This window comes from Ruditapes philippinarum, unplaced genomic scaffold, assembly GCF_026571515.1.
Source record: "Ruditapes philippinarum isolate M1 unplaced genomic scaffold, ASM2657151v2 ctg5103_1_1_1_1, whole genome shotgun sequence".
NCBI lineage: Eukaryota > Metazoa > Mollusca > Bivalvia > Venerida > Veneridae > Ruditapes > Ruditapes philippinarum.
Window position 1 is genome coordinate 2,103 of NW_026855692.1, and position 72,089 is coordinate 74,191.

The 72,089-nt window shown below is 33.2% G+C and overlaps 3 protein-coding genes across 4 annotated transcripts; 1 reads left to right on the forward strand and 2 right to left on the reverse strand.

Moving 5' to 3' along the window:
- The first annotated feature begins 5,532 nt into the window (after window positions 1-5,532).
- LOC132744110 (neutral cholesterol ester hydrolase 1-like) lies at window positions 5,533-25,586 on the forward strand. Of its 2 annotated transcripts, none has more exons than XM_060732728.1 (7): window positions 5,533-5,808; window positions 15,915-16,079; window positions 17,676-17,774; window positions 19,708-19,828; window positions 20,266-20,329; window positions 20,612-20,733; window positions 21,963-25,586. In XM_060732728.1, exons 2-7 carry the CDS (start codon window positions 15,915-15,917, stop codon window positions 22,634-22,636), a joined length of 1,245 nt encoding a protein of 414 aa, XP_060588711.1. In that variant the 5' UTR covers window positions 5,533-5,808; the 3' UTR covers window positions 22,637-25,586. The 2 variants fall into 2 exon arrangements, with proteins under 2 accessions (XP_060588711.1, XP_060588709.1); XM_060732726.1 differs by lacking the exon at window positions 5,533-5,808 and adding an exon at window positions 14,787-15,096.
- A 4,087-nt stretch (window positions 25,587-29,673) lies between these two features.
- LOC132744111 (galactosylceramide sulfotransferase-like) lies at window positions 29,674-35,911 on the reverse strand. The gene is made up of 2 exons (XM_060732729.1): window positions 35,200-35,911; window positions 29,674-31,024 (listed from the first exon to the last, which is right to left on the reverse strand). The coding sequence occupies exons 1-2, from the start codon at window positions 35,283-35,285 to the stop codon at window positions 29,968-29,970; spliced, it is 1,143 nt and encodes a 380-aa protein (XP_060588712.1). The 5' UTR covers window positions 35,286-35,911; the 3' UTR covers window positions 29,674-29,967.
- A 9,441-nt stretch (window positions 35,912-45,352) lies between these two features.
- Window positions 45,353-63,993, reverse strand: LOC132744112 (galactosylceramide sulfotransferase-like). The gene is made up of 2 exons (XM_060732730.1): window positions 63,837-63,993; window positions 45,353-47,043 (listed from the first exon to the last, which is right to left on the reverse strand). Exons 1-2 carry the CDS (start codon window positions 63,920-63,922, stop codon window positions 45,987-45,989), a joined length of 1,143 nt encoding a protein of 380 aa, XP_060588713.1. The 5' UTR covers window positions 63,923-63,993; the 3' UTR covers window positions 45,353-45,986.
- Window positions 63,994-72,089: the final 8,096 nt, after the last annotated feature.

A 72,089-nucleotide genomic window follows, 5' to 3' on the forward strand; every position in this document is an offset into this window, starting at 1 on the left:
AGGCACATTTTTCTGTCAAAATGCTTCATAGAGCTACCTACTTCTGTCTACCAATTGGGGCCATGATGGTTTACAAGTGTGCAAAGTTTCAAAGCCATATCATGTCCATGGACTTTGAAAATATTTGATGTGTTACAAAACTTTAATGTAAATCTAAGTCAAAAAGGGGCATAATTCTGTCAAAATGCTTGATACAGTTACCTCCTCCTGTCTACAGTTTAGGATCATGATGGTTTAACAAGTGTGCAAAGTTTCAAAGCCATATGTCCATGGACTTTGAAAATATTTGAGGTGTTACAAAAACTTTAATGCAAATTCTAAGTCAAAAAAGAAGCATAATTCTGTCAAAATGCTTGATACAGTTACCTGCTCCAGTTTACAAGTTTGGGTCATGATGGTGAACAAGTGTGCAAAGCTTCAAAGCCATATGTCAATGGACTTTGAAAATATTTGAGGTGTAACTAAACTTTAATGTAAATTCTAAGTCGAAAAAGAGGCATAATTCTGTCAAAATGCTTGATACAGTTACCTCCTCCTGTCTACAGGTTGGGGTCATGATGGGGAACAAGTGTGCAAAGTTTTAAAGCCATATGTCAATGGACTTTGAAAATATTTGAGGTATTACAAAAACTTTAACAAAAGTGGTTACGCCAATGCCGACGCTCGGGTGACTACAATAGCTCTACTTATTCTTATCAAATAGTCTAGCTAAAAAATAAATACCTTTTAACAAAATAATTAAACTGTCACATCCGAAAAATTGTGATTAAATCCTCTCATTTAATTAAATTCCTTAAATAGCTGATAAAAAAATGGCCGCCATACAGTGCGCAAAATCTGATTGACTTATTCAAATGCAAGCATTTAAATTAGTCAGAAGTTTCTAACAGAATATCTTTTAAGGAAATAATTTCCCATGCACCGTCAGCGTGTTCGAATATGTTCAATTTTTTCCATTCAAAAATTTGGAAACAATCTGTGAAGCGTGTTCAACCAATTTATTTCTTTCTGTTTACGGTACAAAATACCCAGAGATCGGGAAAGTCCCGCGACCTGCGACATAGTCGCATTAAAATGATTTTTGTCGCATTGATAAAATATGATAAACAAGATCAACAAGTAAAGGCGGCGTTCAATGAAGCCTGCAGATAAGACATTAGGTTGCATGAAAAAAACAATGAGGAGACAAGTAATTTCTAAAATGCTAATTTGACCTAAAAAATTCAGCGAAAGCAGTAAAGTCTGACTGTTTGTCAATCAATTAGCGGCACCAAATAAATTTCAAAGTGACAAATTTCTTTGCTCCGCCTACAGGTACAGTAGGCAGGACTAATTATCTGCATTAAACCAGTTTAAACCAGTTATCTGCCAACACCACGTGGTACAGTAGCTATGAGTTAGCACCGTCAATTTTTCATGCTTTTCTGTTTGAAATATCATTAATATTCTGTCGATTAGGAAAGCAAGGCAGTCAGTTTTTAAATGTCCAAAATAATTTTCAAAAGTTTAGATTTTCCATGCATTTGTAGTTATTAAAGCATTAGCTTCCATTCTTCCATTGTTTGCCGTTTCCATCCGACATCAGTCCAAAAACATTTTAGATTAAAAAGTTCATTAATTTTTTTAGTATCTTCCTTCCTTAACAAAAATAATCCAAACCTTTTCTTTTTGTGCTTAAAATCACGTTTGGTGACTTCAAACTTTATACACAGAAAAAAAGTGTAACTATTTATAGTTGCACTGAAAAATATAATCTGCGGTAAATCTAGGTCATCATAACCTGCCTTTGAAAACTTAACAATAACAAAGTGAAACATGAGCTGAAGTGATGTTTATTACATCACTACAATAATTGACAGGTCACTAGCCAATCAGATATCTGAACTGCATGACTTCTGTATGCTGTGAGTCCCTTTGATGTAGAGTTGTCAAAAAAAAAGACAACAATGAATGCTACTTAGGAGCCATTCAGTGCAAATAAAACAATGGACATTACACATTACGTCATATATTACTTGATGTGTTATGGAAAGGTACTTATAAAATGTTGGATTCATTTTAATTATGATTCTTTTTATCTTATTTATCTTCAGCAAATAAACAAACTGCTTGACACCAAAAAATAACAACAACAAATATTATGTATTAAACGATGATGTTCATTCAAATAGGACCAAATTATCAAGTCTGCAAACGTTGGTGAAATTAGCCTACCTACCTCCTTGTCAAGCCTCAGATATAAGTGTCAATACAATCAGAAATAAACAAACTAGTTAATTAATTAGGAGAAGAACCTAGCTGAACTGTGTCAATTTTTTTCGTCTCTAGGTTAAAAATTATGAAATCTGTACAGTACAGAAAAATATTCCAAAAGTGTCCGGTTGATGGTCTCCGACCAGTATCCGTACTTTATAATCGATTATCATTAAGAAAAACATGTCTCATTAGTTTTGAACAATGTCTCATAACTTTTAAAAATGTCTCATAAGTTTTCCAACAGGTGGAGACATATAAATTTTCTAGTCTCATCTGCAAAATTCTTTCCCGATATCTGAATACCTGCATTTACTTATTAACGAATTGCATGATTGATCTGGGGTTAGTATCTCGAAGCTATCGTTATATTTGCGTTTACGAACGTGCTAACGATTGACGGAGGGTTGGTTAACGAGAGACTAGCGCGGGTATCTCGAAAGCAGTAGTTAAGCAATCGTTCGTTACTTACTCGTTAGTTATTAACGATTGCGTTGTGTTATCATTTGAATACATGTACCCGAAAATTGTGTACAGCTCTTGTTTATATTCACCGAATCATTATTTTGCGTAGACAAAGGTGAATATAAGGTTACGATCATGCTAAACCGGAACACAATCACACGATACGTGCAGGATCCGCCGGTCTGTCGTCTAGCAATATAGACTTGTTTTGCGATGAAAATCCCGATTGCTTTAATAATATCAATTGTGATAGTGGTAAACCTACGAAAACGGTTCCTTTAAAAAAAAGGGAACAGTCATTGGAACTGCCCCTGTTGAAAGTTCCAATGAAACAGGCGTGATTTCTAATTGAGGGTCGGGACGGGAACTTAACATAGAAACTGAAAAAAACGACTGTATATAGAACCGCAAAGACTAAAGATTTAGCAGCAGAGGCTGCCAGTGTAGTCAGATATTTTAAACTCTTTACATAGTTAAAGCCAATATTCTGGCGGAGCTTCTTCTCAATACCAGTCAAAAAATCTGGGGACAGATAACCATCCCTAATTCTTCAGGCTATAACAACATGTTGTTTTAGGGTGTAAGTATACTGTCAATATTCCAATTTGTAAAATGTTGCTTTCATTGTTGCTCTCCGTTTGTGTGAAATGTGGACTATATTTTCACGAAACATAATTAAATTTTACCCTTTAGAAAAACATATGTACAGCAACCTCTTTCTATATAAAATCCCACTTGCTACACAGCTGCAAAGAAGTCATGCGCCTAACAATGACGCCATGAGCAAAACAATTACTTCATAAGCATAAATATATATTAAATATGTAAAGTCGATTTTCATTGGATAATCATGACGTTCATATTATTAGTTATAAGATTTTTGACAGGTAATATTGCCCTACATAAACGACTGTTTGGAAATATAACCCGAGCCGCTAGGCGATACAACCATTTAACATGTCAGGAATATTTATAACGAATTTATAAAACAGCGAACTTCTCTTTTTTTGAGAAAAAAAGTGAGATTTCTTAGAAAATTGCCAGAAACAGTGTATATAAAGCTATAAAAATGTCACGATTCTCCAATGAAAAGTGACGTGACAAACGTGCAGTATTATAAAATCTTTTATAATACTGTAAGTTTGGTACGTCAATTTTAATTGGCGTTTATATAGTTTATATACACAGTTGCTGTCAATTTATCAAGAAATCTCTCTTTTTTTTTCTTTTTTTTCAAACCGCCTCCGTGGTCAAGGGGTTAGAGTCGATGACTTCTAATCCAGTTACCTCTCTGGCGTGGGTTCGATCCCCGGGAGATGCTTTGGTAGTTTAGCGCGGAGGAAGGTAGTCTAGTACTGGTGTAACTCTCCAGGAACGATGGTTAGGAAACTACCCGCCTATATGACTGAAATACTGTTGGAAAAAGGCGTAAAATGAAACAAACAAACAAACAAACAAACTTTTTTTTCTGCAGTATTTTAAATTCGTTACAATGTTTTTTAACAGGCTATATGGCCGGTATAATTTTGTTTGCAATATAACTCTCACTATGCGTCTCGGGTTATCGTTTATATACGGCCATATAACCTGTCAAAATCTGTATTACTAAATATATACATGGCTGCTGTTAATAAATGTGGATAATTTCTTATTTTGTTTTAAACAATGGATGTTTGCTGTATTATAAATTAAAATATAACGAGTTAAATTATAACAACTGGTGTTCGCGAGTGAAATATATGTTAATATAAAATGATAAACAAACAACATTTCTATATATTACATCCCTTTTTGTGGTACCGATTTTTGCAGCTGACGTAGGCTAATGCACTTTTCTTCATGATGTATTAATACGTAACAGTTTACTTTTCGAAATATAATTTTGTAACTAGTTTCAATTTTGTTGAATTTTCAGCATGATGTATGCATATATTTATTTATGTTTTCTTGTGCAAAATTACACATTACGGAGATTATTCCTTTCGCTGTTTAAGTTATGATATGTTTTTTTTTCATCCGCATTTAAATATTAGTCTTAAATTAAAATGTAAAGAACCTTTACATATGTTTGATATGTGAGAAAAATTTTGTTTGTTTGGATTTTTACGGGTCGTCAACACATAACTGGCCATATCGTGTCGAATGCTATAATAGGCTTAAAATGTTATGTAAAACTTTGTAAATGACAATAAAAATGAGCAAATTAGATCCAAAATTACAAGTTTATCTCTTTCAAAAATCAATGATATTTTTTTATGGAATTGTATTAATTAAAGAGTTCTTTGAGTGAATTCACATAATAAAATCTATTAAGGGCCTGAGAAAATTCATGAGAAAAAGAAATACAATAGATCTACTATATTTATGTCGGTATATCATTTTTTATCAATAAAATGATATAATTCTCATTTTTTATGTACTTTAAAATCGCACCTTTCTTACTTTTGTGTCAAAATGATAGTAACGAGAGCCTTACGACACCCTCTTGGCATCCGTTAATAATTGGGCATATTAACGATTATTCGTTAATTACGAGAGCGTCGAGATAGCGGTGAAAACCTTAACGAGAGGTATACGATAGTCGTTATGCTAACGATAGCTTCGAGATACTAACCCCTGGTTAACATGTACACTAAACATGTTATGCTTAAATCATAATTCGGAGAGGACCGAAACGTCCCGTGACCGATGGTTTGGGGCCGAAACGTCTCCACGCCCCCCCCCCCAAACGTCTCCACGCCCCCCCCCCCTTGTAAGCTAGTTTCACGTACATTTGAAAATAACGTCTACACCAAACAAATAAACATGTTACATAAAATTATGTGAAATCATGAATGGACAGTTAATAACACAACCTGTTCTTACCTCTGAATTGTTCTCAGATCCGGTTTAGTTTCTTCTCTTGATGATGTAAACCAAACCTCCAGTAGTTTCTCAGTTCCTTCGAAAAAGTTTTCCCCGGTCGCACTCGCCATTTCGGAGTTGACGTCAAGGACGATGATTAAACTCTGTCACGACTCGGGACAAATTCCGGATTGAAAAAAAATCTGCCGTGAAATATGACCGGAATGGATACGGGAATAAAAGAAGGTATTGTAATAATCAAGAGTTTTAACCATCAATGATGTTTCTTCATAAAAAAGAAAACATGTTCATGTTCTATGTTATATATATATCCTGTTAAAACAGCTCACACCTCTTAAATAACATCTGCAGCAACATCTAGTGAAATATTTCACTTTCAATTTCCTTCAAATTTAAATCCTTTATGAATATAAACGCTTTTAACTAACGATGTTTTAGAAATACAATAATTTTATACATACAGTAGTCAAAAAGCAAGCGCGTAAGTCAAGCGTGGTGGATATACGTAATAGTACACCATGCATACTAGGAATAGTCTGGAGTTCCTTCCCCTTATACTACGTTATATAGTAGTAAATGTAGGCAGGGAACCACACTAATACTAGGTGGCGAGAGCGTAGCGATCGAGGTTTTAGAGAAGGCCACCTGTGTCTATAAATTTGTTCGGTACATGCTCTTTAAGGTGACAACAGACACGTTCCGTGGTACTCACATAAATGTCATTTAAACCAAGTTATTTTAGTAATAATTGTTATTCATTTAATCTTTGTGCATTAAATGTCGTTGATCATCATAAAAAATAACATATTTGAAAAAAATGCCTTTGTAAATGATTGATTTTGAATAAAAATCCTAAAAATTTAAATCGTCATATCAAAGTCATTTTTTTATTTTTTGTCATCAAACTTTTGGAAAATAACCATACTTATATTATCTGGGGAACCGTGTCTCAAATTTTTATATCTTCTTTCTCAAAAAAATATTACGTAACGTCAAACAAAATATGCGACTTTTTTCACCATACATATTACGTAATTAAAGATAATTAAGTTGCTGATTTGAGCAATCAAAATCCCTGACACGGTTCCCTCCGTAAATGAATTTCCTTTCATGTGCTTTAAACCGCATGTTAATTGCTTGATTATTAAAAAAGTTATGCCGAATCAAAGTTAGTCCGACCCGCATCAAACGAAGTGTCATAAATCGGCTGTTCTCTCTCGGACCCCTACGTTTCACGCTAAATAATTGCATAATACACAAAATATCGCAACCAGAGAGGGTCACCAAGTTGCGGTAACATACTCTAACAACATTTTATGACCCAGTGACATCTGACCAATTAAAAAGCTGCTGATAATATCAGTTTTATAGCCGAAATTTCTTCAATTCTTAACGTGATTTACTGTTCGTCTGGTATCTGTCGCACATGTCACGTGACTATCGGTAAAATTTGAGGCACTCAGTGGGGGCAAATGGAACGCATTTGCGCACCGCTAGCGGGGTATTTAATTTGTTTCCTATTTGAAGTTTTATTATTATTATCATCAGCATTATTATTGTATTATACCAGTGTCACTCTGCCTGTGTATTCGTGTATGAAATTCCGTTAAAATATAAAATAAAATAACAAAAAAACTGAGCTTCTGACAGTCTTTTAAAGTCCATGGTAGATGTACAAATAAGAACGGGATAGTATATATTTTTTCCACCAAATTGATTAATGCTTTACATATTTTAATAGAAATAAAAGGCATTACTCGTCATTATGATGTGGCCTCTTGACTTCTATTATCATGAATATCATCCATGCACGGCATAGAGATCCAGTTTCTACCGGGATAGACAATAAATTTCATACTTTGTCCCAGATTTATTAGTACTGTGTGGGAATTTACTGGCGACAAAAATTTTATTTTCACTGAGAATTTATTTTAATATCTTTTTTATTCATAGAGAAATAATCATCCTTAGACAATCTAAAATGGTTAGAAATTTTGCCAGGGACACCTTACCACAAGTCATATATATATAAGCATTCACATAAAAAATGTCGTCTGTTGTTGTTTTACTTGACATTGTTAGAAAACGAGGTGAATGTAAAGTAAGCCTTGAATCCGTACAAAAGTCTAATCAACTCAATGTTATATATATCAGATTAACGGATAGACAAATTATTTTTCACACATTATGGATATTTTAGCAAACTACATTTTTAATCACCCATGGTCGTGCGATTGCCGCTATGCTTAATTATTTATGTTTCATACATTATGTTTACGTAACATCGGCCGACAATTTCTTAATTTATAAAAAAGGCTAAATGTTGAGATATTCATAAAAGATGTACGGTAGATGAACGATACATGTATTACGAGAAGTATGGACCAGTATGGACCTGTAATTCACGGATATGTGGAACTACCGATTTCCCTCATTGATGCCTCAACAGGGGGCGGAGCGTTATCGATAATCGACAGGTTACGCGAATAGCAGATACAAATAGTATAGGTACCGTTTTAAACCGTTTAAAAACACATTTTTTGGACTAACTGCTTCCAAAATTAAATCACGAATGTGTTCAGAAAAGGTTGATAAATATACTTAGCAAAAAATCTCATTTTAGGTATTTTCAGTGATAATTGACTCCGTTGTCACCTTAATTTGTTTTTCTAACCAAACATCAGTTTCTTTAATTGACAATTAGGGTCTGTGTTTTAACTCGGTATAATTATCAATATTAATCGCAAGAAACCTATAAATGAACTTAAAATCATGTTTAAAAAACATTCCGGAGCCACTCAAAGTTACCAACCACTACGTTCTTGTAATTTGTAGGTGCATTTAATCAGATGTTTTTTGAAAATTCTTGTGGTTTTTTTTCGTGGGATTTCATTATGTTGTAAGGTCAGGTAGATATCACAGAAAATGGAAACAGAACTTGGCGAGATTCCATTATAAACTGGGCAAAATTTGAATTATTATTTTGTAATTTTATACATGTTAACTAATTCATTTTTTTAATTTAATTTGTTGAACATGCACTAAGAATATACATGTATATCGGTCCTTTTCTCCTAGAAGTAGTCATTTCCCCCATAAACTTGCACAATTCTGCGTTATATAAATTTGCACAAAATTTCCAGCATTATGTCAACATTCGGGACTGCTTTACGAGGTAGATACGGTAATTGTTATATAATGATTAATCTCATGCGCATGAATTCCTCGACTTAACAAATTTTCTTTTGTACAGGAAACAATAGAACAAAAAATTGCAGACCTGTTAAGTGTTAAGCGGTCGGTAATTAAGTGATTTACTTGACCGCTTTTAACAAATGATCTGGTAGATAAACATGCTACGCTCTCTCGGTTTTCAAATCGCCACTCAGGTCTGCAAATACTATGCAGATCTATGACTATTACTTATAATACCAATTACGAGTGAATCACATATGATAACTAAATAAGTTGATTTATGTACTGGAATAGATTAATTGTACAATACCAATTGCAGTGAATCATGATCACATAATTATGATAACTGAATAAGTTGATTAATATACTGGAATAGATTAATTAGATCAATTGGGTCAATTAATAATTAAACTTGGTAAGACTAATTTAGTTAAATTAAACTTGTATCCTACACGTGTCTCTCTAGAACATTTAATAGGAATAATAACCTTTTTTATATGTTTAGGTTATATTGTGTCACAAAAAACAAAAACAAATACAAACACCCAAGAGGACAAACCCCCAAGAGGAATAAATCTGTAGGCAATAGCATGTTGCTTATGTCACACATAAAATATACTTATTTTAGGTCCCTGGATAGAGTAAGGAACGTTCTTTAGACGAAAAATAAAGTAAAAATATCCAACTGTTGTACAACATTTATAATATTGTTTTTTTAATAACTAAGTTAAATGTTATAACAATGACATTTTAATGGTTGGGGGTTATTTAAGTTTAAATTGTCGAAGTACATTAAGATTTCGTCCTTTCAGTACATATAGTTCGTGAAACATATTCCGAAGTACGGGGAGTTGATTATAGCCAGGGGCCGTAACTGAGCTATTTTGATATTTACTCCATAACCATGATAACTAGGGGAGTCCGTGGGCATGCTCCCCCGAGAAAAATTTTGAAAGAGGAAGCGATATCCAGGCATTTAGTGACTATCTAGAGGCTATATTGAGAACATATTACCGGTATTAATGATTTGAAACTCTTTTTATTAGTTTAAAAATATGTAAAATGAACAATACGTTACATATACATGTACCATAAAACTTTTTTTTATATGTATGATCGATTTTTGCAGCAAAAATTTGTTATTTTGCAACTTTCAAACTGATGTTATAGTAACAAATCTCCCGTATTCAGTACATTTTTAATTTTAAATCAAACAAACACTAGACGTCTGTTTCTTTGGTATGCAAACTTGTCTACTCGGCACATTTACTACCCTATCTTTATAACAGTTGTTCAGAAATGTATGCTCTTTTGCAATTGTTTGATGTCCCGGATATGTTATTATATGTATAGATAAATTTGGTAAATCGATACTTTTGATAGAAATAAATCTTATATATAAGCCTTAACATTGAAAAATATACCACTGTTACAAACATTGCCTTGTTTCTGGGAAGGCTTCTTCTCAGCTGTTGTTGTTATTTTATATTGTGCACAATCATGCTGTAAAACGTTTACTGAAATTGCCTCATATACATTAGAGACAAGTTATTTGAGGTAAAATATAAAATGTTTGACGGCAAATTTCTGACAGTTTAACTTCCGTTACTGGACCTACATGAATAACATAATTTGATAAAATTGATAACAGTAATATTTTTTTAGTGTTTTTCTATTTCCGAATATGAGAAAAGTGCAACACTCTTTCTTTTTTTATTCATTTCACAATTGTTATCTATTCAGAAAACTGTAACGTTTTGAACCTGCTCACTTAAATTATTCTGTTGTTTTTTGTTGTTGTTTTTTTTTTTTTCATTAAAATAGTTTTTTTTGTGTGTCAAATATGCCATATATATTTCATATATAAGATCTATATGTGTGACCAATGATTAACTGAAATCTAGAACAGTAAAAGCCTCCATATTTGACCCTGTTAAGAAGTTAAAGTTCCGTAACATTGAAATACAAATGAATATTTTCGAGTCAAAATAATTTTTAAGTCTGTCGCATTTGGTGATAAGTTGCCTCACATATTCTACATTGAAAAAGTTGCTAAATCATTATTTGATGTTGATCGATTTTATACCATTTTTCATATCTGAAAACAGCATAATTTTCTAGAATGACCGAGAAACATTTATGAGACCTAGACCAGACATACGCTCAGTCTCCATTGTACATACTTCTGACGTTTTAGTTCAGTTGTTGCTGTTGACACTGACATGGCAATTTAAACTGTCAAAAAAAATGACTCACGTTTGGGTACAGAGCCATGCTTCCTTCAGAGAAGGCGGACCGCTGGACGGCAATTGTCAAGTTTACGTTAGCCCACCACATGCGCCACAGCTCACTCTGAGACTCTCCGGCAAAAATGGGTTTATTTACAATTAAGCTTGCGTTAAATGCGAGGTTCAATGCTCTCTCAGGAAAGGCCTTCATTCTGGACCTTCATAAGTACCTACTGTTGTAACAATATATTAAGAATGATGATAGTGTGAACATTGTGACTAAGTTCGGTGAATGTTTTGGCGTGTTAAATATTTCATTACATTACAATATATAAAAAATACCGCGTTATATAACACGCGAAGGTATTTCAAAATCTCCTTTCAGAAATGTCTATAATTTAATCAAAAATCGTTGCGTATAACATAGATTATGTAGAATTAAATATAGAACTCACGTGAATATATTACAGGATCCATTTAAGATATTTTGTGATAAAATAAATTCATTAACAGATATACCACTTACATACAATTATACAATTACATACAATTATATACTGCGCATGGAATGTGCTTGATGACTCAACGCAATGTTTTGCTGACGATCTCAACAACTTATACAAGGCTCTGGTGATTCTTTTAAATAAATGCATATCATTGAGATGGAATTGTACACTTGTATGTCTTTTTCTGCCTTTTCGGCACGGCCAGGTAATTTTCTGCAGCAAAAAATCGATGAATATGCCATGAAAACTTTGCATGTCTTTCAACGATCTTTGAGAAAGTACACCAATTTGTTACTTAAATAACAAAAATCAAATATCCAAGGCGACTTTGGTAGAACGCAGCTCCCTACACAATACAGCCACACCAGCAGGGCACCCAACCAAAAAGCAGAAGAGGACGGAAAATGGCCGATACGAGAAATAAAGAGTAAAAGGTTTGGGGAAAAATTACTGCGGGCGACCTGCTCGCCGAATAAGAAGCATGGTGCCAATGCTCGGAGAATATTTCAACCAAGAATGGGTCCTGAACCAGGCACCTAAAGATTTTCGTAACTTTCCTCCGCTGAATTTGTACAAGATATTGCAATATAGATCACTTTAAAGATATTAATTATCCCCCGCCGATGGAATCGGGAGGGGATATAGTTTTGGCGTTGTCCGTCCGTCCTTCCGTCCGTCCGAATTTCGTTTCCGGGGTAGTTCTCTGCAACTACTGGCTGGAATCCAATAAAACTTTATGGGAATCATCAATATCAAGAGGAGATGCGCATATCGTTGGCTTGTTCCGGTCAGACCCTTTAACTCAGAGTTATGGCCCTTGATTAGTTATGTAGTATGCATATGGAGTAAAAATCGTTTCCGCGCTACTTCTCTGCAACTACTGGCTGGAATTCAACGAAACTTTATGAGAACCTTCAATACCAAGAGGAGATGCGCATATCCTCGGCTTGTTCCGGTCAGACACTTTAACTCAGAGTTATGGCCCTTGATTAGTTATGAAGTATCCATATAGAAAAATATTTGTTTCCTTGCTACTTCTCTGCAACTACTGGTTGGAATTCAATGAAACTTAATTTGAACCTTCAATACCAAGAGGACATGCGCATATTGTCGCCTTGTTCGGGTCAGACATTTTAACTTAGAGTTATGACCCTTGATAACTTAGGCAGTATACAACCAGAGCAATAATTGTTTCCGTGCTTCTTCTCTGTAACTACTGGCTGGCATTCAATGAAACTTTATGGGATACTAAGAGGAGATGTGCATATAGTCGCCTTGTTCCGGTCAGATACTTATAACTCAGATTTTGGCCCTTGATTAGTTATGTAGTATGCATACATCTCATTGGCTTGTCCAGATATTACTATTTAACACGAAGTTATGGCTCTGTTATTTCCCTGAATATTTATCAAGTTCAAAGAATATTACTGTTTATGCCATGATTAATATATAATAAAGCCTTATGTCTTCAGTTGTTGTGTTAATAATAACCAGTACTCGGCGGGGGATATAAATTCAACGAATTTGCTTGTTTATACTGTATGTGTTATGAATTTTTTTTATAAAAGTCGAAAGAGTCAGTAGGTCTATACGAATATATGTGCCCCGACAACGCTACCACGTCTGTTTTTATCACTTTTTTAGAACTTTAAACGCATGTGTTTTTTTCAGAATACAGGATTGATTTGTACGCACGGGCGTACAGGAGTACGCTTAGTTACGCCCCTGAATTTAGCATATTGTGTTTGTTATATTCACAATATATATAATGTCGTTTTAAACGGGGCGGACATATGTAACCAAGTTATTGTATTTCCCAGGAAGGACCACTCTGTCGACATTATTTTACTTTATTATCTACATTTGTATATAATCCTGTCCCTTTGTCAAGTCAGTTCTTTGATGTTTCCCGCCAAAGTGAGGATCGCCTGAGACAATCAGATGGTTGGTCATTTTGATAAGCAGATGTGTTGGAATATGAATACTATGATATTTTAAATATGTAAGATAGAGGAATTGATAAATGATTGTTACTAGTATACCTATGGTTTGTGTATTTATATTGTAGTGATGATCGATGTACAAAACCAAAATAAAATTATGTTCTGTTATCTCATGACCGTGTGCTTGACAGGAAGATTGCAACAAAAAGTCATATTATTTTATCGCATTAAAACGTATTCCATCGTATTTACAGTACAGAAACAAATCCACTGTATCATTTAATTACTGCAGCAATTAAAGTCTATGCAATAAAATGCTTATAAACTTAATAATTCACTTAGTAGTCATGTTAGTATCACAGGATGCAAATGGTTTTCTACACAGTGGTATTGTGTCGAATGGAAGTGTAATATTAATAGTTTTATCATAGTTTGGGACCTTTCTGTTGAAAATGTGTCAGAGTTAAATCGTATACATATACATGCACAGTGCGTTAACTAGTTACCCGCACTCCAGAGAATGCCCATTGATAGGTTCATTTTGTCTGGGGTTTACATATTGTGACGACAGAGAAAGGGATAGCGATAGAAATATCATATTCAGATGCTCGTTCATTGGTTACTTTTTTTCTAAGGTTTCATATTGTGAATCAGGGACGTGTTTTTATTTTTAACAATGATACTAAAGAGAAAGAACATCAAAACACTCGCCAATCAGATTTATACTCGGGTGCTACGCCCCCTCGTACAAATCAGATAGCCTCGTGTTTCGATGCTCTTTCTATTACTAATAATAATAAAAACAATTATAATTATACATTCACAAACGAAGTTTAGGGATGTCTACATGTGTCAGCTTGTCGGTCGGTTGGTTGGTCGGTCTCTTTCATGGGTTTCGGACGATAACTAGAGTTAGGAATGAGTTCTTGTATATGGTTATATACCATGTACTTGTAATCAAACTTGGTATATTAGCAACCTTATGTGGAAACCCCAGTTGGGATTGCATTTGGACCCCCTGGTGTGAAGGGTCACTGTTAGTTAAAATAGAAAAATGGTTTTCAGTTGGGAATGAGATATTACAAAAGCAAGCTTATATGAAGGCCCTGGTTGGGATTGCAATTACTTGAAATAATCCCTTTGTAAAACTTCATAAATTATAGGTTGAGGTAAACTCTTGCTTTACAATGTAGACCAAGTGCTTATTTTTCAAAAAGACATGGTTGCTGGTTGTGGTATTAATCACCTTAAGTAATAAGTTAAGTTATTTTTATTATTATTGCAATTTAAAAGACGCACCAGTTATCCTTAAGTTTTGTTAATTTATTGCATGTACATAAAAGAAAAATATACTTGATCACAATAAACATCACAGACTGTCGTGAAAATAAAATGTTATACCAAGTTTACTTTTTTTACTTTTTTTTGGATTATAATCACAGTGCTGCATTTAAATGGAAACATATAGTTGTACACACACGGTTTTGTGCAAAAACTCACTACAACAACTGACAACTTGACACAAATTTATATCATTTGAAAGTTACAGATAAGCGTGCTTGTTCAAACATATTCACAGTCACAATGTAAACTTTGTACTTCAGTGTATGGCCAAACTGGCTACTTTATTGGATCACTTAGGTAAGATTTTTCTTTAAAACTTTCTAAATTGGAAGTTAACGGGATTTTTTTGCATGCTTAGGTGTTTTATCATAGGAGATCTCAATGTTATATATTAATTAAGTAACGACCCTTTAACAATCATTTTAACGCAAGATCTAACATTATTGAATGATAATATAGGTAGTACTTGAGAAAGTTTATGAATGTATATCTCCTCATAGCCTAGATCTGTAAATATATCTTCTTGTGATTTAGGTCTTAGCTGAAGATGTTACTTTATATAGCAAAGTTAATATCAAGTAAATTTGCCTTACACAGCATTTACTTTGCTAATGCCGGTTGGTAACTCAAAAAGCAAATGCATGATTTTATTTACGACATGCAGATACCGTTTATCTGTTCAATCTTGAGATATACAATTATGTCTGTGTAGGGAAGACGATGATCAAATTTCGTATTCGATATTTTATAGGTTTATTTTTTGTTGCCACCGGTAGGAATCCTCTGCAGGGTTCTTTATTATATGATACAGCGGTTGTTCTGTCCCTAATGTAAAAACTATCGTTTATACCTGGCGCCAAAACAAATCCATATGTCCAGTCGGCTTGGATCCCTCCTGAGTAAGTCATGACATGTCAGCCAATCATCCATTGTACCTTTTCGGCGACGAGCACGTCTCGGGAGGGATCTGGAGAAGTAACTATTGGTTCTTAATTAAAAAGCATGCATGTAAATTGTATTTAAATTTAAAAACCATCCATCTCAAATCACAGATTCGAACCATCTATTTGTTTTACTTTTAGATTATTGATAACATGATCCTGTTTGTTATACAGATGTTGGAGTACATTATGGCTGTCTTCAGTCTTAAAGTGTTGTTGGTTATAGGAGTCCTCGTTGGCTTTGCCGCATTTTATGCTCGACCAGTGTACCCAAAAGAAGTCAGTAACCGCGGGTTGAAGACTATCGTTAATTTTACCTTCAAGTTCATTGGTGCTATGGTAAGTGTAACAATTATATAGTTAACACAGACAGCAATTATCAGAACATACTTTAAATTTAAACTTTATAAAGTAACATTTTTGTACAAGAGTATGCATCTGATACAATTACACAGTTTTTAGCTCACCTGTCACAAAGTGACAGGGTGAGCCTTTGTGATCGCTTTTCGTCCGGCGTCCGTCCCTCCGTCCGTCCGTAAACTTTTACTTTAAATGACATCTCCTCATAAACCACTAAGCCAATTTCATCCAAACTTCACAGGAATGTTCCTTTGGTGGTCACCTTTAAAAATTGTTCAAAGAATTTAATTCCATGCAGAACTCTGGTTGCCATGGCAACCGAAAGAAAAAACTTTAAATATCTTCTTTTAAAAAACCCTAAGAGCTAGAGCTTAGATATTTAGCATGAAACATCTTCTAATGAGTATCTACAAAGTTTGTTCAAATAAAAGCCCTGGGGTCAAAATTGGCTCCGCCCCAGGGGGTCATTGATTTTCCCTATCTGCATATAGTAAAAACTTAAAAAATCTTCTTTTAAAGAACCCAAAGAGCTAGAGCTAAGATATTTAGCATGAAACATATTCTAATGAGAGTCTACCAAGTTTGTTCAAATAAAAGCCCTTGGGTCAAATTTGGCCCCGCCCCAGGGGGTCATTGATTTTCCCTATATGCAAATAGTAAAAACTTAAAAAATCTTCTTTAAAGAACTCAAAGAGCTAGAGCTGAGATATTTAGCATGAAACATGTTCTAATGGGTATCTACCAAGTTTGTTCAAATAAAAGCCCTGGGGTCAAAATTGGCCCCGCCCCGGGGGGTCATTGATTTTCCTTATATGTGTATTGCAAAAACTTAAAAATCTTCTTTGAAAAAAAACAAAATAACTAGAGTTTAGATATTAAGCATGAAACATCTTCTAGTAAGTGTCTTCAAAGTTTGTTCAAATAAAAGCCCTTGGGTCAAAACTGGCCCTGCCCCAGGCTGTCATTGTTTTTAACTATATGTGTATAGTAAAAACTTAAAAAATGTTCTTTTAAAAAACCCAATGAGCTAGAGCTTAGATGTTTAGCATGAAACATCTTCTTATGGGTGTCCACCAAGTTTGTTAGGGGGGGGGAGGGAGGGGGAGAGGAGATCATTGTTTTTCATTATATGTGTGTAGTAAAAAGTTAACATCATGAAACATCTTCTTATGGGTGTCTTCCAAGTTTGTTCAAATAAAAGCCCTGGGTTCAAACTGGCCCCGCTCCGGGGGCCTATATACAGGTGAGCGACCTCAGGGCCATCATGGCCCTCTTGCATAGTTAATACTATGTAGTTCCCATAGTAACAAAATAATGTAACTTGAAAGATTCCGAACCAAATTTTTATTTAGTATGACTGTCGTGGTTACAGACTGATGTGCCAACTTCTGAGTTGTCGTTTTTATGCCGTGTTTATTCAATATGAAAATGTAAATGTTTTAATATACTTTATTATATTCTTACGCACTGTCAAATTGCTTTAATATTACATCACCGTCATTACATGTCCCTTTTAACATTTCATTCGCTAGTTAACATGATGTTCATTTAAAAATATGTGTTATCTTTTATCAGAGTGCTATGAGTGGATACCTTGGATTTTCACCTCTGAATACTACCAGAGCAATGATGAATGCCATGAAAGCAATGGATGTAAAATCACCTAAAGTTGAGGTAAACTGTTTTGAAAAATTACAATAGCATACAGTTCTGAAAAAAGTTTACCTAGCCAACAATGGCATTGCTCAACACGCAAGTTGCTAGTTTAGAATATCCTGTGAATATCTTTGCTTATTTGAATATTGAGTAAATGTAGCAAATACTTGACTTTAGGCCTATATATTTAGTTTCTGAGTCAGTCTGAATATTATTTTAGTATTTTTGGGCCCGGACTTTTCATTCTGTGTATTTATTGTCTGACTCGATCCGCTAAAATTCGAGAGAGGGTCTATGTAATAAAAAGAGCATCGAAACACGAGGCTATCTGACTTGTACCTCCTGCCCATGAACTTAGAATTTTCATGAAAAAGGTGTTTTTTTATAACTTCTTTATTTCTTAATGTATCCACTTCGAACTTTTAATATATGTTTCTTTTCATCAACCACGCCATATGTGGCAAGGTTTATAATTCTAGCACCTATATTTTTGGACTTAGAATTTTCATGAAAAAAATGTTGTTTGTTTTCTATAACTACTATATTTTGAAGGTATCTACTTCATTTCAAGCATGTATTCCTTATTATCACCCCACTCATGTTTGAGAGGATTCAATACTCTAGCTTGACTATTTCAAGAATTATGTCCCCCCTTGAACTTAGATTTAATTGTAGAATCTATTTTTTTGTGCCCCCACTTTAGGGGGGATTTAGATTTACCCTTGTGAGTCCGTCCGTCCGTTCTCATTTTGTGTCGTACGTAGCTCAAAAAGTATTTGACCTAGAGTCATGAAATTACAGGAATGTTGATCAGCATGTGTAGTTGTGCACATTGTGGTTCGCTTGTGGATTTATTCAGTATTTAGAGTTATTGCCCTTGACTCTGTAAAAACCTTTTTTTATGTTGTGTTATTTGTTGCTTGAGTTAGAATCAACCAACTTTGTAGGAATAATGATCAACATCACCGTGAAGCTATGCACCTGTGTTTTTTTAGTTTTGTAGAGTTATTGCCCTTGACTTAGTATAAATTTGCAGTTTTTAACTTGTTCATGCATAGCTCAAAAAGTATTTGACATGTTGGCGTGAAAGTGTACAAGAATGTTGGTCAGCATGTGTACTTATGCACCTTGGCGTTCGCTTGGGGATTTATTCAGTATTTGTAAAGTTCTTGCCCTTAGTAAATTATTTTTAGTTTCCAACTTGTGGCACATGTAGCCCAAAAATATTTGACCTAGAGTCATAAGATTGACAAAACAGTGGAGTGTGGGAGCATCCGTGTCCTATGGACACATTTCTAGTTTTTTTAAAGGATTTACTTCGAACATCTTAAAATATGTCAATGTTTTTAAATGTTCCTTCCACATTTCCAAAATTCTTTCCCCCGTAAACTTTGAATTTCTCTGTTTTGTTTTATAAGGTTCTGCTTTTTTCACGGATTTACTTCAAATTTTAAATATTTATTCATTCTTAACACCTGCATCATATGTTGTTAGATTTATAAGTCTAGCGCCTGGGTTTCCATGATTATTTTCATTTTGAACTTATTTGAAAATAGTTATATTGTTTTTTAAATTTTCTTCTTTGTTCTTATAATTGGTATATATTTGAAAATTGTTATGTTTTTCTACTTTTCTTCTTTTAAAGAACTTTGAACTTTTCTAACAAATTTGCTTAAAATAGAGAAAAGTTGAAACATTATTTATACATATTCGTCTTGAAAAAATTGGACCTTTTGATTATCTGTTGTATAAACAAAATGTCCTTATTAGGCAGAGAAACTTAACAAATTACTATTACACAGACAAACTAAGAACTCAAAACATTTAAGTTCATTCATGTCTTCCACAATGGCATTTAATGGCCATGGCCCTTCAGAATGTTGCTGGGGTTCTAACCGGTAGGGGACTTTTGTATTGCTTGCAATACTTTCATAATTGCTTGTTTGTTTAGAGACACATGACAACAATGGACGGCGTGGAGGTGATAATTTTCAAGCCAGCTGGACAGACAGAAGGCCTTCGACCTGGAATAATTCATATTCATGGCGGAGGATGGGTTCTCATGACAGCAGGTGCACTTTCGTTATCGAATATTGTAAAATATACTTGAAGTTGACCGTTTGTAGCGTTTTTAAGACATCAAATGTGAGGTCACTGTTGCCAATGTACTTGCAGCCGATTATAACATGTTTTTTATAGGGGTCTGTTCATTCATAATCGATCACGTGGTGTGAGCATTAAAACAGAGGCATTTTGTTAATTTTTTTATTTAATGTTTTTTTTTAATGATTCTTTGTAATTCGTCTATAAATTAATGTTTTTACATTTTATTTTATAATGGTAAACGCATATTTCTTCAAAACTACACTTAATGAATCTAGAAAAAATAGCATCTACTTGTGAATAGTTTTGTGTATAAACATAAAAAATACTGTCAATGTTTTTTTCATCTTTCAAACGTTATTGAATATATTAATTAATCATGTTATTGGGAATGTCATTTTTTCAGAACTTTATGGCAAATTTACAGAAGCCGTTGTTGAAGAGACTGGAAGTATTATTGCCTCAGTTAAGTAAGTGACAATTGCACCATTATTGCATTTCATAAACTTGTAATTAAGCAATGCAAATTAAACTTTTACTAAATCGAACATAAACGTTTTTGATGACAAGTTGAGCAATGTGCCATATTGTGAATATCACCTACAGGTGGTCTTTTATCGTGTGGTATTTAAGAATGTTAATTTCCAATCACTTGCGTTCTTTGGTTTTTGGAAGGTACTTGCATTCCCTATGATGTTTCCATATATTATGAATTCTTACAACCATTGATACTATCAGCATTTCCATTACAGTTACAGATTAGCTCCGGAGTATGTTTACCCTATCCCACTTGAAGACTGTTTAACTGCAGCCAGATACTTTTTAAGACATGCCAAAGAGTATGGAGTGGATGAAAACCTTATTGGCATAAAAGGTACTTTTGATAAAACATACCTGTAACAAATAGTGTGTTCAGGATCAGCTATTTTTTTTTAATTTATTCAGTCACCATTTAATTTTCACTATTTACCATACAGCACAAATACAATAAATGTTTAAAACTGCATGCCTTGAGTTGAGTCAAACTTGAGAAAAATGTACTAAGATTTTAAGGTAGTAAAAGATTCAAGATTTAATTGATTTTTTTCATGTTATGTGCAATTAATGATTGATTTTGCAGTATTTTTATCACCATATTTCTCCTGCGTTACTACACAAAAGGGGGTATAATTTGCATATTATGACCGCTTTTTTTGGTAAATGTAAATGCCGTTTGCAATGGGTAAATTACTTTCTTTTTTCACCTCACAATATTTTGTTTTTAAATTTCATAAAAATCCGCATGAATGTGGAGGCTTCCCGCTTTAAAACATGACCTCGTTATGTGGTCACTTGTTAAACTTCCATAATGCTGAAGACTTTAAAATCTCTAGTTGGGTTTGAACCGACGGCACTGACGGAAAATACATTTGAAGCAAGGTACCAATAGAGACTCCGAGTCCGTAAATGAAGTACTCTGACATAATATTAAATGATTAATTAGTCCCATCAATTGATTGAAAAAACATGCATAATTTGTGGGGTTTTTTGTTGTTACAAAAATAATAAATTCTTATTTTTTGTGTATAAGGATATAACCCATATGTGTCTGAAATATCTATGCAGCTGATATTATAACAAGTAATTTAAAGAGTTGCTTATAATACGGATATGTGCGTGTTTTTTTTTATTTTTATTTATTTTTTACTTAAAGCGGCCTTCAGCTAAAACAACATTTCTGTGTTGTTTCAAACTAGTATTTCAGTAACTTTATTTTGAAAAAGTGCATCATATCACTGTTAAGCCTTCGTCAATAAAGCGCTCCGAGAGCTATTTATTATGTTTTTAAAGTAGAAGATCGAAGAAACGAATAGTCCGGATTACTAGCTTACATAAAGAAAGTAGATTAGAGGTATCGAGGAGTTTTCACCTTATTTCTTTTGATTTGACAATTATAGGAAACGATTTATCTCAAAAATACGTTTTTAACCTTTAAAAAGGGCGGAGACCACTTTCAATTCATAAGTGATTTCCATATTAGTATAATTTGTCTGTTTATAGTGCCAACTAACTAGTATTGTAGAGTAAGAACTTGTAGTGCGTAACTGCAATTTCCATTTATAGGTGACAGTGCAGGTGGCAATTTAGCAATGGCGGTTGCTCTCAAATTATCCAAAGAAAAAGACTTACCTGGTTTGAAATTCATGTCCTTAGATTACCCGGCATTACAGGCGTTTGACTTTAAACTGCCATGCTACAAGAAACACGAAAATGGACCAGGTTTGTTAACGAAGCAGGCTATGGTTTCGTATTGGCTTCTGTATGCATTTGGAAATCTCGACAATTACGATATTTTCTACAACAACAAACATCTAACTACTGAGTTGCAGAATTCTGTATACAGATCTTACATCGACAAAACGTTTATTCCAACAAGTATTGCGGGTATTGATCATGATATAACAGAAGAAACTGCGGGTGGTAAAGACAATGCAAATGTACAAATACCACAAGAAATGATCAAGATTATAACAGATCCCCTCTATGCACCGTTAATGGCGTCCGATGAAGACCTAAGTGTCCTTCCAACCGCTTATATTTTTAATGTTGAATTTGACGTGCTAAGAGATGACGGATTAATCGTCGCTGAACGACTTAAACGTGCGGGTGTTAAAGTTACTACGCGCTTTATGTCCTTTGAAGAACATGGATATCTTAACTTTGTGTCTCAAGATAAGAGTGTTAGGCAGGAAATTATACGATTTGCTAAATTCTTTAACGAGACTTTAAATTTATAATTAGCCTTTTAGAATTTTATGTTATAGAAGATCGGGAAACGAATAGTCCGCTTTAATAGCTTACATATAGAGAGCGGGACGATAAATTAGAGGCATCGAGGAGTTTCCTTATTGTTTCTGTTATCGTTAATAAGAAAGCAGATAAATCCAATATGATAGTTATAATGGACAAATTGACTTTATTTAAGAAGTGGAACGCCAATTGAATAACAATAAATATAACTCGAAATGAGACAGTAACCCATTACAGGAAATAAAACTTAATATTCAAAACTGTATAAACTAGATATCTGAAATAAACAGTAATATAAATACTGTTAATATAATTGACATTTTTCCAGACAACATAAGAACGCCCCAATTTAATATATATCTTACCCAAAATTCATAAAGATTATAATGAAAATCTACTCGTAGAATATCCAGGCAGACCAATTGTTTCTGCATGCAACATATACAGATAATATTTCAAAAACCTTGACTTTATATTTTAACCATATATGAAATCATTACCGTCTTATGCGAAAGATACCTCTGATTTTTTACGTTCATTAAAATTTTTACCAAATCTTTCAAAAAGATTCAGTACTTGTTACTTAGGATGTAACTTAACTGTATACAGTTATACCACATGAAGATGGGATAGCTGCTTGTAACTATACTTCCTTGATAATGACAAATGTGGTAGTCAATTATCAACGGAGGAAATAAATATGCACTCTTCTTAAATTGACACTGAAAATAATTTTCAGTTTAATAATGAAACTTATTTACAAGTTTTAGGTACCGCTATGGGTAGTTCTATGGCCCCTACATACGCCTCGCTATTTATGGGCAAATTGGAATCTGATTTTTAAACAGTTATGATCTTAAACCTACGACTTTGCTCCGCTTTCTAGATGATATAGTTATGATATGGGATCTTTCTGTAAGTGCTTTACACGATTCCATAAACAAATTAAATACACGCCACCCTACAATTAAATTTACATACAACATATCGAAAATAAATGTGTCATTTCTGGATGTTAAAATTCTTAAAAATGAAAATTGACATTATCAACGGAAACTCATATAGAATCTACAGATATCCATCAATAGCTTGAGTATAACTCATGCCACCCTTATGAATGTAAAAAAGGTATACCATAGAGCCAAGGTAAACGTTACAGATGATGATGAATTTCATGAATCTCTTATTCATTTAGAATCCTTTTTCAATAACAGAAATTATCCTACTAGCAAGCTAAAATTTGCTTTGTACAAAAGTGAAAACCAAAGAAGAAGCCCTGGAAAAAAACGGAAATAACACAGAGCAGCACACAGTCATACCGTTTGTTACCCCATATAATCCGTCTCTTCCCCATCTTGGTCTTATAATAAATAAATACTGGGATCATTTAAAGTTGTCAGAAAATGACATCGTGAAAAATTTACTTAATCATAAAACAACCGTCCTAAAAATCTTCAATATTCCCTCACCCATTCAACTCTAAATAAACGAAATGTGAACGTAAAACTAATAGATGTTATAGAAAGAGATGTACTTGTACTCTCTGTAAAATATTGAAGACTAGTACAAATACGGGAGAAACATTCGGAATGCATTTCAATTAGTGACGTGATTTATTTAATTACTTGTAAAAAATGTAAAAACAATATGTCGACCAGACTCATCAACAGGTCTCAAAAAGAATGATCAGTGATAAATTTGATATAAGAAATAATTGTCATTCCAATTTTTCTTCTGATGTTGCAATTCATGACAACCCCGTAGATCATTCACTTGATGACTTTTCCTTCATGCCGATTGATAAAGTTCACGGTAATATGTGAAAACGTTTGAAAGAGGCATATTGGATCCATAAATGAGAAACAATTTGTCCGAAGGATTTATTATAAATCGTAAAATCTTATTTCAAATATTTATACTTGCATCTTTTTACAAACTTATCAATTAATATCTTTTTCAGTACAGATCGGCTTAAAAGACTGTTCTATTTTAGTAGTCATTTACTGTATCTAGAAATGTTTATTAATTTATTTTAATCTTTACAAATACATTATTTATGTCAATGATATAATTATTTAATTATCCCCTTTATTCACGAATGTGGTGGTGTTGGTAGTTTTCACTCACGGCAGTAAGCCACATTGAATTCACCAGCCACCGCATCGTTCCTGTGCAGGCTGTCAAGCAGTTTACAAGTACTAGATGCCTTCACTTTCGCAAGGAACTTATTTTTTTATATTTACAATTATATAATATATTATGCATAATGTAGTCTTATGGTTATTGATTTTTTTCAATAACAGATTTATTTTGATCATAATGCCATAACTTGAATAGATAATAAATAGATGATTTTCATTTTATTTTAAAAGCTTTACAAGATATACTGAATGATAGCGATATTTCTAAATTATTATCTCTCTTTTTACAATTAATTTTTTTTTTCGAAATTATAAACTTTCATATAAGTAACAATTATTTTCAGACTTGTTGAATTTATTTACTAGCTTAGTTTCTCTATGAAAATGTATGTATATCTTTTGATCCAGTTATTTTAATGCAATTATTTTCGAAAATTATATATGCTATTTAAAATAATTACGTCTCGAGCTATATACATATGGACATGTTTTGTTTGTGTAAAACAGTAATAGACGTTTTATTTTATTCTAACATTATAACGTTTTTTAACTCGCCAATTGTGGCGTCTATTAATGTAGACATCCTTTTGGCACGGTTCCTTTGATGTGTATCAACTGACGAGGCCAATAAAGCAAAACATGTATTGATATTTAAAATTTTGTTGGTTTTATATCTATTTGTCCTATATGTTATCGACTTTAAATACTAGTGCAACAGTCATTAAAATTTTACAGTTGATTAATGCCAACCAAATATTGTTTGAATTTTTGTTTGCTTGTTTTACATGTATTTTTTTTTTTTAAATAATACTTTGTTCAATGTTATCATTGTTACTGTTCACTGTGTATGCATATTTTTAATGTCCAAAATTACAATTGTAATGCACTTAATTACTAAACAATGCAATAAGATATCTAAATAAACATGATTAAGACGATGACTTTGACTTTGTTTTAAGATAAAAAAAAACGTTTATTTAGACAAAAAAGTAGCAAATAATTCAGATTTCGGCAATGGGCTGATATTTTTTTCTATTTTAAAATGATTTAAGAATCCTCACTTTGTCATCATGAATCACCGACAACTTCGTTAGAATTACTGGCTATCATGTGTCCTTGTAATACTGCTATAAACGGACTTGTAAACTTATGTTTGTTAGCTCACCAGAGCCGAAGGCTCAGGGTGAGCTATTAGTATCAAAGGGGTATGCTCCGGCGTCCGTCGTCATGCGTCAACAATCGTCTTCTCCTCTGAAACTACAAGGCAGATTTACTTCAAATTTGGTCTGTAGCATCCTTGTGACAGTCACACTTGGATTTGCTCATGTCATTCCAATCGGCCCCTTTTAGGGGTCAGCAGAGCTAAAAATAGAAAAACCTTTAAACATCTTCTTCTACAGAACTAATTGATGGATGATCACCAATCTTTGTCTGTAGCATTCTCGGGGAGTCTTTTATCAAATTTGCTCATATTAATTTGATTGGCCCCTTTTAGGGGTCACTAGGGCTAAAAATAGAAAAACCTTTAAACATCTTCTTCTACAGAACTAATGGATGGATGATCACCAAACTTTGTCTGTAGCATTCTTGGGTAGTCTTTTATCAAGTTTGCTCATATGAATTTGATTGGCCCCTTTTAGGGGCCGCTTAAGCTAAAAATAGAAATACCTTTAAATGTCTATTTCTACAGAACTAATTGATGGATGATCACCAAACTTTGTCTGTAGCATTCTTAGGTAGTCTTTTATCAAGTTTGCTAATATTATTTTGATTGGCCCCTTTTAGGGGTCACTAGGGCTAAAAATAGAAAAACCTTTAAACATCTTCTTCTACAGAACTAATGGATGGATGATCACCAAACTTTGTCTGTAGCATTCTTGGGTAGTCTTTTATCAAGTTTGCTCATATGAATTTGATTGGCCCCTTTTAGGGGCCGCTTAAGCTAAAAATAGAAATACCTTTAAATGTCTATTTCTACAGAACTAATTGATGGATGATCACCAAACTTTGTCTGTAGCATTCTCGGGTAGTGTTTTATCAAGTTTGCTCATATTAATTTGATTGGCCCCTTTTAGGGGCCGCTAAAGCTAAAAATAGAAATACCGTTAAATGTCTATTTCTAGAGAACTAATTGATGGATGATCACCAAACTTTGTCTGTAGCATGCTTGGGTAGTCTGTTATCAAGTTTGCTAATATTATTTTGATTGGCCCCTTTTAGGGGCCGCTTAAGCTGAAAATAGAAATACCTTTAAATGTATATTTCTACAGAACTAATTGATGGATGATCACCAAACATTGTCTGTAGCATTCTCGGGTAGTGTTTTATCAAGTTTGCTCATATTAATTTGATTGGCTCCTTTTAGGGGCCGCTAAAGCTAAAAATAGAAATACCGTTAAATGTCTATTTCTAGAGATCTAATCGATGGATGATCGCAAAACTTTGTCTGTAGCATGCTTGGGTAGTCTTTTATCAAGTTTGCTAATATTATTTTGATTGGCCCCTTTTAGGGGCCGCAAAAGCTAAAAATAGAAATACCTTTTAATGTCTATTTCTAGAGAACTAATTGATGGATGATTACCAAACTTTGTCTGTAGCATTCTTGGGTACTCTTTTATCAAGTTTGCTCATATGAATTTGATTGGCCCCTTTTAGGGGCCGCTTAAGCTAAAAATAGAAAAACCTTTAAATGTCTATTTCTAGAGAACTAAATGATGGATGATCACCGAACTTTGTCTGTAGCATTTTTGGGTAATCTTTTATCAAGTTTGCTCACATAAATTTGATTGACTCCTTTTCGGGGCCACTCAAGCTTGAAATAGAAAAACATTTAAACATCTTTTACTTTAAAACCAATTGATAGATGATCACCAAACTTTGTCTGTAGCATTCTTGGGTACTCTTTTATCAAGTTTGCTTATATTAATTTGATTAGCCCCTTTTAGGGGCCACTAAAGCTAAAAATAGAAAAAAATCTTCGAACATCATTTTCTACTGAAATAATTGATAGATGATCACCAAACTTTATAGCATTCTTAGGTAGTTTTTTTTATCAAGTTTGCTCATATTAATTTGATTAGCCCCGTTTAAGCTAAAGCTTAAATTCCCCAGGTCATGGCGTTTCTTCAAATTATTGTTTAAACATATTCTATGCTTAAATTTAATATTAGAAATTATTGACATTCCAACACTGAAAAGCAGTTGTTTCTGGTGAGCGACTCAGGGCCATCATGACCCTCTTGTTTTGTTTGTTTGTTTCATTTTACGCCTTTTTCCAACAGTATTTCAGTCATATAGGCGGGTAGTTTCCTAATCATCGTTCCTGGAGAGTTACACCAGTGCTAGACTACCTTCCTCCGCGCTAAACTACCAAAGCATCTCCCGGGATCGAACCCACTCCAGAGAGGTAACTGGATTAGAAGTCATCGACTCTAACCCCTCGACTTGTAAACTTATGCATGATTCCTTAATCACCTTGTACTAAATTAAGGGAATGTCTTTTTATGTCTATACTCGAACAAGATGACGGTACAGGACATCTAGTTCTATTGCATGAACTGAATGCACAAAGTTCCCCTACGCCTTACTTTTGAATGTTTCAAACAAGTATTGGATGTTGGAACACATACATGAATAAACAAGTTTTTATCTAAATACGGCCAATTCTATTAAGTTTACCATAGACCTGCATGGTCCAAATTGATTCTCAAAACTAATGCATATAAACTATGCATTCAGAGCATTTATTGGACCCTAGATATATTCAAATATTTATAAAACTCATTTACAAACTAAATTATAATCAAGGGGCTATGGTGGTATACATCACTTACCATAGATCAATTGCTTTTTAATCACCATTAAGTAATAAGATCACATTGGACGCCTTATTTTTGACGCAAGTTTGTTTTCTTATTCATGAAATAGATAAAGGTGCCCAATGAAGTGATGCATGTCAAGTATCTAAGCTCTGGGCATAGTGCATTTTTAGTTTCCACAAAATGTGTTTACCTTAAAGGGACTCCACTGAGTTTTTTTTGACATGATGTGTCTCAAAATATTTTTTTCAGATAAATGTACCATTTGATGTAGGTTAAGACCACTAATCTTTGTGCAACATTTCAGATCATTCGCGCACTTCGTTTTTCCAGAATAATTATTCAAATTGTAAAGAAATGACCCAAAATGAAAAGCGTTTCACTCAACTCGGGCTAAGACAAACATAAAAATACGATTTTCAATTTATTTCTAAGTATATTTCTTAACTATCTTTGCATATATTTCTTTTTAAAGTGCCCCAGCTCATTTATGTAAGAAAAATTTAAATGTTATGCTTTAGGCTTTTAAACCTCAGTGGAGTCCCTTTAAAAACAAGTCTATAGAAACTAAGTAAGCGAACTCCATTTGGTGGGGTCACATTTGGTCCTAGGGCTTTGTAGCGGACAACAAGGTGATGCTATATCCCAAATGTTTTTGATCTGTAGATACAGAGAAAAAGTTGCCAAGGGATATTTACTATATATGTAAGTCTATGTCAGTGAAACCCGGGTCAAGGCCTTTTTTTACCACAAGTGCGCAATATATGGGGGTTGTAGAAAGATATGGGAAAAAAGTGTTAACAGTTATGGTTTGTTTGAGTCTGCACATCAGGGAAAATGTAACAGTGCATCTTCCCTTTATGCCCCCTAGCACCGGCCTAAGCTCAATATTCAACGACTATATGTGGTGGAATCAAGGATCCCGAAGGACCAGAAAATATAAAAACACTGAAGTGAAGTATGTAAACTGTGCAATGCTACATTCCAAATATCTAAGCTGTAGACACAAGAAAACTGAAATGCGCCAACTGGTGATAAGACAAAGACAAAGGTCCAAAAGAAAGAATCAGATCAAAATATTGGCAATAGTATCTAGCCAAAAAATAGTGTATTGAAAAATGAACCAAGTACACTTCAATATTAATTGCTAAGGAGTTTAAGAATAATATTCATAAATCTAAGTTACAGACTTTACAATAATCAGATATATATTCAATGTTTATACACGTGTATAATCATATTTTTTTCAATCGTTCATGATAAAACGGATAAATTGTTATCTTATAGGAAACGGACAGACGTTTTAAAGTTGTAATTAAAACCATAATGTCAACTGCAATGCTATTAATCTACATAATTTCAATTGTTCATCTTTTTGTGACGGTTTCTAAGCATTGGAAGGTATGTGAGGGCTCCCATTTTCATGTCCGAGCAGTTCTCCTGAGTGATGTGAAATGGCTCGTTCCATTCCGATTTGTCTATTTTCACAATGTTACGAACTTGCTCTGCATTGCAAAACTCGCTCACTGATTGAAGCACGTTTTGAAACCATTCTACTTCACGGTAAAATTCCGGACCCTCATCTTTAACTTTTTCATCAAATATTTTAGAAAATGTTTCATACAATATAACATCTAAGAAACACGTTTCTTGTAATTTCTTTATAAGATCTGAACTGAGCGATTCTACTTTGTGCTTGTTTGCATTTATCTTTACATAAAGTATATCTTCAATGTCCCAGTTTAAAGTTCTTTTCATCAAGACAAGCGATTCATCGAACCTTTCCTGAACAAGAACAAGTTTGAAGTCTTTTTTCAGCATATCAAGATGTTGGTTTATTTTATCTGTATCATTGATAGATATAGATGAAGAAAATCCAAAGTCCCTCCCCATGGCATTTCTTGTGTAACTAAATGGAGCTCTGTCATAAACATGAGGTAATCGGACAAGATTTTCAATGAAGTTACTTTTTGGAACACGTAGAAGATATGCTTGTGGCCAAACATCCCTGTAAAAATATGCAGCACTTATCATTCTTTGAACAGGATCGCGAACAAATGCAATATTTACCGAATCTGTTCCAAATGAATACTGATATAACTTACGGCTATATATGGAATGGCCGATCAAAATATCATAATGACCAGTAGGACGCACAGGAAGTAAAGAGTCTGTGTTTGTGATATATCCACCCGTTTTTGGAATCGCAAATGTTAAATTGTTATGTAGTCCAAACCGGAAAATTATATTTGACATTGTTGCAGAGCCACATTTGTGAACTCTTAAAAATCCAATATGTGTAATTTTCCCTTTCGAATCATCGTTCTCCGCTAGTTCCTTTGATAGTGGCAGAAATGTAATAACATGAATTACACTGACTGTGAATACCACAACAACTGTAATTTGCATGCAAACTCTGGAAAGAAAAAAATGATAATTCATACGATGTGTAATGTACATGCATACGCTTTGAAAATCTTCATGTCTTCATAGAAACACACATTTATAGCATATAACTCATGTCTCATTTCTTGATAAACATGTTTATTACCCTTCCACTTTTTGATTGGATATTGATCCGCCGATATTGATCCACCGAAAGAAATTGATATAACCGAGCCAGACAGGTAATATACACATTCCCCTTTCAGTACCCGCGTTGTGTGACGAAGCGCGTACTGTTCGATGTTGCGCAGTGTCAGTTCTGATAACCAAGACGTAACTGTCACATAAAAAATATAGTATCATCGTATGGGGACCTTTCTGTTGAAAATGTGTCAGATTTAAATCGTATACATATACATGCATAATGTGTAAACTGGAGTGCAGGTATTAGTTACCCGCACTGTACAGAGCATGCCCATAGATTGATTCATTTTGTCTGGGGTTTACATATTGTGACGACGGGGAAAGGGAAAGCGATAAAAATATCATATTCAGATGCTCGTTCATTGGTTCCTTTTTTCTGGGGTTTCATATTGTGACATCAGGGAACGTGTTTTTATTTTTGACTATGATACAAAAGAGAAATAACATCAAAACTCTCGACAATCTGATTTATACTCGGGGACTACGCCCCCTCGTACAAATCATATAGTCTCGTGTTTCGATGCTCTTTCTATTACTTAACCAAAATAGTGATAAATATTCTCATCAGTATTTAAAACAAATTTGACCTCGTCAAAGCTTGATACTAATAAAGAAAAAAATGTATTAAACAGACTTTTTCTTTTCTCTTGTTTGCATTCGTAGGATACGAAAGCAAATACTTCACGGTGACGTCATTATGCGGTGAAGGGGTACCCTAAAGGTAATCTTATTTCGACGTTTCATTTGAGACAGCAATCGTCTTACCTGGCAAGGGAGGGTAATAAAATTATTATTTGGGTTTTGGAGTGATAGATGTGGATATATTACCTGCTTAGATAAAATATCATCCGATCCGTTAGCTGGTTAGGATATAAAATCTTAGCAGGAAATATATCAACATATATCACTCCAAAACCAAAATAACATAATAGCGAGCTCGAAAAGCTGGTCCGAAAGGCCTGCCCGCAAAGCGAGTTTTTAAGTAACGTGAGTACCTGTAAGATAGTGATGGTTTTGAAAACTTTCGTCGGAAGACTGAATTAACACATCGCAACTTTACGAATTACAAGATAACGATAAAAGCTGAGGAATTCTAATTGAAAACGGACGCGTAGACTGGTGCCCTGCGCTCTTTTAAAGGAAACATAATAGAACAGGGAACCAGAATAAACGGAATTAGTGCATAAAATACGGAATGGCACTTTTAAAACTGAAAATGTAAAATAAAAATGAACGATTATTATATACTATTTCACGGTATAAGTAAATCGAGCTCGTTTTGAGGCTTTACATATTATTACTATGTATTTAATGTAATTGAATGAAAAATCAGTTTTTAATAGGCCGCAAACAGCAGGGAATATACTGAACATGAATTTGAAATGCAAATTTTTGTTCCCATGGACTCTATCGATTCATATTGGCCATGTCAAAGAAGGTGCTCTAATTTACCTAGCACAATAGGCTGTGGCGCACAATTATTTGCATATCGGTATATTTGCTTCGAACAAACCCACATCTATAAGGAATAAAAGAGCGTTGTTTAGTTCTAAATTGTCAGTTAAAGCCATTTTCTAATTATATTATTACATCTTTACCTCTTTTTAAATGCTTTTCATCTTTTATATATATATATTTCTATGTGTACTTTCTGACATTAAATTTCATGCATTTATGTCAATAATATCAATACCCAATGTAAGGACCACAATTGAAATAAGGGATTAAGTTTTGTTTTGGTGTTATCATAAATATGTTGTTATTACTGTAATTCAATTCCTCAACACATTTTACTGCTTAATTGGTTAACCATGTATGAGGTCTACCATGTTATCACATAATATTGTACTGAAATGATTCTATTTATTGTTTGCGGTGATGCATTTATTTAAGCACAAGTACATCTAAAGAAAGTAAAAAGAATAAACTGAATTAAAATTGTCTCTGTTGAATTGACAGTAGTCCTTAATTAGTCCCCTACCGGTTTAACCGGAGGGAACTTTAGGTTTTCCCTCCGTCCGTCTGTCCGTCTGTCTGTCTGTCCGTCCGTCCGTTCGTCTGTCTGTCAGTCCGTCCGTCCACAAAACTGGATCCTGCGATAACGCAAAAAGGACTAAAAATATTTTTATGAAACTTGATATATGGATAGATGGCAGTATGGAGATTATGCACGTCTTTTGTTTTGTTCCTATGTTGAAAATTCTGGTTGTTATGGCAACAAATAGTCTGAAAATATTGCAAATTTAACACATATACTGGATCCATTGATAACTCAAAAAGAACTGAAAATATTTTTATGAAACTTGAAATATGGGTAGATGGCAGTCTGGAGATTATGCACATCTTTTTCTTTTCTTCCTATGTTGAAAATTCTGGTTGCTATGGCAACAAATAGCCTGAATTTCAAGATTTCTGATTTAAATTTTTCAGCTTTTTCACTATAATTTCCTTATTTCTTAAGGTGTTACTTCAAACTTTAAATATAAGTTTCTGGTCATCAACAACATCATATGTGACAAGGTTTACAACTCTAGCACAAAAATTATCAGTATTACCTCCCTTGAACTTAGAATTTTTATGAAAAAAAAATGTTGTCTTTTTTAAATAACTTCTTTATTTCCTAATGTATCTACTTCAAATTCATATATATGTTTCTTATTATCACTCAACATTTTTGAGAAGGTTTAATACTCTAGCAAGACTATTTCCAGAATTATGTCTCCCTTGAACTTAGATTTTTTTTCGAGAAATTGGTATTTTTTACTCCAACTTCTTCATTCCTTATAGGATTACTTTAAAATCCCACATCGTAATAATATGACAAGGTTGTATAAACATAATTTCCTTACTAGGCAGGGAAACTTAACACATTACTGTCACTGTGATATAGACAAACTTAGAACTCAAAAGATTTAAGTTCATTCATGTCATTCATTTACTGGTAAAATTGAATGGCCAATGGCCCATCAGAATGTTGCTGGGGTTCTAACCGGTAGGGGACTTATGGATTGCTTGCAATACTATGATAATTGCTTGTTATCTTGTGAAATAAACAGGTAACTTACAAACAAAGCAACCGATTGTAAATCACGATAATATTTAGATGAAGCAGAAGATTTCAACAACTAGCTCAACTTAACTAACTAAATACACGGCGAGATATTAATCTGTTTGAGTATAAATGGGAGGCGGCCACGAGTCCAAACCACTTAAATATACCAGGTGAATGCTGCAAAAGGTCCTTTGCTCAATAGTATGCACATTAAAGAGTCGGCCACTTGTGTGATGTTAAAACCCATAATATCACAAACACGTTTTAAAAAATGTCACCAGTCACAGGAAACACAGGGTCGTTCCAAAATAAGCATAATGATATCTTTACTATGGTACCCACCCTAGAAAGATTGAAATCAGGGGGAAGGAGATAGATGATAAGCCGTGTTTCTCTTTACTCAGAAGAATGTGGTGGTTATGTTTTCAGCGAATATATCCTAACTCTTGGTATGAGATTATTAGAGATGATTAAACAATCTTACTATATTCGCAGGGCGAGGATTTTTCAGGCTTTTCTAGTCCCATAATCAAGAGTACCACTATTTAATATCTGTGGATGTGTGCTGTATTTATACGAGTATACGCATGTTCTAGATAAGAAAGAGCATATTCTTCACTTTTATCCGAATATTTTAGATAATAATATCATGATAAAAACATGAAAATGATTTTGTTTTAAAACTATGGTCTAATTCCACCTTCCCGCAAAAAATCAATCAATCAAAAATAAGATATTGTATCCGTAACCGTAAGACGAATATACCCGTTTTGTAAACCAACAATTCTGTGAATGTGGCGGGAATGCTCATCTTCTAGACAGCGAAGAAGCTAATAAAAGGTTAAATCAGATTTTACTCAAATATCTTATGACAGCAAGTAATTAAATTGTGATATTTAAAGTGAAACAATTATAAATTCAGAAATGTAAAAGATAAAATGACACAGTACCTGTTTTTCATCCGATTAATAACCAATGACATATTGATAATTTCCTTTTTCTTTGAAAACAAATCACGCTTGCTTTCTACATACATGAATATAAAAATAGTAAACTTTTAAACAGCTGTTTCATGGTTATAATTAACTATCGATCAAGTTGAATGTTATCAACTCATAATATTATTTTTTTATAATATTCTGTTATTTTCCAATAATACATTGGTTGATACCAATGGATAAAAATAAATAATAAAATGCTACTTTTATGCAAATAATGGTAAACGTAATAATCAAGGGCAGACGTAAGAAAATGTGTGCAGAAGAGGCCGTAATGGATATATTATAAATTTCATATAGATTCAAATGACGGAGAGTCATACCGGGAAAAGGTACTTGTACAAAATACATATGTTCCAATAAAGTACAAATCGGCTTAAATTTTGACTTTGATGACACTTAAGCACGTGAAACAATAACATTCGCGAGTCAACCGTGACAACACCATTTGTCTGATGCGGATGCGGATTCGTTTTTGTGTTAGTTTGTTGAGTCCTCTCAACAACAATTCAAGCACTAAAGCTCTTATCCAAACAAAAAGCACGAGAGACTTCCGGCGTAGCATGTTTTTTTCCCGACCGTCACCGTCGATTTGTTCTTGTTGTATATAAAATGTGGAATTTCGTGGGAACAAAAACACCATATTCTCGATCCATTGCAACCGTGAAAACATCATTTGTCTGATTCCGATGTGAATCTGTTTTTGTATTAGTTTGTTGTCTCTCCGTTACAGCATTATAAATCTCAAAGACCTTATCAAAACAAAAATAATGGGAGAATACTGCATGGCATTGTCGTTTTTCGGACCTGCGATTTGTTATTTTGATAAAAGACCATATTCTGGAGCCAAACTCACTGCCGCAGATATTTCAAAGTCATATTAGGATTATGAACAGATTAGTTCTTTCTTGTTAAAAGACGATTCACCCCCAAGACGGTTCACACCAAGTCGTTTCGCCCCAAAAGTGAGATTGTTTTACTTCATGATTTATATATGCCAAATAATTTTGATTCTTTTGATTAAATAAAATTTCTTATCATAAAGTTTAATGGTATTTTGATTGATAAATGAATAGGTGGTACTGTTAATACAATAATTGCTTAAATTTATTTTTTATTCACTGAACTACTAATCAAGTGATGAGGAAATTAAATTAAAGAAAATTCAATTTAACATACACATTTATTGTCTTTAATTTATCTAAGACAGACCAAAAAATATTTTTTTTATCACATGACATTGTTTTCCATGTACTATAGGCAAATAAGTATTTATTTATATTACCAAGAGCCGGTTTACTTCTTTAAACAGGTTCAATATAATATTTTAATTTTAAAGCTTGTCTGAGACTTGTTTTATATAACAACTTATTTAAGATCCTGAAAAGTTTTATTGTATTGCTCTTTTTGTTTTATATATGTCATGTAAAGATAATCAAAATAAACTTAAGCAATCTGAAATGTTCTTTTATTCATCGGCCATTTATTTACAATAAATTATTTAATCAAAGTATGATCTTTTACTTAATACGATTGACAGAGATTAATATAATTGATTGCTTATTTACTGACAAATGCATAGAAACATTTGTAACAAATAATAGGAATATGAATTATTTATCTGTATAAGCAGTCACTTTTATACAATCATATCAAACTGATAACGGAATATTCAGATATTCAGTAGCAGAGAATGTAGGAAAAAACACAATTAAAATGTATGTGTAAAATAGATGAGATACAGAATGTTTAACCTGAAATACAGCACTGAATATATAAACAGTATAAATTTATTTTTATTTTTATTTTCGAAAGTTCGTCAATTGTACTTTGAATGTTTTGAGTTTTGCCTGCCGTGCACCTACTCCGCGACGAGCACACCTCGGGGGGGTTCTAAAAAAATAGCATGCATGTAAATTGTATTTAAAAGAAAAAAAGAAACATCCATCCATATTTAAGTACGTTGGCATTTCACACTCCTAGATTCGAACCAACTGTTTGTTTTACTTTAACGTTTATGATAACATGACAAGTTTTGTTATACAGATGATGGAGTACATAATGGCTGTCTTAAACCTTAAAGTGTTGTTGGATATAGGTATTCTCGTTCTATGCACGGCCGGTAAACCACAAGGAAATCATTAACCGCGGGTTTTAGGACACTCAATAATCATGTGCTATGGTAAATGTAATAATCATATAGTTAACACAGACAAAAACAATTATCAGAACATACATGTATTAAACTTATAAAGTTACATTTTGTACAAGAGTATACGAGGATTGATCAAAACGTTATTGGCCCGATGTACTTCCGGTAGTCAGAGAACCCAACTAATGGTCTTGCTTTCAAAATAATCGCCCTCTACATCAATGCAATTTGCCCACCTGTGCTCAAACTTGTTTAACCCTTCAAAATAGAACCCTCTATTTTGTAGCTCAAAGAACTCAATAACCGCCTTCATGACACCTTCATTGCTTCCAAAGCTTGGTTTCTAGTTTTGGAAACAGGTAGAAGTCAGAGAATGCCAAGTCCGGAGAATATTGGGGATGGATTTCAAAGCCGCAGTCAGTTACAGCAGCCATCGCAACTTGTGATGTGTGAGCTGGCGCATTGTCGTGTAGGAGCAGAACGCCTTGAATCAGTTTTCCGCAATTTCTCAACTCGTCTGCATAGTACGTACTGTTTATGGTACGACCTTGCTCAAGATAATCAATCATGATTATCCCCAGATTATCTAAAAAATATTGAAGCCATCATCTTCCCTGTTGATGGCATCTTCTTGAATTTCTTCAGAGGGGTAAGCCATAGTGCTTCCACTACATGTTATGGTTTTTTTTATACTGGATCGAAGTGATGGACCCATGTTCATCCTGAGTTACGATCCCGTAGATAAAATCAGGTTCATCCTGGTAGCGAGACAAAAGATATCTTGAAATGTCAAGTCTGGTCCGTTTCTGGTCGTCAGTCAACTGTCTGGGGACCAATCTAGTGGAAACCTTTGACATGCCATAGACATCAGTCAGAATTACCTGAACTGAACCAAAGCTTATAACCACTTCCCTTGCAATCCCTTTGCAGGTCTCGCCTTCTGTCGCACATGACCGGATCGTGCACAGATTCGACAGTTTCATCGTTGGTGGCCTCTCTTGGCCGCCCAGGCCGCTCATCAACTCCAATGCTCTACTTGCCCCTCTTAAATTCAGCAGCCCATTTTTCACATCGCTATAAGAAGGGGACTCCTTCCCAAATGTATCCATGGAGTCTTCGTGAATTTCTTTTCTTACAGAGGTACTAAATGACGGCTCTGATTTCAACTTTCTTCATTTGGTCTAAATGACACACCCCTACTGATCAAAGTGTGTTTTATGTTAGTACTTAATCTGTGTAAAACCGCGTAAAACTCGGTCAGTAACCTTCAATAAGATATCCGTATCGACGTATCGTGTGTAAATGTCAGTGTAGTGTCTAGAAGAATATCTAGTCGAGAACTTTTTGATCATACCTCGTACATCTGATACAATTGTACATTTTTATAGTCAATATAATGTAGGTCCTATAGTAATTTTAAGACATGCCAAAGGATATGGTGTGAATGAAAAAATTTTGGCATGAAAGGTACTTTTGATAAAACATACTTGTAACAAATAGTATGTCCAAGACCAGCTATTTCTTTCGTTTATTCAGTCATCATTTTCACCATTTACAATACAACAGAATAACAGTAATAGGTTTAAAATTGCATGCCTTCAGATGAGTCAAAATGTTTCAAGAAAATCAAACTTGAGAAAATGCACTAAGATTTTAAGGTAGTGAAAGATTAAATATTCAAATGATATTTTATATGTTATGTGCGATTAATTATTGAATTTGCAGTATATTTATCACCATATTTCAACTGCGTTACTCACGCAGATGGGCTGTTTTGCATAATAATTTTGACCTTTTTGGGGTAGTTATCTTAGAATGTAAATTCCATTTGCAATGGGTTAATTACTTCCTTTGTTCACTTCATAGTATATGATTTTCAATTTCATGAAGATCTGCATGACTCTGAAGGCTTGCAGCTTTAATACATGACATTGTCATGTGGTTAGGATTACTTTGGTTTAAATTGAACAGAGGTGTGAAGGTGTGAAAGGCAACAAAAGACTGTTGTGTTTAAATTAAAGATGTTTGCATTGTATTTATACAGTTGACTGGTTACTAAACAATTAGATATGACATGAATATATGTTGTAAATATTGTTTGTAAAAAGTATGTTTAAACTATAAAGTTGTAAATATGTTATGTTAACTTTAAAGCAGCACGCCTCCAGATTCATCCTAATTTTCATGAAAATTTTGAAAATGTATATAAGGTAAAATATTGTTAAATGAACAAAGAAAGTACTTGACACATTACAATCGGCACATAAAATCCACGTAAATTACCAAAAAGAGGTCAAAACATGCATAAATAGCCCCTACTGCGTTAGTAACGCAGTAGAAATATAGTGATAAATACTACAAAATACAGTCATTAATTGCACATAAGATATAAATTATCACTTGAATCTTTAATTTGTTTACTTTTCTCAAAGTTTTAGTAATTTTTTTCCAAGTTTAATTTTCTTGAAACATTTTTGGTCATCTGGAGGCATGCAGCTTTGTAACACCGCACTTTGGGGTCAAACGCACTTTGGGGTCCAACCCCAAAGTGCGTTACGTACTTTGGGGTCCGACCCCAGAGTGCGTTACGCACTTTGGGGTTCAATTTCGACCCCAAAGTGCGTTAAACAGGTACATATGCATTTTTTTACATCAGGCAAACGACCGCACTTTTGGGTCAGAGAAAATTTATGTTCATTATGTTTTAAATATGGTAAACAATGGTAAAAAAAAAATCAAGGTATTAAATAGACACAAAACATGTGCCCTGAATCAATAGGGATTTAAATGGTCTTGATTTGTAAGTTAAGAACTTTCACTAAATAAATCCCCAAATAAAGAATTTGTATCAATTATTAAGCTTAAAATATGTTTTTTCTCAACTTTTTCATTTATTTTAAAAGAATGTACACCCTTCATTAACTCCATTGTTTTTAGCTAAATGCATCATTTTCACGTTTGATATTTACACATTTTACAGAAATATGATAGTCTTAGCATAGACAAAGGTATAAATTCTGGGTAATCTTAGTAAGACATTTCAGTAAAAAATTTGCATGATAATACATGTATGTTAAAATACCCATTTATTTAGCTAAATGTGACACATAAGAAACTTGACAAAGTGTAGATGTGGCTTTAATATGTATTTTATATAATTATTGTTTTTTTTTTATTTTTATACATTATCATATAAGTGTCTATTTGGAAAGGGCTGTTGATTGGTGATCAGTTATTATTCCATGAATATGCACCACTCAACCCCACCCCCTGAGAATAGGTCCTTATATTCCACTGATTTAGAAATATATATATATATATATATATATATATATATATATATATATATATATATATATATATATATATATATATATATATATATATATATACATATACATGTATATAAATGTACATGTATATATATACTAAAAATTGTTGTTATCATTTTGATACCTCCAAAATGAAAATGTTGGTATTTGCAAATAGCGTTTGCAAATGGGGTACAGTACTGTAATTTACCGATGGCGAAGTGTTTGAAAATCAAAAACAAAAAAAAGGTGCAAATGTCACTTTAAGCCACCGTTCAAAAAAATCTAGTACAGAAATTGTGTATTCCTAAAGTTAAAAGATGCTGCGAAAAATATCCCGTTCTGTCAGTCATTTACTTGATAACTTTTGGTGTCATGTTGAGCCCCACTTTAAATATGTTGGGAATGAAATAAAATGCAGTTAATATTATTTTTCCAAAGAACTATAAATATACTCTATTGCAAGGTTCTGGTGAAACATCAAGTTTTTAGATCAGACTATAAATAGTGATTTTTACAAATATATTATTAAGCTTATCAACAAACTTAAGGGTTTTTGTAAGCTCCGTAACAATCGTTCGCCAGAGGCTTTTTTAATGGGAAATCTTTAGAAAGAGCAAACATGAATTTTATAATGTTAAAATAATGGTATCAGAGAAATGTAAGATGTTTGTTACCCGAATAAAGTAGCGATAAATGTGAAATTATTTGTAATAAAAGATGTCAAAACACTGTAGTATTTGACTGCCATATAAAATACTTATTCACTATAACTGTACTCATCATTGTCAAAAAGCAAGAAATGAAAAAGATGGTTCAGGTAATTGGCCAATGTGTATTTTTTGATAATATAAAAGAACATCAAAATAAAAAAGCTTTTAAGAAAAACAAATAAAAACATAATGTGCCTTTAAAACGTTATTTTTAACCCTCGGGGGGATCGATACCCCACACTGCCCTCTATACCACCAGTGAGAATTTTACATTATTCTGAAGCTCCGCTCTTAATGTGCGACTACTTAAAAAGTTGATATTTTGAGTACTGCCTGTACGGACTACTACTTATTTATATGACTTAAAAAATGGGCCGAAAAAGGTCGACCAGACTTGCGCGGCCAAAAGACTGGGCCGAAATGTGACCAAACCACTGTGCTAGTTTTATACTCAATTATGAGATGTGAAGGCTGTTTTAATTGGCTAAAATATGTACGAAAAACAAAAATAAAATATGTACGAAAAACTACAATAAAATAATTATGTATACAAAACTCAAAAAAAAAATATATATGCAAAACTTGAATAAAAATATGTATGCAAAACTTAAATAAAAAAATGCAAATGTCACTTTTATGCCACCGTTATTTTGTTATATGAACACATTTTTTGGATATTTCAAGTGGTAAAATTAATGAAACTTTTATCACTTAAGCATCATCAAAGTATTGAACGCCATTTTTGAACTCCACCTCAAATATTTCAATGTCGCAGATTGAAAATAAGTCAGTATTTAGTATTTAAGCAGAACTCAGATTACACCTTTAGACCTCTGGAACCCAAAGTGCGTTGATATGTAGCATATTAACGCACTTTGGGGTCAATTTTTCGATTTTGACCCCAAGGTGCGTTTGACCCCAAAGTGCGGTGCGAAGTTTAACGCACTTTGGGGTCGGACCCCAAAGTGCGTTTGACCCCAAAGTGCGGTGTTACACAGCTTTAAAGTAAATTATGATTTTATTTCTTTGCTGAATAATATTTGCAATTATTTGTTTGACACTGTAATTATTCAAACTTTGATGAATATATAAAAGTAATGGTACTGATACTTAATTACTTCACCAAAAAAAGTACTGGTACTGCAGTACCGAGCTAAAATCTAGTACTGGTACTGGTAATGGTACTGCATAATTTGCCAAGTACTGGTACTGGTACTTAAGTACTACACCCTTAGTAATGATGCAGCTCTGGTTAGGAATTAAACTTCCATAATGCTGAAGACTTTAACATAATCTCAAGCGGGGTTTGAACAAACAACACTTAGGGGAAATATATTTGAAGCAAGCTTCCAAGAGAGACTCCGTAAATGAATTAGTCAAATAAAATTGTATATAAGAAATTGGCCCCATCAGTTGAAAAACTTGCAGAATTTGTTGTACATTGTAATTCTATGTATAGAAGGTTTCCGATATAACCCAAACCGGTCTGAAATTCTTATGTAGCGTATATGGGAAATTCTTATGTAGCCGATAACAAATAAATTAAACAATTGATGCTTATAAACGGTTATGGGCGAGCTTTTTCATATTGTATCCAAATGCCATTGTGTATGATATAGATTTTGTAAAGATTCTATAAAAAGAAACCAGACATAAATTGGGTGATTTCCATATTAGTATAGTTTGTCTGTTTATAGTGGCAACTTACTAGAATTGTAGACTGAGTAAGTACTGCATTTTTCATTTGTAGGTGGCAGTGTATGTGGAAATTTAGCTATGGCTGTTCTTCTCAAAATATTCAAAGAAAAACACTTACCTGGTTTGCAACTCATGTCTTTAGATTACCCGGCACTACAGGCGTTTGACTTTAAACTGCTTTGCTACAAGAAACACAAAAAATGACAAGGTTTTTTTAACGAAGCACGCTATGATATCCTATTGGCTTCTGTATTCATTTGGAAATCTCGACAATTACGATATTTTCTACAACAACAAACATCTGACTACTGAGTTGCAGAATTCCGTATACGGATCTTACATCGACAAAACGTTTATACCAACTAGTATTACGGGTATTGATCATGATATAACAAAAGAAATATGCGCTTTTAACGCGCGTTGCATGTGTTTTGTAAACAAAATATTGCTTGTTCATAGTTCATAGTTTTTTTTAACGCTACATGTATTTTGTAAAACTAGTGCTTTGTTCATCATTTTTACTGTCCATTGTGCATTCATATATGTTATGTCCGAAAGAGGTAATTTATAATGCGAATTTCTCAGAATTTAACACTAAATTACTAAACAAGGAATAAAATATCTAACTTTCTCTTTGTACATAAAGGCAAGATTATCGAAATCGTTTATGAATTTTAGACAAAAAGGAAAGACTGGTTCCGATTCCGGAAATTTAGCAATCTTAAATTAAGTGAAAAATCTGAATGGTGAATTCTTAATCTTGTCATTTAGGAACACTGACAACTTTGTAAGAATAACTGGCAATCATGTGTTTTTGTAATACCGCTATAATGGACTAAAAAGCTTAAGTCTACTTACTAGTCTTGAATTCGCATTCCTAGATAACCTTGTATTACATGTAAATAAAGGGGACTGTCTTTTTATGTCTATACTTGAACAAGATGACGGTACAAGAAATCTAGTGCTATTGCATGAACGAGATGTAAATGTTTTAGACAAGTATTGACTATTGCAAGTTGTGCATATATGTTGGAGCACATACATGAATAAACAAGTTTTGAATAATGGGTCTATCATATGAAATATGATAAACAAGATCAACAAGGAAAGGCGGCGTTCAATGAACGCAACCCCCATATGACCCAGCAACAAGAACCAATGACAAGGAGCCCAGGCGGACCCCAAACAAAAAACAGGACAGAGCACGGACAGGTTAATCATTAAATGATAAATAATTTGTAACTGATTAGGAATTCAAAGAAAATAATAATAGGCCCACAAAGGGGAAGGGGACAGGAGACCGGGGGAGGGGGGGGTTAATCAAAGAAATAAAAACTAGAGGCCATGGGGAAGATACTTACCGTAGACGAGAAAACAAGGGACACAAGCAAAAGTGTCACCAAAACAGTATGAAACAACATAGACATACATCTGAGGAACACAGTGGGGCGCCGCCTTGGAACGGTCAGCAGCATAATAATGACTGCTAGGGAGTTTAAACCGGTTAATGGTGCACCAAACCTCGCTCTTAGCCCCACCATGTTCCTATAAACGAGACAGTGTAAATAAAATGAATTCCCGCCAAGTGAAATTCTAACAGTTGTCATGGTTACAAAAGGTTAAATAAGTAAAACACTAAAATGATCATGTAGAAACATATAAAAGTAAACCCAATGACCATAACAAAAGTACTCAATGTCCTAAAGGAAGACAGAGCAACTAGAAAATCACCTACAAGGGCCCGACGAAGCAAGGCAGAAGACGAACATTAAGACAATTCAGTCCCAAAGGGCTTACCATGGACCTGCCCAAGGTTAAGGAAATGGCCGAAATTGATTCCCAAAAAATATGCATATAAAACTACGCATTCAGCGCTTTTGTTGGACCCTAGATATATTCTAATAATTATAAAATTCATTTAATGAAGAGGGCTATGGTTTTGTAGACCACTTACCATAGATTAATTGCTTTTTAAACAAAAAAATCTCACCATTCTTCAGTTAAAAGGTAAGTAATTAGATCACATTGGATGCCTTATTTTTCTTATACATGAAATATTTAGAGGTTTTCAAGACAGTGATGTCAAGTATCTAAGCTTTCGGCATAGTGCATTTGTTATTTTCCATAAAATTTAAATGTGTTTATCTGAAAAAGAAGTCAATAGAAACTAAGTAAACGAACTCCATTGGACGGGCCACATTTGACTCTGGGTACATGCTTTGGATTACTTATGTAGCTTCAGTGAAAAGGTTCCCAATATATATTTACAATGTAAACTCGGTGAAACCCGGATCAAAGCCATTTTTACACAAGTGCATAATTAATTGGATTTAATTTCTTTTTGTAAAAGACTTGGAAAGGGTGATCCCTCATACGTGTGCTAATCACATTAAAATAGCAGACTCTGTTTGATAGTCAAAGATCCTAAAGAACCACAAAAATATAACAACACTGTAGTGAAGGATGTTTACTTTGCAATGCTACATTTGAATATATCTAAGCTGTAGACGCTGACTTGTACCACGAGAAAACTAAAATGCGCCGACAGTTATCATCACTGGTGATAAGACAATGGTTAAAATACCCAAACAAAAGAATCCAATTAAGAATTGGCACACAATTCTAGCAAAAGATTGTGTATTGCAAAATTAACCAAGTAAATTTCAATAAAAATTGCTAAGGCGTTTTATAATAATCATCATATTTCCAAGTTACAGACTATACATATATATCAGAAATATATTTACAATGTTTATATAATCATATTTTTCAATCGTTATAATAAAACGGATAAAATGTTCTTTTTGATAAAGGGCAGAGTTTTAAAGTTGTAACAAAGCCATAATGTCATTAATCTACATAATTTCAATTATTCATCTTTTTGTGACGAATTCTGAGCATTGGAAGGTAAGTTAGGGCTCCTGTTTTCATGTCCGAACAGTTCTCCCGAGTGATGTGAAATGGCTCGTTCCATTCCGATTGGTCTATTCTCACCATTGCACCAGCTTTCTCTGCATTGCAGAACTCAGTCACTAATTGAAGCACGTTTTGAAACCATTCTACCTCACGGTGAAATTTAGGACCCTCATTTTTAACTTTCTCATCAAATATCTTAGAAAAAGTTTCATACAATATAACATCTAAGAAACAGGTTTTTTGTAGTTTCTTTATAAGATCTGAACTGAGCGTTACTACTTCATGCTTGTATGCATTTATCTTTACATACAGTATATCTTCGATGTCCCAGTTTAAAGTTCTTTTCATCAAGACAAGCGATTCGTTGAACCTTTCCTTCACAAGGACAAGTTTGAAGTCTTTTTTAAGCATGTCTAGGTGTTGGTCTATTTTATTTGTATCATTGATAGATATAGATGAAGAAAATCCAAAGTCCCTCCCCATGGAATTTCTTGTGAAACTAAATGGAGCTCTGTCATACACATCAGGTAATCGGACAAGATTTTCAATGAAATTACTTTTTGGGACACGTCGGAGATATGCTTGTGGCCAAACATCTCTGTAAAAATACGCAGCACTTATCATTCTTTGAACAGGATCGCGAACAATTGCAATATTTATCGAATCTGTTCCAAATGAATACTGATATAACTTACGGCTATATATGGAATGCCCGATCAAAATATCATAATGACCAGTCGGACGCACAGGAAGTAGAGAATCTGTGTTTGTGATATATCCACCCTTTTTTGGCATTGCAAATGTTAAATTGTTATATAGTCCAAACCGGAAAATTACATTTGACATTGTTGCAGTACCACATTTGTGAACTCTTAAAAATCTAATATGTGTAGTTTTCCCTTTCGTATCATCGTTATTCGCTACCTGCTTTGATAGTGGCAGAAATGCAATAGTATGAATTACACTGACTGTGAATACCAGAACAACTGTAATTTGCATGCAAACTCTGGAAAGAAACAAGAGCGATCAGTGATCACATGTGTCGCCTCATGATGGCCAATTTCATGTTTGGACAAGTTTTGTGACAGACGGACAGACAGACGGACAGTGCACAACTAGACTTGATACTGATCATTCCTGTACAGTTTGGATAAAATTGCACCAGTAGTTTATGAGGAGTAGTCCGGACAAGCTTTTGTGTGTCTGGCAACATACAGAAAAAACACCTTTTTATCAAAGGGCCATAACTCGGCCAAAAATCATTCAACCGGAAAACCCGTGCAATATGTGCAAGGACTTGAGCTACAAATCAATCCTGTAAAGTTTCATTGAAATTGCATTAGTGGTATAAGAGAAGTAGTCCGGACAAACTTTAAAAATAAAAATTATTAAAGGGCCATAACTCAGACAAAAATCATTGAACCGGAAAATGCTGACAATATGCGCAACTAGACTTGGAACTGATCATTCCTGTGAAGTTTGGATGAAATTGCACCAGTAGTTTATGAGGAGTAGTCCGGACAAGCTTTTGTGTATCTGGCAACACACAGAAAAAAACACCTTTTTATCAAAGGGCCATAACTCGGCAAAAACACATTCAACCGGAAAACCCGTGCAAAATGCGCAAGGACTTGAGTTACTGATCAATCCTGTAAAGTTTCAATGAAATTGCATTTGTGGTATAAGAGAAGTAGTCCAGACAAAGTTTAAAAATAAAAATTATTAAAGGGCCATAACTCTGTCAAAAATCATTGAACCGGAAAATGTTGACAATATGCACAACTAGACTTGGTACTAATCATTCCTGTAAAGTTTGGATGAAATTGCACCAGTAGTTTATGAGGAGTAGTCCGGACAAGTTTTGTGACGGACGGAAGGACAGACAGACAGACGGACAGACAGACGACGGAGAAGTGATCCCTATATGTCGCCACTACTCCGTAGAGGCGACACAAAAATGATAATTCATACGATTTGTAATGTGCATACGCTATGAAAACTTCATGACCGAGCAAAACACAGTTATAGCATAAATACCCATGTTTCATGTCAAGATATTATCTGTTATTTTGGTTTTGGGGTGATATAAAATCTTGCCAGGTAATATATCCACATATATCACTCCAAAACCAAAATAACAATTTTATTACCCTTCCCATGCCGAGTAAGATTTTAAAATAAATCATTGCTGTTTCAATTGTAACGTCGAAATAAGATTCCCTTTAGGGTACCCCTTCACCACAACATGACGTCACATAAATACATGACGTATTTGCTTTCGTACCTAACGAATGTAAACAAGAGAAAAGGGGTAGTCTGTCGAAGACACTTTTTTGTAATTAATATCAAGCATTGGCGAGGCCATTTTTGTTTTCAATACTGATGAGAATATTCATCATTACTTTCTTTTGGTAAATATTTTTCATTTGACATTTAAAAAGTGCTTGTATATCGGAATTTACACCGCGTAAAATCGAACCGTACGCGCATCGCCACAACGCATGTTGTTTACAACGTGGGGTACCAAACGGGTATATTTAGTGTGTATATTACCCGTCTGGCTCGGTAATATCAATTTCTTTCGACGGATCAATATCCAATCAAAAAGGTGGAAAAAATCTGGAAGGGTAATAAACATGTTTATTACACTTTTAGTTTATAACACTTCCAGATTTGTTCCCCTTTTTGATTGGATATTGATCCGCCGAAAGAAATTGATATAACCGAGCCAGACAGGTAATTAATACATTAAATTTCCCCTTTGGGTACCCAACGTTGTAAAACAACATGTGCTGTGACGATGTGCGTTCGGTTCGATGTTACGCAGTGTAAATTCCGATATACAAGCACTTTTTAAGTGTCAAAAAATATGAACCAAAATAGTGATAAATATTCTTATTAGTATTTAAAACAAATATAACCTCATCAAAGCTTGATGTTAATTAGAAAAAAGTGTCTTTAACAGACTTTCCTTTTCTCTTGTTTACATTCGTTAGGTATATCACGCAAATACGTCGTCATTTTGCGGTGTACTGGTAACGTAAATCTTATTTCGACATTTCATTTGAAACAGCAATGATTTATTTTCAAAATTGACTACTCGGCAAGGGAAGGGTAATAAAATTATATAGAGAATATTGAATGAATGTAGGTTTAATACTTATAATTTATTGAACGAGTTGAATAAGATCATATTATGCGAGCCTCTGGCGATCATAATATTGTTTTATTCAACGAGTTCAATAAATTTAGTATTGAATCTACATGACTATAATATTCTATTTATCACATATATAAAATAAGAACAGTAAACTGTTAACAAGAGTCAATTTTATTTGACGCGCCTATAGTTTAATACTAACATTAGCGCGCTGTAACGCTATGTTTATAGCGCAAATGACGTCACGTCAAAGTGTTACAACACTAGTGTAATATCGTCTAGTGTAATATCGTTTTTATTAAATGGCTTTATTACACCCATGCGCCGCGGTTTATGTGATAATATGATGTATTTAAGGTGAATGAAAGAAAATACACTTATAAATAGGTCTCAAAAGGCAGGCAATATACTGAAAAAGAATTTGAAATGCAAAACACGCGACATAATTTACAGTATGTTTGTGAATACGCTTATTGTCACTTCATTCAAGGCAACTTTCAAAAGATTTAGCAGTTATTAAATACCAGTATTTAATCGACAAGAAAATGTATTGTCCGCTGAACGCAGACCCTTATTATATGCTATGATTAGGCACCTAATGGGTCGTACTTTTGTGGAAAAGGGACAAAAAATGGGGGAAATATTGGGACCTAGATGTTTGTGAATGTCACTACACAAAATATTTCATCGTCGATAAAATATGTCAAAAGGAATAATCCATTTGTATTTGTTCGTGAATAGTTTAAACCGGTTTTATTAGTGTACCATTCCTTACGCATATACGATTAACACAAACCGATGGCCATTTTAAACAAAAACAACAGTGACGTTGAATGTGAATTACGATTGTAAAAGTTTGTGAAATAATTAAGTAATTGCTGGTGCCATTTGTTGTAAATTATGTTCTAAAACAGAAAAAAGTCCTTGGAAATATTCAAAATGAAAATGAAATAACGCCACAGATATTTGACTGAAATAGGTATATTATTAATAATGGACATTTTAAAGTTTTAAATTAGTTGCCGGTTAAATAAAACAGTGGAACGAACTAAAGTCTTCAAAAAAAAAAACACAGGTCTTGCTCCGGAATAAGTTATAGTTATAATATAGCGACGAGACTGTTATGTGGATATATCATTGCCTGGGGCGACATCGAGGGGTTTTCTCTACAAAAAATGATCGAGGTTTAGTAATAAAAAAATTTGGTTAGTCATAAAGTTTCAATATATATTTTGCTTCCCTTAATACATTTTATTCTCCACTCGAGACCTCGGTTACTTTTAATGGTACACATGGTACTTGTAAATGACCGATTTTTTTCTTATTGTAAACCCCATAATGTGAGAGCCAATCAAAAGTAAAGTTAGTGTTCCTGATCGGTTGGATGACCACATACAGAAACATTTTAGTAAATAATTGTGGCGCGCCAGTATTACGCTAACCGCCATTTGATCGGCATTTGTTTTTAAGGCATGCCAAAATATGGATTTTAAATCTATTTCAACTATTTCAATAGAGGGTTAAAAGGTTTATAAGCAACTACGTTCAAGCCCGAGACACGTTTTTTTTAACTGTAAGCCATATCCCAAGTACATGTACCCCATTAGCTTTCCCAAATCAGGATATATTCGCTCTTTTTCGAGCATCGATTTAAGTATCGTTCAGTGACCCTTGCGTATTTGTCTACGGTCATGCTTATACATGAACCAAGTGAACATAGATGACTGTGCTTTATTTGAAAATTCTAAAGAAAATATGCTTTATCTGAGATATCGCACTGTGCGTTATTACCAATTAAGTATTGTTCTGGTGTTTAACAGCAAAAGGTGTCGGCCTAGTGAATTTTTCGTATTCTTTGTTCTATAATAAATCAGTCACATTTGAGGCTTAATTCTCGATTCCTCTGTTCTTGATGAATTATATACTGTCTTCAACTTTAAACATCAACACTATCTAAGTTAAATGAGGCCCAAAATATAATATGTTAGCCATCTAATTTTTTCAGAAATCTTCATTCTGTTGTAACACTGTTTAAATTCGGCACTTTGAAAACTCCGGACTGCTGGTGGTAGTACATTTTTAATACTTCCGCCAACAAATGAGTTCCTGGAGAATACACAAAAAACCACTTTTAAAGTCATCCTATAACACACAAAAAATACACACATGCAATAAATGCACTTTAATTATGACCAATCAAACTAGAGAGAACTTAAACTGGACCACTTCAAAAATTAAAAGAACTACTTTCTAGACTACAACGGGTTGGGTCTAATTCCGTACAGGGGTGAGACCTGAGGAACATCAAAGACAAATCGCCGCACAATGCGATGAGATATGGGTGAAACTTTGTTCCGATAAATATTGGTCAAATCAAAGTAGGTGCTCTATTTGACCTAGAACAATAGGATGTGATGCACAATTATTTGCATACCGATATGTTTGCTTCGAACAAACAGCCCTCATCTATAAGGAATTAAAAAGCGTTGTATTCTTTCTAAATTGTCAGTCAAAAGCCATTTTCTTAATATGTTATTACATCTGTACTTCTTTATATTATGCTAACCATCTTATGTTCAATTTAAAAAAAATTCTTTTATGTATATATATATAAATTTCTTTGTGTGCTTTTGAACTCTGACATACATTTATGCCAATACCAACATTCAAAACTGAAACAAGCAATTATCATAGTATTGCAAGCAATCCATAAGTCCCCTACCGGTTAGAACCCCAGCAACAATCTGACGGGCCATTGGCCATTCAATTATACTATTGAATGAATGAAAGACATGAATGAACTTAAATCTTTTGAGTTCTAAATTTGTCTATATCACAGTAATGTGTTAAGTTTCACTGCCTAGTAAGGAAATTATGTTTATACAGCAGATAATCAAAAGGTTCAATTTTCTTAGGATGAATAAGAATAACTAATGTTTCAACTTTTCTCTTTTTTAAGTAAATTTGTTGGAAAAATCTTTAAAAGTGATCTCAGGAAACAGTTTTTATGAACAGACAGACAGACATACATACAGACAGACTGAAGGAGACTTTAAAGTTATTTTTTCAAACATCCCTGTTACCAAAATATAACGTATTTTAATGCAAAATTCTTAAAGAGAAGATAACTTTTGAAATAAAGATGCTAGATTTATGAACATTGTCATATATGATGTGAGTTTTACTTTAAGTTTAAAGATACCATTTATAGTCACAAAGAAGATTAGTAAAAAAAATAACAATTTTCAAATATAGCATTAACTATAATGTATAGTAAGTAACAAAAAATATAATGCAGGTGTTTGTTGATAATGAATATTTATTTTGAATTTGAAGAAAATCCATGGAGAAAAAGTTAGAAAGTTAAAGAATGAATAAGAAAAATTCAAAGTTTAAGGAGGAGATAATTCTGGAAAAATGGATTTTACATTTATAAACCTTGTCATATTATTACGATGTGGGATTTTAAAGTAAATCCTATAAGGAATGAAGAAGTTGGAGTAAAAAATACCAATTTCTCGAAAAAAAATCTAAGTTCAAGGGGGACATAATTCTGGAAATAGTCTTGCTAGTGTATTTAACCTTCTCAAAAATGTTGATTGATAATAAGAAACATATGTATGAAGTTTGAAGTAGATACATTAGGAAATAAAGAAGTTATTTAAAAAAGACAACATTATTTTCCCATAAAAATTCTAAGTTCGTGGGAGGTAATACTGATAATTTTTGTGCTAGAGTTGTAAACCTTGTCACATATGATGTGGTTGATGACCAGAAACTTATATTTAAAGTTTGAAGTAAACACCTTAAGAAATAAAGAACTTATAGTGAAAAGGCTGAAAAACTTAAATCAGAAATCTTGAAATTCAGTCTATTTGTTGCCATACCAACCAGAATTTTCAACATAGGAAGAAAAGAAAAAGATGTGCGTAATCTCCAGACTGCCATCTACCCAAATTTCAAGTTTCATAAAAATATTTTTAAGTACTTTTTGAGTTATCACTGGATCCAGTTTATGTGTTAAATTTGCCATATTTTCAGAATATTTGTTGCCATAGCAACCAGCATTTTCAACATAGGAGGAAAGATTGCCATCTACCCATATTTCAAGTTTCATAAAAATATTTTCAGTACTTTTTGAGTTATCACTGAATCTAGTTTATGTATTAAATTTGCCTATTTGTTGCCATAGCAACCAAAATTTTCAACAAAGGAAGAAAAGAAAAAGACGTGCATAATCTCCATACTGCCATCTATCCATATATCAAGTTTCATGAGAATATTTTCAGTACTTTTTGCGTTATCGCGGGATCCAGTTTTGTGGACGGACGGACTGACGGACTGACAGACAGACAGACAGATAGACAGACAGACGGACAGACGGACGAAGGGTAAACCTAAAGTCCCCTCCGGTTAAACCGGTAGGGGACTAATAAGGGATTGAGTTCTGTTTATGGTGTTACTGCTTTATTGGTTACCCATGTTTTAGATATGTCCTACCATGTTATTAGACGGCCGTGCAGTAGATATGCATTTGTCCGTATAGCAATGGGGAAAAATTTAGGCTTGATTTTGTGCATTTCTTTTGTTTTAACAAAATCACATTGCTTTCAAATTGTCTAATAAAAATAGCTTTTCTGAAGTACAACATGTCACAGAGCTTTAAGGAATTAAAATTAACATTTAACTGAATTGATAGTGTCATGTTTGAATATCATATTCTTTTTATAATTATCTAATGTTATCAACCTAATAAATAACGTGCCAATAAGCCGGCTCAGTCTATAGTTGATTGTTCTAAAACTTAACCGTTAAGAGAGGTAACGACTGAAGCAGTGTCACTCACTTCATTTGCTCCGCCTCTGTTGAAGTTCGTCTCCGCCTTAAATTGTCGCCAAAAGCAATATGCTAGCATTTAGTCTTCGTTGACGGGGGTGGGGGAGGGAAACAGGACAATTATGATCAATATAACTTGACGAATTATTAAATTACAGTTACAAAGCCTAAACCACGCGTACTATCATAGAGGCGGTTCTCCCTTAACCCTTAGCTAAACACAGACCCGTCTTTAGTCTAATAGGCTAATGACGGGCAGAGAACAAGAGGTATCACTAAAATACGCAACGGAGATTATTTTGGCGCTACGGATGCAGCGGAAATATTTTTTGCAAAACAGGCAAAACGTGTGCGATATGTAATTCATTAAAATAATTAACATTTAAGTTATACAACAGATTAACTGAGTGAAAAGAGTACGTTTATTTTAAAACGTATCACAAATACATGTATTTGCAATAGGTTATTTTGAAGGATTCTTTGACCGACGATTGTTCTCTTTTGCCTAGATTCTTATTACATTTTGTGGTCCCATACCTAGATTCTAGGCGAATATTCACTTTTGTTTATTCAAGTAGTTTAATCTTTTATAAATAAGTACACAAAACGTAACAAAGAATTGATTATATATATATATATCAATTTATTGATAACTAGTATTTGATATTACAGACATATTTTCGTTTTTTGAAAAATAACTGACAGTTCGTCCTCAAAATCATTCGAACATTATGCAATTCGCACCAATATCTAAATGGACATATTCTCGGCACATATTGTCTTGAATTTATTTTAAGTTTAACAATCATTTCAATTTCACTTGTTATCCAATTTATTTTGCTTCGACCAGACGTTTCAATCTTTGTCTCAACAGACTAACATTTCAGAATTTCAGACACATACCAAGAACATTGAGAAACAATTTATTAGTGCTTCGGATATTCAGCTGTAATAGAGAACAATTTTCAATTCTGATTTTGTAAATTAGCTGTGACTGTTCACATCATTTGGCGACGTCTTTGATGTGCAGCATCAACATTTAACTTGTTAGATGATAATGTACTGAAATTAATATTTCTATTTATTGCGTGCGATGTTGCATTTTACCCAGCAAAACAATTAACTAAATTGAAATTGTCTATCTTGAATTTACAGTAGACCCTATATTGTGAATTAACAGATAACTCACAAACAAAGCAAACGATTGTAAATCACGGAAAGCAGAAAATTTCAACAACTATTCAATTGTTTCAGGCTGAACTTAGCTGACTAAATACATAGGAACTCGAGAACAGGACCGCGGCGCATATTTTCGGTCGTGTATCGGTTTTTAAAAATGTTTCTCCTATATCTAAATATCTTTATACCCCCGAAACGAAGTTTGGGGGTATATAGGAGTCACTCGGTGGTCGGTCGGTTGGTCGGTCGGTGGGTCGGTCCAGCGGTCCGTTGCATTTATCTTGTCCGGAGCATAACTTGAAGACTAATGATTGGAATTCAATACAACTTCATACAATGATCAAGTACATTGAGAGAAAGTGCAGTGCACAAGAACCATAACTCTACTTTGACGTTATTGCCATTTGTTTCTTTTCTTTGTCCGGAGCATAACTTGAAAAGAACTGGTTGGAATTCAAAACAACTTCATACAATAGTCAAACACTATAAGGGGAAGTGCAGTACACAAGAACCATAACTCTATCTAAAGTAATTACAGAGTTATTGCCCTTTGTTACTTTTTCATAGCTTTCTTTTGTCCAGACCATAACTTGAAGACTAATGATTGAAATTCAATATCATTTCATACAATGGTCAAGTACATTGAGAGGAAGTGCAATGCATAAGAACCATAACTCAATCTTGACTAATAACAGAGTTATTGCCATTTGTTACTCTTTCTTGTCCGGAGCATAACTTGAAAACTACTGGTTGGAATTCAAAACAACTTCATACAAGGTAAAGCACAATAAGAGAAACTACAGTTCACAAGAACCATAACTCTATCTAAAGTAATTACAAAGTTATCGCCCTTTGTTACTTTTTCAAAGCTTTCTTTTGTCCGGACCATAACTTGAAGACTAATGCTTGGAATTCAATATCATTTCATACAATGGTCAAGCACATTGAGAGAAAGTGCAGTGCATAAGAATCATTACTCCATCTTGACTAATTACAGAGTTATCGCCCTTGTTACTTTTCCTTGTCTGGAGCATAACTTGAAAACTACTGGTTGGAATTCAATACAACTTCATACAATCATCAAGCACATTTAGAGAAAGTGCAGTGTACAAGAACCATAACTCTAGCTTGACTAATTACAGAGTTATTGCCCTTTGTTACTTTTTCTTGTCTGGAGCATTACTTGAAAAGTACTGGTTGGAATTTTAAACAACTTCATACAATGGTCAAGCACAATAAGAGGAAGTGCAGTGCACAAAAACCATAACTCTGTCTGCAGTAATTATAGAGTTATTGCCCTTTGTTACTTTTCCATTGCTTTTTTCTTGTCCAGAGCATAACTTGAAAACTACTAGTTGGAATTCAATACAATTTCATACAATGGTCAAGTATATTGAGAGGAAGCGCAGTGCACAGAAACCATAACTCTTTCTTGACTCATTTAAGAGTTTTTGCCCTTTGTTACTTTTCATTGTCCAGTGCATAACTTGAAAATTAATGGTTGGAATTCTATGAAACTTCATACAATGGTCAAGGGCAGTGAGATGAAGTGCAGTGCACAAGAACCATAACTCTATTTGGCGAAAATTACAGTTATTGCCCTTTGTTACTTTTTTATCCAGTGCATAACTTGAAAACTAGTAGTTGGAATTAAATACAACTTAATACAATGGCCAAGGGCAATGAGAGGAAGTGCAGTGTACAATAACCATAACTCCATCTTCAGTATTTGTAGAGTTATTACCCTTTGTTCCTTTTCCTTGTCCGGTGCATAACTTAAAACTAATGTAAAGAATTCAATGCAACTTCATACAATGGTAAAGCGCAATGAGAGGAAGTGCAGTGCTCAATGGAGAAACTCTTTCTGGCCTTATTACAGGATAATTCAATAAAACTTTATCATTGGTCAACCACATTAAAAAGAAATGCAACATACATGAACCACAACTATCTTTAATTGCCCACAACCATAACTCTATTTCAATTATTTTTGCAAGGTATTCTGTTACTAGTAATTTCCTCATTTTTGAAGCAGTCTTGCGGGGGTATTAATCACATTTAGTGATAGTTCTAGTTTAGTATTATCCGAGTGTCTGGCCTAAAGAATATATTTTCAATTGAACACATTCTTTTACATTTAAAATCTGTCATATTTTACGGTATTTTTAAAAAAGAGAAGGAGTGACATCCGCAATTTGCGGCAACATTCGGCATGAGTTTTTCCCCTAAGCCTACGCTTGATTTCTATTTTTCCGTTATCGTTGTCAACTATAGATATAACCTTCAAGGTTTATTGTTTACACGAGCTGACATGTATAGACAGCATTGTAACGGGCCTATTCGTGTTTTGATTTTACATGGTGAAATATGGTCCAACTGATTTTGCCTAACTGTAAAAAGAGCGACAGATTGGTCTTTTTTACAAAGTGATAATATAGATAATGCTACACGCACATTTACAAATACATTTTTAGAATTAGCTTCGTCATGCATTCCGACTAGTCTAGCAACAATTAAACCAAACGACAGACCACGGTACAACTCTGAAATAAGAAAAACCTCCCGACATCGCGATAGACAAAAACGTAAAGCTGTGAATTTGATTGGAACAATTATAAACGAATTAGAAATAAAGTTAATAACATGAAAAAACATACTAAAGAAATATTTTTAATAATATAGAGCTTACACTCAACGACCTTAGTTCAACTAATAAAAAAGAATACTGGAAATTGGTAAAACTGTTAGTTAAAGAAAATTCATCGAGTTGCGTAAATATTCCTCCGCTTTATATAAACACGGACACATTAGCATTTTCTGATCTAGACAAAGCCAATACTTTAAATGATTTGTTTGTTTCAATTGCAAATATTGACGACTCTCATACTAATTTACCTCAATTCGAGCCAAAAACAAATAAAAATTTAAGCAATATTAAAATTACAAATCAAGATGTTATAGACATATTATCTAATCTCGTCGTAAATAAAGCTAGCGGACCAGACGAAATCAGTCATAGAATGCTTAAGGAAACTTGTCACACCATTTGTGAGCCTTTGACTATACTTTTTAATAGATCTATTCAAAATAACACATATCCAAACTTATGGAAAGTTGCTAATGTAATACCATTATTTAAAAAAAGGTGATAAATCTATTTCGTCCAATTACAGACCTGTATCTCTTATAAGTTGTATAGGAAACTAGAAATGTGTCCATAGGACACGGGTGCCCCCACCGCGCCACTGTTCTGTCAATCTTTTTACTAAGTCAAGGGAAATAACTCTACAAATACCGGATAAATCCACAAGCGAAACCCCAGGTGCAAATCTAAATATGCTGAGCAACCTGACCATAAGGTTTAATGACTATGTCAAATCCTTTTTGAGTAACTTGCGACACAAGTTGAAAATTGCAAAAATTTTCTAAGTGAAGGGCAATAACTCTAAAAATACTAAATAAATCCTGACGAAAATACCTGGTGCACAACTGCACATGGTGATCAATATTCCTGTAAAGTTACATGACTCTAGGTCAAATACTTTTTGAGTTACGTGCGACACAAAAGTGAACGGACGGACGGAAGGACGGACGGAAGGACGGACGGACAGACGGACGGACGGACGGACAAGGGTAAATCTAAATGCCCGCCACTAACGTGGGGGCACAAAAATATGGAACGTATTATTTTTAAGTATTCATACAACTTTCTACATGAAAATAAGTTAATATACAGAAATCAGGCAGGCTTCCTTCTTCTTCCAGGACACTCAACCGTGTACCAATTAATAGACATTTATAATCAGATATGTAAAGCTTTCGATGAAGGAAAAGCTGCATGTTTTGTTTTTTGTGACATAAGTAAAGCCTTTGATAGAGTATGGCATAAGGGTCTCATTTTCAAACTGAAACAATACGGATTTACCGGTAATTTATTAAATTGGTTCTCAAATTATTTAGAAAATAGAAAACAAAAAAGTTTTGTAGGCACTACATACTCTCATGAGAAATTTTTAACAGCTGGTGTGCCTCAAGGCTCAGTTTTAGGGCCTCTTTTATTCCTTATTTATGTGAATGATATAGCTGACGCTCTTACAAGTGTCACGAGATTATTTGCAGACGATAGCTCATTAGCAATAAGTTCGCAAGATAACACTTATATAGAAAGTACTATAAACGCTGACCTTGAAATTATATCAACATGGGCAAATCAGTGGTTAATACAATTCAACGCTTCTAAAACTGAAGTTATGTATTTTTCACTTTCCAAAAATAATCGCGACACCCCTAATATTTACTTCCAAAATAATCATCTTAATTTTGTTCATTCTCACAAACATTTAGGTGTTACATTAAGTGATGATGGTACATGGCATCAACATATTTCGAATATAACTAATTCTGCCTCTAAAATTCTTGGTTCAATGCGAATGCTAAAGTTTAAATTAAAAAGAAAAACACTTAATCAAATCTATATAGCCTATTTAAGACCGATTATTGAATATGCATCTATAGTGTGGGACAGTTGTACTGTGTATGAACAAAATTCACTTGAAAGCATTCAATACGATGCTGCTCGAATTGTAACTGGTCTAACGAGGTCAGTATCTATTGCCAACCTTCTTCGTGAAATCGGTTGGGTATCACTTGCAGACAGAAGGAAAATGCAAAAATTAATTCTAGTTTTTAAACATAACCAAGGCGAGCTTCCCTGTTATTTATGTGATATTTTTCCAGAATTAGTTCGTAATACTAGTACATATAATTTAAGAAACAACGAAAACTACGCAACTGTTACCCGACGTCTAGAAATTTATTCAAAATCAGTGATACCATCTTCCATTAAATTATGGAACAGTTTAGATCTTGAAACGCGAACGTTTCCTACACTTTCATCTTTCAAAACCAAAATTTAAAAAATCTTTACGCCGCCTCAAGTTCCGATATATTTCCTTACTGGTGACAGATTTTTACAAATTCACCACACACGTATAAGAAATAAGTGTAGCAATTTAAATGCTGATTTGCACTACACTCACTTACGTGACAATTCAAATTGTGAATGCGGTTTTTATTCTGAAGACGCAGACCATTACTTTTTCAAGTGCCCATTGTATATAAACCAAAGACTAACGTTATTTATCAATACTCGTGATTATCACCCTCTTAGTGCCCATAAATTGCTTTTCGGTATCACTAACCTTAGTGATGAAGACAATAATAAGCTATTCCTTCACGTTCAAAATTTCATCAAATATTCAAGGAGATTTGAAAATGACTAATTTTCAAACAACGCTTTTAAATTGTTGTCCATAACCTATATATAAATGCTGAGGACAGGAACTGGGCAGGAATCTTCTACATGGTGCTTATTCTTTCATTCATTCAATCAATCAATCAATCAATAGATCTTTCTTTCTTTCTTCCTTTCTTTTTTTCCTTTTCTTTATTATTTTTTTTAAATTCAAGTTGTGTTAGTCTTTGAACAATTTTTATGATCAAATTCTATTTTCTCAAAAGATATCATATTGATTGCTGATATATACATTTATGGAATTCCAATTACAACAGAATTTATGCACATCTTTTTACTACAAGTGAGACGATGTGGGAAGGGCCAATTCTCTAATGTTGTTAAAACTTGTGGCCCGACCCTTTTGCTTTTTTATAATAACTATAACATCCATGTATAATAACTGTAAATGTATTCGTTACTGTTTTGTAGTATGTTTACATGTGACAATGTATCTGTGTTTGTATTAAATGTAAAAGCAATAAAATATGATTAAACTAAACTAAAAAGAAATACTAAAACATGATCCATAGATAACTATTTTAAAAAGGCACGTGGACTGATATTAAATACTAGAAAAGGTCCAAGTTTTCCATCTGATGTCAGTGAGTTATACGGAATATTAGAAAAAATAAAACAAAAATTAAGCATATCAAGGGGGGTAACTTACGCCGAACGTTGCGGTAAATGGCGGATGTCACTCCTTTTCTTTTTCTATATACCGTAAATTTGACTGATTTTTAAACTAGCAGATTTCTTTAAATTAAGACTATATTATTAAAGACCACCCACTCAGATAATATGAAAAGATATTCAAAAGTCGGACAAACCATATGTAAAGTCGGCACGGGTTCGGATTTATGCGCCGCAATATGCGGTCCTGCTGCAGAGTTCCTATGACTAAATACACGGTAAATGCGTCGTCGAGAGATAAATCTGTTCGAGGCACCCACGAGTCCAAACCCCTATACCGGGTAAATGCTGCGAAAGGCTCTTTGCATTATATTATGCACATAATGAGTCAGTGAGTACTTCAGAAAGGACACAATGCACGTGTGTGATGTTGAAGCCCATTATATCACAAACAAATTTTGGATCGTTCCAAAATAAGCAAAATTATGTCTTATTTCTTTGATACCCACCGATATTAGCCGTGTTAGAATGTGGTGGTTTTGTTTTCAGCGAATATATCCTAACTCGGGGTATGTGATTATTACTAATTTATTAGGGATGACTATACAACCTGAATAAACAGAGAAGCCACACAAACACGAACATTCAGTTATTAATCATTGCATTCGTTTCGGCTATATGCCTTCATCAGTGCAAATAGAGAGAAATAGAAAATCCCTAAAGAAAGCCCAACAAGACAAAATTGAAATGAATGTTGCAGGCTCAGTTTGATTGAGTCTGTACATGGACAAAACATAACAAAATTACCGGAAGCGACGTCATAACGGAACACGCGTAAAACGTTTAATCGGCAAAACTATAATAACATGTAGAAACAAATAATTATTTATGTTATAAATAAAGCTGGTACATGAAATAAAATGAATCAATAGTGAAACAGATGTCTATTAGAAAGTGTTAATAAAAAGAAGATATAGACAAATAGATCAATATTTATGTAACACATAAAAAAAATCAAAACAATACTAAATAATGAATTTTAGAAAATGCTTTTTCAATAATCGATTTAGGATAATTTCTATCAGAAAAATATCTTTCAAACTGCAAGTGCCTTGATCGGAAATGACACGTCTATAATGTTAAGCTTACCACGCTTACATGATAAAGGATGAGAGGATGTAAAATCTAAATACAAAATGCATATTTGTAGGTTTACAAAATATATGCCTGTTACGTCTTTATAGCTAAAGAAACATCAAAAAAGATACTTAGCACTTAGAAATACTGTAAATGAATTTAATATTCGGGTGGAAACTATTTGAGGAATCTAAAAATAAGTTAAAGCGTTTCCAAATAATCATTCCAAATCATAAAAATATAATCTAGGAAACGTAACCAGACATCAGGTTTTACATATTAAGTAGTGTAAAGAAATTGCTCTTAGACTACCCATGAATAATGAAGCATAAAAAGGTGCCATAGGGCTTCCCATTGCTGTGACTATGGTTTGTAAAGAACTCTGATCATTAAAGTCAAAGCATTTATTATGTAAAACAATATTTAACAATTTCCTTATATCATTACCTTTGATATTATTATTTCCGTTATCTTTCTTTTAAAAAAATATAATTATACAAGATTCAACAATTTCATTATGAGGGATATTTGTGTATAATGAAGAAACATCAAGGGTAAATATAAAGGTGTCTTTGTTTAATTCAAGATTACGAACCTTAGTTAAAAAGTCGATGATATCCTTGATATAGGAAGGCAAACTTTGCATGTAAGGATTCAAAATAAAGTCTAGGTATTTCGCTACGTTATTAGTACTGGAGCTACATACTGAAACAATGGGATGACCAGGGTATCCGAGAGGAAGTTTCTCATCATATGTTTTATGCGTTTCTGGTTAAATGTAAAATTGAGGTGTAGGTATAGTTGACGGGAACATGTCAAATTGTTTAGTAATGCTTACGTTATTTTCCTGTATTTCATTTAAACTTTTTTGTACAGCCTAAACATATTAGCAGGGCGAGGACTTTTCAGTCCTTTTCATGTCCCATAATCAAAAGTACCCCAATTATACGTGAGTGTGTGTTGTATATACACGAGTATACGAATATTCTAGAAAGGAAAAAGCAAATTCTTAACTTCTATCCGAATTTTTTAGATAAAAATACCATGATAAAAACATGAAAATGATTTTGTTTTAAAACTTCAAACCAACATTATTGTCTAATTCCACCCTTCCACAAAAAATTAATCAATAATCAGATATAATTATATCCGAAACCGTAAATCGAGTATACCCGTCTTGTAAACAAACAATACTGTGTCAGTACATTTAATCGTTCTTTTAATTCTACAAGCAAACCACTTTGGATTATACTAGTTTGATGTCTGTCTAGCTGTTTTAGATCAAGACCCCAGCTTAAAAATCAAAATGGCCGCCAATATTAAAAATGGCCACCAAGATGGCCACCAAAATCCGATATTTTGAGATATCCTTCAGTAAATTCATATTTTTTTACAATAAATATTGCGGGAATGCTCTTCTTCTAGACAGAGTAAAGGTTAAAGGAAAGGTTGTCAGATCTTCATTGTCGTGAAATACCAATATATCTTATGACAGCAAGCGTTTTATTTAAGATATCTAAAGTGAAACAATTATAATTTCAGGAAAGTTATGTAATAGTACCTATTTTTCGCCCGATTATTATCCAGTAACATTTTGAAAATTTCCTTTTTCCATAAAAACAATTCACGCTTGCTTTCGACAAACATGTATCATATAAATATTGTAAACTTTTAAACAACTGTTTCGCATGGGTCAATATGTATGTCATCTGCCGGTGAAAATCATAGCATATATCTAGCGAAACAATGCATTCCATCATATTATGCATTATGCACTTAAATAAGGCCGAATGATAAACCTTGGTTTAACAGTAGTTTACGAAAAAGTTTAAGACAAAGAGATAGGCTCTTTCATAAAGCATTAAATAGTAATAAAAGCTTCTGATTGGATAAAATATAAGCAGTCTCGAAATCAAGTAAATAATATGAAAAAAAAATGCTAAAGAGATATTTTATAATAATTTAGAATTTTCATTGCACGATATGAGCAGTTCTTATCATCGTGAATACTGGAAAATAGTTAAAATGCTAGTAAAAGATAATACAAATGAAAATGAAATCATACCTCCTCTTAAAAATTGTAACAACACTTTCTCCTTATCTGATATAGATAAGGCAAATACTTTAAATGAGTTTTTTAGTTCAACATCATGTGTTGATGATACAAATATAAAACTTCCACTATTTACTTTTAAAACTAATTCACGTTTTGAAGATTTTATAATAATGAACAAGAGATTAAGGATACCTTATTGAATCTTGTCACCAATAAAGCTTCCGGTCCAGATGAAATTAGCCATAAAATGTTAAAGGAAACATCAGAATCTTTGTGTGTTCCACTTTGTTTACTTTTTAATCTCTCATTAAATGAAGGAATATATCCCGATAAAAGGAAACCAGCTCATGTAATGCCACTTTTTAAAAAAGGGAATAAGGGCGAACCATCAAACTATAGACCGATTTCTTTGATAAGCTGTGTTGGAAAAGTGATGGAACGTATTATATTTAAAGGGAGACTTAGGCAAAATTTTGATTTCTTAGTTTTGAATTTTTCATTCATTATTCTGTAAATGCCCTCAAAATATATTAGACAGTTAAAGAAACAAAACTTTTCTCCATATAAAGAATAAAATGGTGGTTTCCTAACTTGACCCGCGTGGGTCAGGTTAGAGCGCTAGGATTTCACAATAGTTGTCAAAGTGAACTCTGGAAACGTTAAAGAACATGTCAAATGAATGACTTAGACTTATTCCAACCATACAATATCCACAATATCTATTATTGTAACTTCAAGGGTTTGTTCAAGTAATCTGACTTGTTTTAAAACTATTTGGTGATTCTATTGGCGTCTAAATTTTGTTCAACATATATAGATATATTTACGCTTCAAACCCAAAATATATAGAATTTAAACAGAAATTCATGCTGAAACTTCAAGAAAAATCATTTTAGTGTGATTTGAGTACATAAGATCATTTTAATACTTTTGTCATTATTTTGCCTGAATATCCCTTTAAACATATGTATAACTTTTTTTCATATTAACTCATTACTATTTCAAAATAAATCTGTTTTTTTGCCAGGTTACTCAACTGTTTACCAGCTTATTGATATTTATAATCAAATTTGTAAAGCTTTTGACAACAAAGAATCATCATGTATTATATTTTGCGATATGTCAAAAGCGTTTGATCGAGTTTGGCATAAAGGTTTTATCTTCAAATTAAAACAGTATGGAATTCTAGGAAAATTGATCTCATGGTTAAACAACTATCTTTATAATAGGTCTCAGAAAGTTTTTGTGTCTTCCTCTTTCTCTAATACTACAACATTACTTGGAGGAGTCCCCCAGGGATCCGTCCTTGGTCCTCTTTTATTTTTAATCTATGTTAATGACATTGCCGAATCCCTTCTAAGTGTAACTAGACTTTTTGCCGACGACAGTTCGTTGGCAGTCTCATCTAAAGATGTCTCGTATATGGAAGAAATTCTTAATAAAGACCTTATCACAATTACATCATGGTCTAAACTATGGCTTGTTAATTTCAATCCAGCAAAAACTGAGGTCATGTTCTTTTCATTTTGTAATCGAAATAAACCGAATCTTTTTTTTCAATGATGTACAGCTTAAGTATGTAGACCACCATAAGCATTTAGGGGTAACATTCAGTCAAGATGGGTCATGGCATGAACATATATCTATTATAGTATCCAAAGCTGCAAGAATTCTTGGTTCAATGAAAATGCTAAAATTTAAGGTAAAAAGAAATACTCTAAATAACATTTACATATCTTATTTACGTCCACATTTAGAATATGCATCTTTAGTATGGGATAATTGTACACAGTTTGAAAAAGAAACGTTAGAAAAAATTCAGTACGAAGCAGCTCGCGTGGTAACTGGTTTAACTAGATCCGTATCAATACAATATTTACTTAAAGAGATAGGATGGGTTTCACTTTCAGACAGACGACAAATTCAAAAACTAGTTTTAATGTATAAAGGAAAATATAATTTATTACCACAATATCTTATGCAACTTTTTCCACCATCTGTCGAGATGGCGTTAGAAAACCATTATTCGTTAAGAAATAATAGTGACTATATTACTTTAGCCAGACGTACCGAAATTTACTCAAAATCAGTTATTCCGTTAGCTATTCAATTATGGAATAATCTTCCGACAAACTTTCGCGAATCACAGTCGCTAGCTTCATTCAAAAACAAGATTAAACAGTTATATAAACCTCCAGTAGTTCCATCTTTTTTCTTATACGGTGATCGTTTCTTATATATCCACCAAACCCGAATTAGAAACAAGTGTAGCAACTTAAATAACGGTCTTTTTATTAACCATTTAGTTTCAAGTCCATTATGCCAATGCGGCGCAGACATCGAAAATGCGGTGCACTATTTTTCTGATGTAAATTATATACTATGCAAAGACGTATACTTATTTTTGAATACCAGGTCATTTCATCCTCTCAGTAGTAAGAAATTATTCCACGGTATTGATGGACTTGCAGAAGCCGAAAACATAAGACTATTTCAAGAAGTGCACAATTTCATCAAAAGTAGTAGATTTACCTAATTTTGTTTACACATATACTATATTTATTTTCATATTAAGTTTATTAAAATACTGCTGCAAATCAAGTTTTGGTGCGTTTATTATAGTGGCAAATTTGTTAATGGCATATATATTTTTTCCCCATTTTACCTCATTAAGTCATTTTGTAATTTTCTTTGTTTTTTAGGTTAAGCGATTCTTTTTTACCAGTTAAAATACATGAAATTAATATCGCTTATCATGTAAATAAAATCTCAGAATTTCTAAAAACCACATTTACTTACTATGTTACCATTAAGCCAACAAGATAGACCTTCAGGGGAGGACCCTATATAATGTTGGTATAACATTTGGTCCAACCCTTTTGTATGTACATTATATTTATGCTTATGATAATGATGTTAGATTGTGTAAATTAATCATGTACAAAATATGCAATAAAATATTATTAAACTAAGAATATCATATCACGCCCAGTCATTTCCAAGAGAGGGTTTTTGTCCGCCCTATCAGAGCGCTTTTGTCCGCCTTGGCATTTATGGACGGGAGGGCTTTTGTCCGTTTCCCGTTTGACACAGTTTGCCAATCTACTAGTTCAAAGGAAGTGGACAATACAAATTTTGTAATATTATACAATTATTGACCTGTGTGCCTTTGAATATGATGTGGTATTCACCGGCAGATGACATATATTGACCGAGGCGAAACAGCTGTTTAAAAGTTTACAATACAACAGATTGACACATGACCGCTTGTTTATTTCCGTGTAAGTACCATGACATAGTTAATCCCGTAAAGTGTTGAAATTCGTAATTTAAGTAAACCTTACATATACCAATATGATCAATGTTTTATCAACTTTGTGAAGTGGAAAATAGGTCTAGTGGGACGTGCATTTATATGGTTTACGAGGAACCGGATAAAATGTGTGTTATTTCACTACCCATCTACAGTTCTCAAGATTTTGAAAAATTATTTAAATATATTTATGTGAATAAAAAGAGTTTTTGTTTTGCATCACAGTCAAGTCTGAGAAAGGATACAATCCAGTAAACTGAAAATCAAAAAAAAACATTGTCAGGGCTGCAAATGATATCATCGTATCGTACAATTTGAAAACAAACGCCGCAATCTTTAAATGAAAAATGAATATTTTTGTTAATTACTCGTTTTGTTAGAAATGACTGAAAATCAGATATATGTATTAACACGCTCCACAATTGTTTTGGTATATGTTGCTTTCAGAAACTATTAGGTAAAACATAAGTTTAACCTTTGTTTAAAAAGAAAGAAAGACATAAAAAAAATGAAAAGAGTCTCTTTTTATCGGAAGAGATGTTTGCACAAAATTGAATGCCTAACTGTGTTACTATGTCCAACAACTTCTGACAATTGTGTCATATAGTCGAATCCTTGGGTTAATGATCTATAATGTTGCCTTTCATTGCTTAAAGGGCGATGCTTGTCAGATGAATTAATATGAATTTATATTTGGGTAGGAACATTTCTGATGCAATTCCACATTTCATTCTCAAATTTGACATATTTAAATTAAGAAATTGGTTTCTTTATCAGAGTTTAATTTTTTCATTCTCCTTTTTATGCGACCTCTGATACACAACTCCGAAAAGCCTTAATAATCGTAGTTTCACTATTTGATACTTACAAAAATCTGGGAATGTCCCAGTCATGATTTAAGGTTATCTCTTTATTTTAGTCTCATCTGTACATAAAAACATAGATATAAATACCATGCATTCTTTACATTATCGAGGTATACGTATTTTACGGATTTAGAGGAATAGGACATCTGTTTACTAAGTAGTTATACTCGCTAAATCGTGAGTAAATCAATTATTTTCTATAAACAACAACAACAAACATTATAGGTTTAGATCGTTGTATTTGACAAATTTATTACATTTCAAAAACAAGCATTGCTCTAGGTTATTGCAAGAAACGTCTGCTAGAATGAGGACTTTCTCGAATTTCGGCGGAGTCATGAAGAAATCAACTGAATATGTCTGAAACTTTGAAAAGGCTGTGTAAAATTCTGACATTTTAACAAATTTATTCTACCAAATGCAGACCACGAGTGAAGGTTTTACACATATATATACATCCCTTTTATACCGTACACGCGTGAAAATCAAAATTATAAATGACTTTGTAACAGAGTAAATCGAACTAATGTAACATCATGAATATTTGCTATAAATATAACAGATATCATACAGTACGTGAAAACATCATGTGTCTGATTCCGATGCAGATCTTTTTTTGTATAAGTTTATTGTCTCTTCGTTACAGCAATATAAATCTCAAAGACCTAGACCAAAAAAAAAGAACGGGAGATTTCTGCATGGCATGGTCTTTTTTTTTTTTTTTTTTAACTTGCGATTTGTTCTTTCAGTATATAAAATGTAGATATTTTGATAAAAAAGACCATATTCTCAAGCCAAACTCCCTGTCATAGATATCTCAAAGTCATATTAGGATTATTAACACATTCTTCGATCTGACAATAAATCCACACTAAATAGTACGACAGGAAACCTCCAAACGATTCCGTTTATTGGTTAGTTGATATATGTAAACAGATATGGCTGCGGGTGGCTGAAGAGCATACATAAATTTAGTAATTCTTTCGCGCATTGATAAAGATCCATTCCACTAACGATTTGTCCAATATTCAAAGAATAACATATGAAATAGGATTATATCACATAGAAATCGGGGGGGGGGGTCTCTCTTTTTACAGCAAGGATCTTGTATTATGTTTCACTTAAATTTCATTTTACACCTAGTCTTCCTTGTAGACAGATGATTCAATCCCAAGACGGTTCACAGCAAATCGTTACGCCCCAAAAGTTGAAGTGTTTTACATATGTACTTCCTGATTTTCATATGCCAAGTAATTTTGATACTTTTGATAAAATAAAATTTCTTATTGTGCAGTTTAGTGGTATTTTGATTGATAAATGATTAGGTGATACTGTTTATACCATAATTGCTGAAATTTATTTATTGATTGATTGAACTACTAATCCCGTGATGAGGAAACAAAATAAAAGGACATTCAATTGAATATACACATTAATTGTCTTTAACGTATTCTTAGACTGACAAGAAAATAACTACTTATCACATGGTATTGTTTCCATGTAATATAAACAGACACTTGGGTTGTGGAGCTATAAACGCCTTTAAAATCCAAATAAAATGTATATTTGTCAATCCCAGCACATGTACTGATGATATATATATATAAAACTAAATATAAGCCGTTTTGAAAAAACTTGATATTGCAACGTCTATAATAATACTTAAAAGAAAAATGTTCGCCGAAAAAATCTGCACACCTACCGTCAAAATCACCATTGTATTTTATTCCATTTCCAATATTTACACATAATCCTTTGGTCCATCGACACAGAAGATATAATTATTCACGATGATGGTCAATTTTAAATTTCAACGTCAATATAAACAACGCAACAGGCGAAATAAACATCAAGATTATCGCCGTTTTACGCCATTTATAAAATCTTTCGGCAGATTCAAACGTAGCTCCCCAGCGTTGCCGTATACTATGTGCGTTGTTAGCTCCACATCCTAAGTGTCTGTGGTAATATATGCAAAGAAGCATTTCTTTATTTTACGAATGAGATTTCTTAGGACCCGGTTTACTTTGAAAAACAGGTTCAAGAAGATATTTTAACCTTAGAGCTTCTCTGAGACTTGCTTTATATCATTATATGTAAGATCCTGAAAAGTTTTATGATAGTATTCTCTTTTTGTTTTATCTATGTTATGAGATGATAATCAAAATGTACCCAAGCAATCTGAAATGTTCTCTTCTCTTCATCGACCATTTGTTTACAATAAATTATTAAATCAAAAGGATGATCTTATTTTTTACTTAATACGATTGACAAAGATTAATATAATAAATTGCTTATTTACTAAAAATGCATTGAAAATAAACTAACATTTGTTTGAATTCATAAAACATTGAAATACATATAGTATCAACAACAGTAGCTTTTCCTTTTTTTTTAAATTTTGTAACAAATAATTTATAGAAATCAAAATATGAATTATTTATCGGTATAAGCAGTCACTTTTATAATATATCAAAAAAATAACGGAATATTTAGATATTCAGTAGCAGAGAATGTAGGAAAAAATACAATTAAAATGTTTGTGTAAAATAGATGAGATACAGAATGTTTAACCTGAAGTACAGCAATTGATATAAAAAAAGAATAAATTTATTTTTCTTTTAATTTTATATAGCTAGTCCATTGTACTTTCAATGTTTTTACTTTTGCCTGCTGTTTACCCTCTCCGCGATGAGCGCGCCTCGGGAGGGATCTAAAGAAATTGCATGCATGTAAATGGTATTTAAAAGTAAAAAAGAAACATCCATCCATGGAAGTACGTTTGCATTTCACACTCCAAAATGAACTGTTTGTTTTACTTTTAAGATTAGGATATCATGACCATGTTTGTCATGTATAGATGCTGGAGTATATAATGGTCGTCTTCAACCTTAAAGTGTTGTTTGGTATAAGAGTCCTCTTTGACTTTGCCGCATTTTATGCACGACCAGTGTACCCAAAAGAAGTCCGTAACCGCGGGTTGAAGACGCTCATAACTTTTGACTTGTTAATTGGTGCTATAGTAAATCTAATAGTTATATAGTTAAAACAGACAAAAACAATTATCAGAAGATACTTTTAAACTTTATAAAGTTACATTTTTTTACAAGAGTATACATCTGATACAATTATACAGTTTTATAGTCCTATATTAATTTTAAGACATGCCAAAGAATATGGTGTGGATAAAAACCTTTTTGGCATAAAAGAAACTTTTGATAAAAAACATACTAGTAACAAATAGTGAGTCCAACAAGACCAGCTATTTCTTTTATTTATTCATTTATTTATTCAGTCAGCATTTTCACCATTTACAATACACCACAAATACAGTTTTGGATTACAGTATAGGTTTAAAATTGCAATCCTTCAGATGAGTCAAAATGTTTCAAGAAAATCAAAGTTGAGAAAATGCATTACGATTTTAAGGTAGTGAAAGATTAAATACATATATAATGATATTTTACATGTTATAAATGTCATTTGCAATGGGTAAATTACTTCCATTGTTCACTTAACAGGTCCTGATTTTAAATTTCATGAAAATCCGCATGACTCTGGAGGCTTGCAGCTTTAATA

What these genes read in the sequence shown, in the direction of transcription:
- LOC132744110 (XM_060732728.1), top strand. Translation starts at nt 15,915, where the DNA reads ATGTTGGAGTACATTATGGCTGTCTTCAGTCTTAAAGTGTTGTTGGTT. An exon ending in TAAAATCACCTAAAGTTGAG is followed by an intron (nt 17,775 to 19,707) that starts GTAAACTGTTTT and finishes TTGTTTGTTTAG; the next exon opens with AGACACATGACAACAATGGA. An exon ending in AGTATTATTGCCTCAGTTAA is followed by an intron (nt 20,330 to 20,611) that starts GTAAGTGACAAT and finishes TTTCCATTACAG; the next exon opens with TTACAGATTAGCTCCGGAGT.
- LOC132744111 (XM_060732729.1), bottom strand. Translation starts at nt 35,285, where the DNA reads ATGTATGTAGAAAGCAAGCGTGATTTGTTTTCAAAGAAAAAGGAAATT. An exon ending in ATTAATCGGATGAAAAACAG is followed by an intron (nt 31,025 to 35,199) that starts GTACTGTGTCAT and finishes TTTTCTTTCCAG; the next exon opens with AGTTTGCATGCAAATTACAG.
- LOC132744112 (XM_060732730.1), bottom strand. Translation starts at nt 63,922, where the DNA reads ATGTTTGTCGAAAGCAAGCGTGAATTGTTTTTATGGAAAAAGGAAATT. An exon ending in AATAATCGGGCGAAAAATAG is followed by an intron (nt 47,044 to 63,836) that starts GTACTATTACAT and finishes GTTTCTTTCCAG; the next exon opens with AGTTTGCATGCAAATTACAG.